General features: G+C 41.0%; 1 protein-coding gene and 1 long non-coding RNA gene across 7 annotated transcripts; both read right to left on the reverse strand.

Annotated features, from left to right (window-relative positions):
- Window positions 1-596: 596 nt before the first annotated feature.
- Window positions 597-59,777, reverse strand: LOC130923357 (oocyte zinc finger protein XlCOF6-like). 6 transcript variants are annotated; one of them, XM_057849047.1, is made up of 7 exons: window positions 59,679-59,777; window positions 57,782-58,036; window positions 55,877-56,101; window positions 28,582-29,010; window positions 18,941-19,195; window positions 13,405-13,659; window positions 597-2,924 (listed from the first exon to the last, which is right to left on the reverse strand). In XM_057849047.1, exons 1-7 carry the CDS (start codon window positions 59,704-59,706, stop codon window positions 2,149-2,151), a joined length of 2,223 nt encoding a protein of 740 aa, XP_057705030.1. In that variant the 5' UTR covers window positions 59,707-59,777; the 3' UTR covers window positions 597-2,148. The 6 variants fall into 6 exon arrangements, with proteins under 6 accessions (XP_057705030.1, XP_057705046.1, XP_057705023.1 ...); XM_057849063.1 differs by lacking the exon at window positions 18,941-19,195; XM_057849040.1 differs by lacking the exons at window positions 597-2,924; window positions 13,405-13,659 and having other exon boundaries at window positions 16,842-19,195; window positions 28,753-29,010.
- LOC130923391 (uncharacterized) lies at window positions 8,840-9,960 on the reverse strand. Its single transcript, XR_009064698.1, has 3 exons — window positions 9,712-9,960; window positions 9,596-9,646; window positions 8,840-9,203 (listed from the first exon to the last, which is right to left on the reverse strand). It is a non-coding gene; the product is annotated as an uncharacterized LOC130923391 (long non-coding RNA).
- Window positions 59,778-61,642: the final 1,865 nt, after the last annotated feature.

The raw sequence follows: 61,642 nt of genomic DNA on the forward strand, positions 1-61,642 counted from the left end.
GAAAAAGGCGCCAAGCTTCATAATCCCGCCGCTGTCAACGCTCTACGAGGTTGCATTTGACAGCATTCTGCCGCAGTCCTCCTCGCCAGCTGTTTGCTCGCCATTCACTCTCGTGTGCGTTTGATCGCTAGTTTGATACACTCCCGCTTTTTCGGTGAAGTCTTTTGTGTTTATTCGTTATTGGATCGTTTTTTTTCACCACTGTAAATAAGAGCACTGAAGCAGTAGGGCTAAGTCGCCATTTCTGTTCAACCCGTTTTCTCCTGTTTTGTTTAGTGGAAGAAGCTAGGTTAGTGGCTGTCTTTGTTCTTTTTCACAATGAGGGTTTAGTTAGCGGGTGGGGTTTAAGTGTAGACTCCTTTTGTTGTTTTGGCCTGGGCTTACCCTGAAGCTGCGCTTCATCCACATTTTGTATTTATTGTTCATTGCGGGTTTGACTGTGTAAATAAATTTGTGTCCACTCGTACCTTGTGTGGCTCGTTTTATGTTGCGCCCTTAGGCGAGCCGTCCGTGGGACGTAACGTAACGTAGAAGTAAAAAAAAAAAAAAAAAAAAAAAACAGTATAGAACAAAAGTCTTTAATAGTAGTAGTATAAAGGTCCAGTCATTCCAAAATGAAGCAAATATTACAATGCACACGACTCAAAATAAATGCAGCTTGAAATTGAAACAAAATAAAAATTACATACCATGTGCACCTTATTACAACAACAGTGGATAAATTGTACATCAAAACAGATCGCAGACATGGAATTCTCTTTTTCGAACTTGCTCTCGTACGCGCCATTCGCATGTGACTTCAACCAAGAATAATTTTTCACCAAATTCTTTTGGAATAACAAATATAACAAAATTCAGTAGAAAACACAAGAAGAGTAGAAATAAATTCACATACAATTTTAGAAAACAATGAATTCACTGAAAGACTATTGCTTCTGCGTTGTCATGGCAATTGAAGGTGAGGCAAGACTAGCGGCCATCAACACCGACAAAAATGTAGTATAACAAAAAGTATAAAGTTACGGAATAACCTCAACAGAAAAAGATGTAACCCAATCCATTCAATAATATAAAATAAAAATCCTGAATATTGGCGAGTTCTGAAAAAGAGGGGAAATCATTGTAACCTTTTTTATTTCCCCAAAAAGAGGCTCAAGGGAAATCGAATGAAATTGAACTGCTTTCTCCACTGCAAATGCATGGCAGAAATCAAAATTGTTTGTTAACCACTTCAATTGAAAGAGTTTTTCCCCTAGTGCGACTTCTTGTGTGTATTTTTAACTTTTGAAGCTAGGATAAAACATTTACCGCAAACCGTGCAAGGTTTCTTCCCAGTGTTTTCTTGTGTGCGATTCTAAATCTGCCTTCTGTCTGAACCTCTTCCCGCAAACTGAGCAGTAAAAAGGCTTTTTTTTCCCCAGTGTGTGTTCTTGTGTGTCTTTTTAACTGTTGACGCCAGGTAAAACTTTCACCACAAACTGTGCAGGTAAAAGGTTTCTTCCCGCTGTGTTTTCTTGCGTGCATGTTTAATCCTACTTTTGTTTTGAATCCTATACCACAAACTGGGCAGACAAAAGGTTTCTCCACACTGTTTTCTTGTGTGTCTGTTTAATTCTACCTTCGTTTTGAATCCTTTACCACAAACTGCGCGGACAAAAGGTTTCTCTCGGGTGTATGTTATTGTGTGCACGTTTAAATTTCCTTTATTGTTGAATCTTTTCTGACAAACTGAGCACGCAAAATGCTTTCCTCCAGTGTGTGTACTCATGTGAGAAGTGAACTGGTGATTCCAACGAAATCTTTTGTTGCATAGTGAGCAGGCAAAAGGCTTCTATCCAGTGTGTGTACTTATGTGTGATAGTAAAAGGTGCTTCAAGCAGAATCTTTTATCGCAAAGTGAGCAAGTGAAAGGCTTCTCTCCAGCGTGTGTTCTTGCGTGTTTTTTTAACTGTGAATGCCAGGCAAAACTTTCACTGCAAACCGTGCAGGTGAAAGGTCTGTCCTCGCTGTGTGTTCTGGCGTGTCTGTTAAATTCTACATTTGTTTTGAATCTGTTGCCACACACTGAGCAGACAAAAGGTTTCACTCCGGTGTGTGTTATCGCATGAATTTGTAATTCACTATTTGTGGTGAATTCTTGACCACAATCTAAGCAGGAAAAAGGTTTCTCTCCAGTGTGTGCACGTCTAAATTTCCCTTCTTGGTGAATTTTTTCTCACAAAATGGACTGGCAAAAGGCTTTTCTCCAGTGTGTGTACTCATGTGTCTAGTTATTTGATTATTCCAACGAAATCTTTTATTGCAAAGTGAGCAGGCGAAAGGCTTCTCTCCAGTGTGTATACTCAGGTGTGAAGTCAATTGATGATTCAAACGAAATCTTTTATCGCAAAATGGGCAGGCGAAAGGCTTCTCTCTAGTGTGTGCTCTTGCGTGTCTATCTAACTCTGCCTTCACGGTGAATCTTTTCTCACAAACTGAGCAGGCAAAAGGTTTCCTACCCGCACATTCTTTTGTGCGTCTTTTCAAAGTTGACTTATTGACGGATTTCAAAGCATTTTGGTCAAATTCAACATCCTCCTCATCAGTGTTATAGTCAGGAGAGTGTGATGTTACATCGTCGCTGTCCGAGAGCAAAGCTGAGCGGTCGTCCGGTTGGGATAGTCCCTCACCTTTTGTTGTCTGGTGTTGAAATGAGCTGTCTTTTAAAGGGTTTGCTGCTCCGCTTTCTTTGCTTGGAACTTCATCTTTTTCACTTTTTATGCTGACAATTATTGGAAACTTGGAGAGTTTATCTTCCTGTTCTTCTTTAATGTAGGGGGTCTCTGGCTCCGCCTCCTGTTTGATGTATGGTGTCTCAGACTCCTCCTCCTGATGGATGTGTGGGGAATCATCCTTCTCAGAGTGAAGAACATCTACTGTAACATCTGCGGGGCACAGGATGAAATAAAACCACGTCATTCAAATTGTCTTTGTGCTGTGAATTTCTATTTACCGTATTGGCCCAAATATAAGACGGTGCTTTTTGCATTGAAATAACACTGAAAAGGTGGGGGTCGTCCTATATTCGGTACCCATTTACGACGCTAGATGGCGCCAGATATCATTGAAGCGATGTTCTGTCATGACAGATCTCTGTACTCTCAAGTTTAACCAGTTTGCATTATTTTATTGCAATGCTTTTCCTTATTAAGATTTGTTTCAAGACTACAGTTAGACTTCACTTTGATGGTTAATGCAGTTATTGCAATTTTGTTTTATCAAAATAGATTGGTTTATTTACATTTCAAAAACCAGAAGCCATTCATTTACGAATGTGAATGCACTTTAGTTTACATATGTAAATGTTCAGATATTAAGATTTCAATGAGGAAAAATAACATAACAATATATTTGAGAGAAAAAGCATAATCATTTGTTTCAGATGTACTGTAATTATTTTCTGTGTAAAAATTAATTTGGTGTTCAAAAAGTCTTTTTTCAAACTTGAGTCTTGAAAAAGAGGGGGTCGTCTTATAATCAGGGCAGTCTTATATTTGGGCCAATGCGGTATATCACATGTAGACGTCCATCCATTTCAAGTGGGCGGGTGGCAGTGAATGAACAGCAAGAACCCTCCCACTTCAAATAGATTGAACGTCTATCGTCGTTAATGGCAGCCAAACATAGGCATAAAAATGGTAGTTAGCTGTCAGTGTCAGATCCATCAGGATTTAAGCGAACAAATCCAGTGACACAAAGGGCACAATCCGGCTAAATTCCTGTTTAATATGAGGCGGGATTTAACAGTATCGTAGCTTTCAGACATGAGTGAATGAATAATACGGGTAGGACACTTTTAGACATGTACCGCGTCAACGGTGGATGGGATTTTATTACCTGAAAATTACGTTACTTTTGTGCGGCAAAGCAAACCACACTAACAAAGATGGATGCCGAAATAGCAAGACACACTCGGACCTATCGCTGTGTTATTTTCCTCGGCCCTAATTTTCCAGTAACAATTTTATTTCACTATTTTTCCACTTTGCTTACAGATTTTCATCTTGCCGCGAAGAAATGACGTCGTAAACACTGGCCTGAACTTTAGTCCCAAGATATCTACTTAATCAGCCTTCACACTCTGACAAGGGACTTAACCGGCTGCATTTACACATGCCGCAATACCTAAACAATAAATACTGTTGCGTTATGCGGAAAGAAAAAAAAATTTGAACCATACATACAAACAATATGGCTAAGTCCATACTAAAGGTCTTAATGCACGAATCCGATTTTTTGTCATATCTGGTTTTTTGGCGTGCCCGTTCAGACTGCCTTTGTCCATTGAGACCATTCAAGTATTACGCATACGCCCGACATAAATCCGACATGCGCTGAGCAAGACGACCCGCATGCGCAGAAGCATCAAAACAAATGACCATACAATCACACATGCTGGCTGTCATCCGTCATTCCAGGGATATCATATTTTGCTTATTAAAAAGAGGACACAAATAACAGGCATAAATAATCCATGTACAGGTTTATATTCAAAGTATATGGATCGATAGCATGCACGCACTGTTCGTGCATGTCACACACACATACGAGCAGTTTGCCCCAACTCTCGGCCGTGTAAGCATTGTTGAAATATTGCTTATATGGAGCAGGCTTATCCTCAAACCTATTCTTATTTTTTTATGACTGTTGTCAAGTCCGACCTTTCCTAAAAAGCCGTGTTCAAGGCAAGCTAGGCGCTAATAACGCACAGCTGCATCGCTACCGTAGCTACCGTACCATCTCTCGCTTTTTGATGACGTAATTGCTGCATTAAATCCGTTTTGAGGGACTGGACAGTACAGACCGCCGCGACAGTCTGGAAAAATGTGGCCCAGATCGGATTTAGACCACATACGAAAGTGACCCAGATCGGATTTGAAATGGTCCCGTTCTATGCGACTTGTCACGTTCAGACCGTCAAGTTAATGCCTCACTCGAGTCGGAAAAACACGAAAAAATCGGATTCGTGCATTAAGACCTGTAGTATGAACGTAGCCTATGGCAAAAATGCCTGTGTACTTCTTAACACAAATTTGAACAGGTGCATATAAGACTACAGAGTATAAAACAGTAATATGTAGGGTGTCAACAAACGAACTATAGTTGAAAATTAAATATCAAAATTGCGAGTGTTTTTTCCCCCAAGTGTGATATATCAAATAGATTGAAAGGTTTCCTCAGTTTTGCTGCTCTTTATTTAAAGGTTATTTGTAAAGGACAGCTCATTATGAAACCCATTAAATATAGGTTTGACTTACATAAATTTGCACTTGTGTATATTAACAGACAATGACTATGTTGTTAATTAGAAAGTCCACCTTGGTTTGATAACAGGTCCATAGATTGTCATTTTAAGAAAAGCGGCATGCTAATGTAGCTCTCTTTAATTCCTCTTACTAATTTTCCATGTATTGGGCTGTTGTAATCTGGACCTTGAGTCTGTGAATCAAAGCTATCTATTGATCTATATAATCAAAATGTGTTAGAGCATCCTCGCTAGCAAGCTAAGCTAAATACAACTAAATTAAGTGAGCCTGGTAAGCTTCAACAAAAAGCCAAACGACTTTCCCTAAGCTTCAGGTTAGGACGTTTTAGTCCACTAAACGTTTACTTGGGTACTTACCCGATGAGTTTGCACTGAAGCGCATTTGGTTAGGGTACACAACAAACTGCAAGTCGAGCGAGAGTACAGACATTGCGTCCAGTGAACCGGAAGTAAAAATTTTCAGGCGCTGGATTTTCAGTGTAATATGTGTAGTAGGGGTGGGAACCTCTCGGTACCTCACAGTATAATACGATTTGCGATACAAAGTTCACGATAACGATGATCTCACGATATGGCGATACAGCAACTATCGATACATTGGTCAGGAAATCTAGGGTGAGAAGCTCGGTCATCCGGGAGGGACTATGTGTCGAGCCGCTACTCCTCAGCGTTGAGAGGAGCCAGTTGAAGTGGCTCGGGCATCTGGTTCGGATACTTTCTTGACGCCTCCCTCCCCAGGATACTGGAGTGACTATGTCTCTCGGCTGGCCTGGGAGCGCCATGGGATTTCGCCGGAGGAGCTGGTTTAAGTGGCTGGGGAGAAGGAAGTCTGGGCTTTCCTGCTAAAGCTGCTGCCTCCGCGGCCCGACCCCGGATTAAGCAGTAGGGAATGGATGGTCAGGAAAATATTCTACAAAACTAATAAACAGAAAAACAAGCTATCTTCATCCTTGTGCTGTAAGTTTATTACTAGAAGAAGTCCAATCCATTTGAATTGGGTGGGTGGCAGTGAATGAGCTCCTCCCACTTCTATGGCCGTCAGGGGTAGCCAATGCCTGGTAACGAGGTCATTTTGGGCCATTTCAGGTCATTACCTGTTGATTTTCAGTCACTTGATTTTCGGGCATTTTATGGGTTACTTACTGTTCTGTAACCCAAAATCAACAGGAAATGACTTTGGAATGAAAAGGTGATGACTTAAACTCAACAGGAAGTGACCAGTAAATACCCTGAAATGAACAGAAAGCGACCTGTAAATGCCCTGACAATTGCAAAGAGTGAACGTTCTGGTTTCGAGCGGACGAACGTTTATTCACCCTTCCTGGTCTTAATGGATTGGGCGTCGAGCGCCGTCAATGGCAGCCATTGAGTTAACTGAGACAGTATTATGATGGAATTTATTGGTAGCAACTTGATGGTTCCTTTTTTTTTTCGTTTAAAACATTGACACCTTTTAAAACCGATATCTCGATTCTTGGCAAGAGCATATCGATAACCTTTTGGGATGTAAAGTATCACGACTAGGGCGGTCAAATGAGTAAATTTTTTAATCGAGTTAATCACAGCTTAAAAATTAATTAATCGAAATTAATTGCAATTCAAACCATCTCTAAAATATGCCATATTTTTCTGTAATTTATTGTTGGAATGGAAAGACACAAGACTGACATAAACATTCAACATACTGTACATAAGTGCTGTACAGTGATCCCTCGTTTTTCGCGATTCGTTTTTCGCGATCACAGGGGACCAGAACCCGCCCCGATAAATGAAAAACCGCGAAGAAGCGCACCCCCCACCCCCCCAAAAAATAAATAAATAAATTAAAAAAAAAAAAAAAAAATTCTTGTGTGTACAATTTATTTATTCAGATTTAGCATTGGAAAGAGATACATATAAGACATGTTTTTACACTTTTTTCAAAAGTAGTATTTAAAAAAAATATACAGTAGCCTATATTGTCATATAATAAATGATTTTTTAGTATATACACGCACATTCATTCCAGCGGTTGCCCCCCCCCCTCCACACACACACACACACACACACACACACACACACACACACACACACACACACACACACACACACACACACACACACACACACACACAATCACGCAGAGCCGGCTGCCTCTAACCTCGCCACGCACACACATTACAGCGCGCACTTCACTATCTCCACCCATCCGCGTATGGACACAAAGATCAAACTTGTTAACATTTATTGGCAGTTAAACGATGATTGACATGTGCAGCACAATCATCTGTCACCATCGTTAACTTAAAGAGGAACTGAAGACCTTTCTGGATTTTGGTGTAATTTTATCAATATAAACTTGGGACAAGTTCGTCAAAACAACCATGACATTATCAACACGTAATTGTAAGGATAATTTGCGTTTTTTTATTTTTTTTGCACTCCGTTAATGGTCCCTTCGCAAACCCGGAAGTGTGACGTAGGCAACAGAAGACTACCCACAGCTAACATAGCAGCAACAACGATGTCAGTGATATTTCCACCAAAGGTAACCATTCAGGATCGCTCTTTCGTGACGCTAATGATGGCAAAGGCTCCCAGGAAAGATGAACTACAATTAATCCCTACATGTTTGAACCTGAGGCGTCAGATGACGGCGATTTACTTGACACAGCAGATGGCGTCATGACGCCAATTGACAGCTCGACACTTCACGAACGGGAGAGTGAGTGGTAAGTCCAGCATCGTGATTTTTTTTATTAGAATGCGATTACATGGTTGTATATTTTTCCATGCTCTACACATAGCTAAAACTGGATATTAGGTAATGGGACAGCTCCTACCGATCTAAATATGATAAAGCTAGCCCAAATGTGGCTAAATGAATGCTCTACACATAGCTAAAACTGGATATTAGGTAATGGGACAGCTCCTACCGATCTAAATATGATAAAGCTAGCCCAAATGTGGCTAAATGAATGCTCTACACATAGCTAAAACTGGATATTAGGTAATGGGACAGCTCCTACCGATCTAAATATGATAAAGCTAGCCCAAATGTGGCTAAATGAATGAAATGTTATTGATATTTCAAAATAAATGACAAAACCATTTTATTTTCCAGGTGTTGCTGTAAACCATCAAGTAATTACCCTTCCAAGAGTATGCCTATGTCATCAGGAGATCCCAGACGTGAGAGCCAAACTTGCGGAGGCTGAAGCACTGACAGGGGCATGAATTTCATTTAAAAAAAAAACCCCATAAATTGTTAACAACATTGACACATTTTGTTGACTGTTTAATGTATTCTATTGTTATATAAAATATTGTAATTATATTACATTCTGAAAAAATATTCAATAGGCCGTAATAATGATACCAGGTTTATGTTGAATCAGCATTAGCTTTCGTTGTCAGATTGTGACACATGTTATACCAAGCACACAACGGCACACATCAAAGAGCATAATTTTAGTAAGCAACACAAAGTTAGGAGAGCAACGCACTAGCGCAACATTGAAAAATGATAATGGCAGTGGGAAATATGTATTTACTCTTTTCTGTAGCATGAAGTGTTCTCTATACAAAGATAATGCATTATCATTAAAATATGAAGGTAACTTGATTTTAAAAAATGTGTACTGTATATATGACTAGTTTATGATTTCATGTCATCAAAATTTGCTACATTTATTTCTCCTAAATCATCGTCATCTGATGTCGCAGACGGAAGAAATTCAGCATCTGGCAGGCCTCATAGGATCTCTTCAGTCGTCATCGCTGGACACCGCATCACTTCGGTCATCATATGACTCGACCCACTCTCTCTTGATTTTGGGAAACTGGGTGGCAACTGACTTGCAACGCTTTTTTCATCATGTTGAGGGTTTCCGCCACTTAATTTTTTATGTTTGGCTTCCTGGAGGGAAAAAAAAATCACAGCAGCATGAAAATATTGGATGAATCCTAATTTTAATTTAATAATAATTTCTTGGTGATCAAATAATAATGCCCCAGTCATAGCAGCATCTATTTGATGCTATTGTTCCCTCTTCAAATAGGCAGATCTTGATGTTGAAATTTAAAAAACGAGCCAAGGACCTATTTGGTGCTGGGGACATTTGAATTTACATATCACCTATTGATATAGTAATAAAATCACATGAGTAGACGACATGTCAGCCAACCTATCTACTTATGACAGGCCAACAGCAAAAAAAAAAAAAAAAAAAAAAAAAGTCGCACTTCAACAAACTGGCAGTAGGAGTCCCCCTCGTTTAACAAAAAAAAAGCCATTAATGTTCTACTTACGTCTTTGGAAAACCAAGGTTGCATTGTTGTAGGTTTTCAAAGCTGTCGTGGCTGAAACGATGAAAACAATGAGCCGATTGGGGACCTGTATGCATGCTAACAAAAACGGTCCAAACCTTTGCAGGAGAAGTTTTTTTTTGGACCACTCCTAGAGTCTCGAGTCTTCCTGTGAGTAATTCATATCGCTACACATCGAGATGGCATGACAAATCCCGCGAGCAAAACCCAGAAAATGTTTGCAATATATGGCGAGGATAGCGTGGTGCTATATTTCCGTGTTCAGAGTGGTGGCGAGGCTTCCTGGAAGTTACGTCACGAGGTAGGGGTCGGCAGGACGGCGCGTCCCTCGTTGCTATGGTGTTGCTATGGCCATAACTCAAAAACTACGTGGTCAATTATTATTAATTTTTTTTTAAGTGACTTTTTGAGAGAGCGAATGACGCATTTAATACAATTCAACTGAGTAAAACACTTAAGAGCGAAATCTGAAAAGCTCTTCAGTTCCCCTTTAAGTAAGCAACTTCAATGCAGGCAGTGCTTGCCAGGGGAATCAGACAGCGAGCGACAGAGACACGGATCCGCGATAGACTGAAGGCGCAAAGTTTGAAGCGCGAAGTAGCGAGGGATCACTATATTTGTTTACGATGACAATAAATCAACAAGATGGCATTAACATTATTAACATTCTTTCTGTTAAAGGGATCCGCAGATAAAAAGACTTGTAGTTCTTAAAAGATAAATTTGAGTACAAGTTATGGTAATTTTGTATTAAAACCCCTCTTAATGTTTTCATTTTAATAGAATTTGTAAAATTTTCTATCAAAAAATAAACTAAAAGCTTACCATTGTTGACGTCGCCGAGCAGCAAGTTTTAGGTGTATTTTGCATAGCTATTTTGATTGGGAATTCCAGTTCTCTTGGCATTGAGCGCTTTTCTATTTGTGAACATAATTTTTTTAAGAGATAAGAATATTATTTTTGTTGTGCTTTCACTAAACGATACTGTAGCGACTTAACTGTTCCGCCCAAATGCATGATGGGAAATTAGGCAACCATGACTGTCATTGGTGGCCGCATTTGGTATACAGTATGTTCTGCTTTGTGTTCAATTGGGCGTGTTCAGAAAAAGAACGTCTCCTGCTCTGCCAAAATGCATGATGGAAGGTTGGGCAACCATGATTGTCAGTGCTGGCTGCAAATGGTGTACAGTATGTTCTGCGTAGTGTTCAACTAGGTGTGTTAAGCAAAAGATCGTCTCCTGCTCCGCCAAAATGCATGATGGGGAGTTGGGCAACCAGGACTGTTAGTAGTGGCTGCCAAATATTAAGCCAATAAAAGGCACGGTCCAATGAACGCCTGTGTCCACTCGCATTTCTCTGCCTTTTCGCTCTCATTGTGCTAAAACGGGGTCATTGTAAACTGTTTGAGGCAACACATGAACAGGTCATTCCGTGCATGCATTATTTGCGCCAAATATTTTAATGTGATTAATTTAAAAAATGAATTACCGCCCGTTAACGCGATAATTTGACAGCCCTAATCACGACATTTCACCATTTTTATATTTTACCATTTTGTCTGTTGTATCATGGCCAAAAAAGTGGCACATCATAATCTATATATTGGATGTCTGTTGCAGCTCATTCATACTGTATATACATAAACAGTGGCACCATAAAACCGTAGAGTTGTGATTTGTGTGCACTTGGTTCACTTTCGTGATTTGACTGGACTCACTCAATGAAGCATTTAACAAACACAAGCATTTTTCTATGTTATTCTTGTTTAAATATAATTTTAATTATGAAGGGTAGGACAGTAGTAACATCTTTAAAACTTTTTTAATTTTGGATAAAAATTATTTTCTAGAGAGCTATTTATTTCACCCTTTATTCAAATTTGTCAGAGATGTTTCTGAGTTGAGGAAATTCACGCACTTCTGGAGCTATTATCTTTTATTTGTGAGATTGAATAAACATGCTTTAGGCATTTCAATGAAACTCAGTGTTTGCATTATTCAATATTTTCAGCAAATGAATATTGGCTCCAAAAATCGGTTATCTGCCCCTCTAACTACTAATAAATGGTATCGGTCCAGAAAAACTCGTACTGGTCGATATCTAGTTTTCTCCAGTGTGGGTTCTTGCGTGCCAGAGTAACTCTCCGTTCTCTCTGAATCTTTCAACACACACTTAGCAAGGGAAGGAGTTTTCTCCAGTATGTGTCCTCGTGTGTCTTCTTAACTCTTGCTTCGTACAAAATCTTTTGTTACAAAGTGAACAGGCAAAAGGTTTCTCCCCTGTGTGCGTGCGCATGTGCCTTGTTATGTGATGCTTCCAAGGAAATCGCTTATCGCAAAGTGAGCAGGCGAAAGGCTTATCTCCGGTGTGCGTTCTTGCGTGCCTGCTTAACTCTCCGTTCTCAGCGAATCTTTTACCACACACTGAGCAGAGGAAAGGGTTTTCTCCAGTGTGCCTTTTTGCGTGCCTGCTTAACTCTCCGTTCTCAGTGAATCTTTTACCACAAACTGAGCAGGGGAAAGGCTTTTCTCCAGTGTGCGTACTCGTGTGTTTCGTTACCTCTTGCTTCGTGCAAAATCATTTATCACGAAAGGCTTCTCTCCTGTGTGCGTACGCATGTGCCTTGTTATGTGATGCTTCCAAGAAAATCTTTTATCACAAAGAGAACAGGCAAAAGGCTTCTCAACAATGTGCCTTTCTGCGTGCCTGATTAACTCTCCTTTCTCAGGGAATCTTTTACCACAAGACGTGCAGGCAAAAGGCTTCTCTCCATTGTGTCTTCTTGTGTGTATGATTAACTCTCCAATTTCAGTGAATCTTTTACTGCAAACTGAGCAGGGGAAAGGCTTTCCTCTAGTCTGTCTCCACGTGTCTTGTTAACTCTTGCTTCGTATAAAATCTTTTATCACAATGTGAGCACCCAAAAGGCTTCTCTCCTGTGTGAGTACGCATGTGCCTTGTTATGTGATGCTTGCAAGAAAATCTTTTCTCGCAGAGTGAGCAGGCGAAAGGTTTCTCTTTGGTGTGCGTTCTAGCGTGCCTGATTAAGTCTCCATTCTCAGGAAATGTTTTACCACAAACTGAGCAGGCGAAAGGTTTCTCATTGGTGTGCATACGCACATGTCTTGTTAAGAGCCGCTTCCAAGAAAATCTTTTACGCAAAATGAGCAGGCGAAAGGTTTCCTACCGGCGCATTCTTTTGTGTCTCTTTTCAATGATGACTTGTTTAAGGACTTTGGCGCATTTTGGTCAAAGTCAACATCCTTCTCATCAGTGCTAAAGCCAGAAGAGTGTGATGTTACATCATCACTGTCCGAGAGTGGAGCGAAGAGGTCGTCCGGTGTTCGGGCCATTCCTTACTACGCGGCGAAACGTCCTACACAATGCTCAGGGCGCTTGCGCATGCATTCACACGCATGCGCACATCGGTTAGAGGCGGCGATTACTCACTATTTTTGTTTTTATTTAGTTATTTAGAACCTTTTCACAGCCTCAAAGTTACTTTTTGCATGTATTACCCTCTCATACTTTTAACCATTGTGTTTTTATTTGTTAGCTTTGAAGCAGTTGATCACATTAGTCACGTAGCGTGTTTAAACCGTCCTTATTTGATATAACTACATTTAAGTATTTTCTGCAGGCATTTTTTTAGTACCTTATTCCTGTATGCATCTAAACAAAACAAGTTTAGAGCGCACGGTAGTACTTTAGGTGTCAAATTCGACTAATGTAGCACGTTTCGCCGATGTAGGATATTTTGGCAGAACACCGGTTGCAATTGTGCCTCACCTTTTGTGGTCAGGTGTTGAAATGAGCTCCCGCGCGAACGTTTTGCTGCTCTGCTCACTTCCATTGGACCTTCATCGACTTCGCTCTTCACAGAGACAATCATTGGAAACTTGGTGATTTCATCTTCCTGTTCTTCTTTTATGCTGCGGGTCTCTGGCTCCGCCTCCTTTTTTATGGATGGCATCTCCGACTCCTTCTCCTGCTTAACATGGTTGGCGTCGTGCTTCTCAGGGTGAAGATCTTTTTTAATGGCTTCTGCGGGACACAAGGTGAAAAAGAAAATCATTTGATTTGCCAATCATCCTTCTGCTGTGAATTTGTATTTGTTTGTCACATAGACGTCCATTCTTTTGAAGTGGAAGAGACGCTTAGACTTCAAATAGATTGTACATCTATCACCATCAATGGCAGCTAAGCACATGCCTATTTAAAATTGATCATTAACTGTCAGGTTGATTTAATATGGATTTTAATCAACAAACTTGGTGACGTGATGGCCCTGTGAAGTCTGCAATAGGACTGCAATAGTACTGAACATGAGTTAATCCTAGTTTTGCAGTCATGGTACCCTTAATTTTTATTTGAACGTGCCATGACATGCTACAACAAGTGACTTTAAAAGGATAGCATAACATTTTTGACACAAATCCATTCCAAAAAAAGGGACAGAAAAGGCTTCATCAACAATGTAGAACACAAATAGTCTTACTTTCACAGCTTCCTTGTCCCTGCCACAAAAAAAATATCCCACCAGAAGACATCACACACCAAATGAGCGGCAGATTTTGCAGTTTGCTAGCATGCTATCCAACGGCTTTCTAGTCTGTCATTCCGTCAACGCGTACTAGCTAGCGCAGTACTAGAAAGCCAGTCAATTAAAGTTAGGGCTGGGCGATATGACCTTATGTACTTACCACGGTAAATCAAGCAGATTTACCTCGATAACGATAAATGACGCGAAAATCTGAATGAATGCATGAAATACAAATTAACCATTTCTCACTAATTTATTTACCAGCTTTCAACTGAACATATTCAAAAACTGTGCATTCAGTGTAAATGTTAAGTATATAAAAATCTCTTGTAAACAATAAACATTCAAGTAGAAACATTTAAAACGGCTTGTATGACTTAAACAACGTACGACATTGTAAATATTGCTATGGCCACTGTGCAAAAATGTCATTGTAACACAAGTGACTTACAGGAAGAGGGGCTTGAACAGTGCATTTCAGAGGACCGAGTATCAGACAACTTATTGTCAATGGCTGCTGTGACATGATCACTCAAGACAAGTGTTTACTTCAAGTTCTTACTGCGAAAAAACAGGCATCTTAACCATTTTGTTTGATTTTTTTCCAGAGCATTTTCTGAAATGCACACACCCCTACACAAACACCCACACATTAATCGAGCTATACTGCTGTAACTGATGAAAATGAAACATTCAAGATTTTATGATGACAGTAATGACACAGAATAAAGCAAGCACATACAGAAAAAAAGCTGTGGTCATTAAGCCGACATATTGTAGGTTACACTATTGGATTATACTTTCACTGAGTGCTAAGATGATCCACTGTAAATTGTACTATCATAAAAACTCTCACAGAAGTCACACACACGCTGCTACAAAATAACGCGACATACTGATAGCTAGGTGCAGTCCGTGTGTAACAGGTGCACACGGGTCCTGACCTGGACAAGGTGGCGGCGCGGCTACAGGCAGACCGGTTACATCCATCAAAATGGCACAATCAATGGGAGCCGATGCATTAACAAGGAAGTGACCCCAAAATTGCTCAAAACTAACAGGAAGTGCCACAAAATCAGCAGGATGTGACCTAGAAATGTCCCAAAATCAACAAGAATCAAACAATGAACAGAAGGCTATCTTAAAATGCCCCCCAAAACCAACAGGAAACTATAAAAATGTACAGGGAGTCAACTGTAAGTACCCTAAAATTACAAGAAAGTGCCGCAAAATGAACTCATTGCCAGCCATTGAAAAGAACGGACGTCCAATTCACTTATACTGGAAGGACTGGCTGTAAATGCTCATCTTCCAGTGCAATTGATGGCACTCGACGTCCAATCCATTGTGACTGGGACGGATTGAAAATGGATTGGACGTCTAGCACTGTGTTTGGCAGCCAATAAGTTAACTTATTTTGGCCAAAATAAGGTAGCCTGGCCCACATTAGCTGTAATTGCCATAAATGTGGCTCCAAAATGAAAACGAGTCCCTGAGGTCACATGCACCTTGCCCTGACATCATGTCCACTATTTGAGAAGTGGTGGTATGACAATACATCGAAATGGTGACGTATCGTGATACTTTGTATGCCCACAGGACAGGGCACATTGAGACATGCGACATGAGACAATTCACACCACACACTCATACCTACGGACAATTTAGAGTGTTCAAACAGCCCACCACGTTTTTGGGATGTGAAAAGCCACACAGTCACAGGGAGAACATACTAACTCCACACAGGATGGCCCGGGATTGAACCCTTCATCTCAGAACTGTGAGGTGGACGTGCTAACCACTGGGCCACCATGCCACCCGGTAGTCAACCAATGTTGAAATGTGAGAATCACTGCAATGCAAAGCATCTTGGTACAGTATAGACAAGCCATATTTTAAGAACAGTGAAGATTTTTTTAAAAGTTTACTGTGACGGCCCCTGGCCTTTTAATAGTTAATTTTCTGAGACTCTTCCAGTCAGCTGATCGTCGCCTCCACCAGCTGGCTGCTTCCCCTCCCACTGTGACGACAGCTGATTGACGCCGGCCGGACAGATCGCCGCCGCCGCCGCCGCTGATTGGCCACGAAAAAGGCGCCAAGCTTCATAATCCCGCCGCTGTCAACGCTCTACGAGATCGCATTTGACAGCATTCTGCCGCAGTCCTCCTCGCCAGCTGTTTGCTCGTCATTCATTCTCGTGTGCGTTTGATCGCTAGTTTGATACACTCCCGCTTTTTCGGTGTGGTCTTTTGTGTTTATTAGTTATTGGATCGTTTTTGTTCACCACTGTAAATAAGAGCACTGAAGCAGTAGGGGTAAGTCGCCATTTCTGTTCAACCCGTTTTCTCCTGTTTAGTTTAGTGGAAGAAGCTAGGTTAGTGGCTGTCTTTGTTCTTCTTCACAATGAGGGTTTAGTTAGCGGGTGGGGTTTAAGTGTAGACTCCTTTTTTCTATTGTTTTGGCCTGGTCTTACCCTGAAGCCGCGCTTCATCCACATTTTGTATTTATTGTTCATTGCGAGTTTGACTGTGTAAATAAATTTGTGTCCACTCGTACCTTGTGTGGCTCGTTTTATGTTGCGCCCTTAGGCGAGCAGTCCGTGGGACGTAACGTAACATAGAAGTAAAAAAAAAAAAAAAAAAAAACAGTAAAGAACAAAAATCTTTAATAGTAGTAGTATAAAGGTCCAGTAATTCCAAATTGAAGCAAATATTACAATGCACACGACTCAAAATAAATGCAGCTTGAAATTGAAACAAAATAAAAATTACATACCATGTGCACCTTATTACAACAACAGTGGATAAATCGTACATCAAAACAGATCGCCGACATGGAATTCTCTCTTTCGAACTTGCTCTCGTACGCACCATTCGCATGTGACCTCAACCGAGAGTAATTTTTCTCAAAATTCTTTTGGAATAACAAATATAACAAAATTCAGTAGAAAACACAAGAAGAGTAGAAATGAATACACATACAATTTTAGAAAACAATGAATTGACTTAATGAATTAACAATGAAAGACTATTGCTTCTGCGTTGTCATGGCAATCGAAGGTGAGGCAATACTAGCGGCCATCTACACCGACAAAAATGTAGTATGACAAAAAGTATAAGGTTACGGAATAACCTCAACAGAAAGAGATGTACCCCAATCCATTCAATAATATAAAATAAAAATCCTGAATACTGGCGAGTTCTGAAAAAGAGGGGAAATCATTGTAACCTTTTTTTTTTCCCCAAAAAGAGGCTCAAGGGAAATCGAATGAAATTGAACTGCTTTTTCCACTGCAAATGCATGGCAGAAATCAAAATTGTTTGTTAACCACTTCAATTGAAAGACTTTTCTCCTCTTGTGACTTCTTGTGTGTATTTTTAACTTTTGAAGGTAGGGAAAAAAACATTTACCGCAAACCGTGCAAGGTTTCTTCCCGGTGTTTTCTTGTGTGCGATTCTAAATCTGCCTTCTGTCTGAACCTCTTCCCGCAAACTGAGCAGGAAAAAGGCTTTTTTTCCCCAGTGTGTGTTCTTGTGTGTCTTTTTAACTGTTGACGCCAGGTAAAACTTTCACCACAAACTGTGCAGGTGAAAGGTTTCTCCCCGCTGTGTTTTCTTGCGTGCATGTTTAATCCTACTTTTGTTTTGAATCCTATACCACAAACTGGGCAGACAAAAGGTTTCTCCACACTGTGTTTTCTTGCGTGTCTATTTAATTCTACCTTCGTTTTGAATCCTTTACCACAAACTGCGCAGACAAAAGGTTTCTCTTGGGTGTGTGTTATTGTGTGCACGTTTAAATTTCCTTTACTGTTGAATCTTTTCTGACAAACTGAGCACGCAAAAGGCTTTTCTCCAGTGTGTGTACTCATGTGAGAAGTGAACTGGTGATTCCAACGAAATCTTTTGTTGCATAGTGAGCAGGCAAAAGCCTTCTCTCCAGTGTGTGTACTTATGTGTGATGTTAAAAGGTGCTTCAAGGAGAATTTTTTATCGCAAAGTGAGCAAGTGAAAGGCTTCTCTCCAGTGTGTGTTCCTGCGTGTTTTTTTAACTGTGAATGCCAGGCAAAACTTTCACTGCAAACCGTGCAGGTGAAAGGTCTCTCCCCGCTGTGTGTTCTGGCGTGTCTGTTTAATTCTACATTAGTTTTGAATGTGTTGCCACACACTGAGCAGACAAAAGGTTTCACTCCGGTGTGTGTTATCGCATGAATTTGTAATTCACTCTTTGTGGTGAATTCTTTACCACACTCTAAGCAGGAAAAAGGTTTCTCTCCAGTGTGTGTTCTTGTGTGCACGTCTAAATTTCCCTTCTTGGTGAATTTTTTCTCACAAACTGGACAGGCAAAAGGCTTTTCTCCAGTGTGTGTACTCATGTGTCTAGTTATCTGATGATTCCAACGAAATCTTTTATTGCAAAGTGAGCAGGCGAAAGGCTTCTCTCCAGTGTGTGTACTCAGGTGTGAAGTCAATTGATGATTCAAACGAAATCTTTTATCGCAAAGTGAGCAGGCGAAAGGCTTCTCTCTAGTGTGTGCTCTTGCGTGTCGATCTAACTCTGCCTTCACGGTGAATCTTTTCTCACAAACTGAGCAGGCAAAAGGTTTCCTACCCGCACATTCTTTTGTGCGTCTTTTCAAAGATGACTTATTGACGGATTTCAAAGCATTTTGGTCAAATTCAACATCCTCCTCATCAGTGTTATAGTCAGAAGAGTGTGATGTTACATCGTCGCTGTCCGAGAGCAAAGCTGAGCGGTCGTCCGGTTGGGATAGTCCCTCACCTTTTGTTGTTTGGTGTTGAAATGAGCTGTCTTTTAAAGGGTTTGCTGCTCCGCTTTCTTTGCTTGGAACTTCATCTTTTTCACTTTTTATGCTGACAATTATTGGAAACTTGGAGAGTTTATCTTCCTGTTCTTCTTTAATGTAGGGGGTCTCTGGCTCCGCCTCCTGTTTGATGTATGGTGTCTCAGACTCCTCCTCCTGATGGATGTGTGGGGAATCACCCTTCTCAGAGTGAATAACATCTACTGTAACATCTGCGGGGCACAGGATGAAATAAAACCAGGTCATTCAAATTGTCTTTGTGCTGTGAATTTCTATTTACCGTATTGGCCCAAATATAAGACGGTGCTTTTTGCATTGAAATAACACTGAAAAGGTGGGGGTCGTCTTATATTCGGTACCCATTTACAATGCTAGATGGCGCCAGATATCATTGAAGCGATGTTCTGTCATGACAGATCTCTGTACTCTCAAGTTTAACCAGTTTGCATTATTTTATTGCAATGCTTTTCCTTATTAAGATTTGTTTCAAGACTACAGTTAGACTTCACTTTGATGGTTAATGCAGTTATTGCAATTTTGTTTTATCAAAATAGATTGGTTTATTTACATTTCAAAAACCAGAAGCCATTCATTTACGAATGTGAATGCACTTTAGTTTACATATGTAAATGTTCAGATTTTAAGATTTGAATGAGGCAAAATAACATATTTGAGAGAAAAAGCATAATCATTGGTTTCAGATGTACTGTAATTATTTTCTGTATAAAAATTAATTTGGTGTTCAAAAAGTCTTTTTTCAAACTTGAGTCTTGAAAAAGAGGGGGTCGTCTTATAATCAGGGTAGTCTTATATTCGGGCCAATGCGGCACATCACATGTAGACGTCCATCCATTTCAAGTGGGCGGGTGGCAGTGAATGAACAGCAAGAACCCTCCCACTTCAAATAGGTTGAACGTCTATCGTCATTAATGGCAGCCAAACATAGGCATATAAATGGTAGTTAGCTGTCAGTGTCAGATCCATCAGGATTTAAGCGAACAAATCCAGTGACACAATGGGCTCAATCCGGCTAAATTCCTGTTTAATATGAGGAGGGATTTAACAGTGTCATAGCTTTCAGACATGAGTGAATGAATAATACGGGTAGGACACTTTTAGACATGTATCGCGTCAACGGTGGATGGGATTTTATTACCTGAAAATTACGTTACTTTTGTGCGGCAAAGCAAACCACACTAACAAAGATGGATGCCGAAATAGCAAGACACACTCGGACCTATTGCTGTGTTATTTTCCTTGGCCCTAATTTCCAGTAGCAATTTTATTTCACTATTTTTCCACTTTGCTTACAAATTTAATCTTGCAGCAAAGAAATGACGTAGTAAACACTGGCCTGTACTTTTAGTCCCAAGATATCTACTTCATCAGCCTTCACGCTCTGACAAAGGACTTAACCGGCTGCATTTACACATGCCGCAATACATAAACAATATATACTGTTGCGTTATGCGGAAAGAAAAAAAATCTGAACCATACATACAAACAATATGGCAAAAATGCCTGTGTACTTCTTAACACAAATTTGAACAGGTGCATATAAGGCTACAGAGTATATAACAGTAATATGTAGGGTGTCAACAAACGAACTATAGTTGAAATTAAATAATCAAAACTGCTCATGTTTTTTTCCCCAAGTGTGATGTATCAAATAGATTGAAAGGTTTCCTCAGTTTTGCTGTTCTTTATTTGAAGGTTATTTGTAAAGGACAGCTCATTATGAAACCCATTAAATATAGGTTTGACTTGCATAAATTTGCACTTGTGTATATTAACAGACAATGACTATGTTGTTAATTAGAAAGTCCACCTCGGTTTGATAACAGGTCCATAGATTGTCATTTTAAGAAAAGCGGCATGCTAATGTAGTTCTCTTTAATTTCTTTTAGTAATTTTCCATGTATTGTGCTGTTGTAATCTGGACCTTGAGTCTGTGAATCAAAGCTATCTATTGATCTATATAATCAAAATGTGTTAGTGCATCCTCGCTAGCAAGCTAAGCTAAATACAACTAAATTAAGTGAGCCTGGTAAGCTTCAACAAAAAGCCAAACGACTTTCCCTAAGCTTCAGGTCAGGATGTTTTAGTCCTCTAAATGTTTACTTGGGTACTTACCTGATGAGTTTGCATTGAAGAAGCGCATTTGGTTAGGGTACACAACAAACTAGAGCTGTCCCGACTAGTCGACATTGTCGACGTCATCGATGACGTAAATCCGTCGACGAGCACAACATCCCATCGACGGTTAATGAAGGGTCAAAAAAATATATGCGTGGAAAGTTCAGAATGTCGGACGCTTGGTATGCAAGCGGGGAAATCGGCACAAAGCCAAAAAAAGCGCACCAGAGAGTCCAAAACATTGACTTATTTTTAAAGAAAGAAAGGAGGGTACACTATTGTGTCCTGTCTCTTCAATGCCAAGCTTGGCTGCACGTCGGCCGTGAATGATAACGACAGGAGATTGTAAGTCCATCTAACTAACTAATGACATGTTTATTGAAGTTGCTAAGCCTGTCGCGATATGCAATAATTCCATTTATCGCATGGTAAATAAAAATGAGGGCGGTTATTTTCACGGCTGAGTTTTATCGCTGCGCGCGTGTATACATTTGTGCGTGCGTGCTGATGGCATATTAAACTCCAGTTCTTTTCTGTCATCAACACGCTGTAGAATTAAAGTTCAGACATACAAAATAAGGAAAGACATCTATATTAAACACTATATACGTTAGCATTGCTACATTGAAGTGAATGGGAAAAAAGACGACCTACTTTAGCTGGCTATAAAACAAGCAGCCTTGTCCAAAACTTGAAGTTAAAAGGTGACACATCAAACATGAAAAATCGCTGGTTAACAGCATTTGCCAAAGGACAGAAAATCTATTACTTACACCACATGCAATGACAAATAGTGATTTTTTTGTGGACTGTAAAGCATAAATTAGCGGTTTAGCGAGCGTACTTCCGGTGAACATTTCAAAATAAAAGCATCTCATGTTCGTCATATAAATAACGATTTCTGGAGTTAATCCCACATTCTTCAGATTCTACACTAAGAATACCTTTAAAATGACACCCTTTATGAAAAATCTGGCAATGAATAATTGTTATAATACGATTATATATTGTACTACAGTATACTATAATATTAATGCTAGGTATTTTTTTAAGAATTGTTTTGAATCATGTTGGAAAGGTGAAGTCAGTGTTCTGAATCTGTTTACATTCCATTCTTTTGCACAAGTTAATGCTATCAGCATTTGAACTCATTGTTTGTGATTTATTATTGTTATTTATCTGTTTATTTGTACTTTAATAAAGAATTTAAGTGTTCCAAAATGTTTTTGTGAATTGATAAGCGTCAACAAAAATTTCATTGCTAAATTAGTAAAAAAAAAAAATTTTTGTGAATTGATATGCGTCTCAAAAATGTCATTGCTAAATTAGTAAAAAAAAAAAAATTAATAAAAAAAATTTAAAAGATTAGTCAACTAATCGTAAAAATAGTCGGCTGATTAATCGGGAGAAAATTAGTCGTTTGGGACAGCCCTACAACAAACTGCAAGTCGACGAGAGTACAGACATTGCATCCAGTGAACCGGAAGTAAAAATGTTCAGGCGCTGGATTTTCAGTGTAATATGTGTAGTAGGGGTGGAAACCTCTTGGTAACTCACAGTATAATACGATTTGCAATACAAAGCTCACGATAACGATGATCTCACGATATGGCGATACAACAACTATTGATACATTGGTCAGGAAAACTAGGGTGAGAAGCTCGGTCATCCGGGAGGGACTGTGTCGAGCCGCTACTCCTCCGCGTTGAGAGGAGCCAGTTGAAGTGGCTCGGGCATCTGGTTCGGATACCTTCGTGACACCTCCCTCCCCAGGATACTGGAGAGACTATGTCTCTCAGCTGGCCTGGGAACGCCTTGGGATTTCGCCGGAGGAGCTGGTTTAAGTGGCTGGGGAGAGGGAAGTCTGGGCTTTCCTGCTAAAGCTGCTGCCTCCGGGACCAGACCCCGGATTAAGCGGTAGGTAATGGATGGTCAGGAAAATATTCTACAAAACAACTAATAAACAGGAAAACAAGCTATCTTCATCCTTGTGCTGTAAGTTTATTACTAGTAGAAGTCCAATCCATTTGAATTGGGTGGGTGGCAGTGAATGAGCTCATCCCATTTCTATGGCCATTAGGGGCAGCCAATGCCTGGTGACGAGGTCATTTTGGGCCATTTCAGGTCATTACCTGTTGATTTTCAGTCACTTCCGCTTGATTTTCGGGCATTTTATGGGTCACTTGCTGTTCTGTAACCCAAAATCAATAGGAAATGACTTGGGAATGAAAAGGTGATGACTTAAACTCAACAGGAAGTGACCAGTAAATACCCTGAAATGAACAGAAAGTGCCCTGTAAATGCCCTGACAATTGCAAAGAGTGAACGCTCTGGTTTTGAGCGAACGAACGTTTATTCACTCTTCCTGGTCATAATGGATTGGGCGTCGAGCGCCGTCAATGGCAGCCATTGAGTTAACTGAGACACTTTTTTTTTTTTGACTGCCTTTATTTTGCTTTTAAAAAAATGAAATAAACACTTAAAATGTAAACATTTTCGACTGTTAAAATGCCTCTTAGCTCTTTGGCAAGTGTAGTGACTGACTACTGAAATACACACACAGTAGTAAAAAAGTTACTTGGCAACCTAACTGGTGATACCTTTTATGTTTTTTTTTCCCATTAAAAAAAAAACAAAAACAAAACAAAAACATAGTAACCTTTGCTATGTTTGGAGGTCATTTAATGTTGTGAATCAACCGTTAAATGTGATAAAATTGCTCCCGTTTTTGCCTGAGTTCCCTTCTGTCTACTTTCGACATGTGAACATTTTTAAACTGTTTCATCCTTTAAAGATAGACTCAAGTCAAGAGTTTGCCGATTTAGGACTATTTTGGATAAAAAGTTGCTTAGGTTCCCTTGGAAGGTTTACTACAACAGAGCCTTTCTAAGAAGTTTACTGCTCTAAAATGGTGGCTGTTTACTAACGCTACCGAGTGTCATTTCGCATGTAGTTCTATATGCATGAGATATCTAGGCGTAGACTGTATGTCGGCCACAGTCAGGAAATATTGGAGCCGCCTAGCATCGCGTTTGCTACAGCGTCTCAACAAACACTCTTCCCTCTGCCTGTCTCTGACCTTTCAACCAACGTATTAACGAACATTGTCTCGTTGCAGAAACGGTGACCAAAAAACAAAAAAAAAACGCAATGCACGAAAAACGTGTAGATTTTGAACATAACGTACGGCGTACACATTTAAAAATGAGCGCTCACTTGTACAAATTACGACGAAACCGTACAACTTGACAGGTATGATTTATAGTGGACCGTCACAGTTAGGTAGTACCACTCTGTAGCACGGGACGTCCAACTATCACCGGTCAGGGCAAAACTATGTGCTTTCGCGAAATCATCTTTGATGGCTTTGCGTGCCATTTCATAAATGTCGGGGATTATGTTGTTGGCGAAATATGTCCGCGAGGGAACAATGTAACGCGGGTCAAGCGTTGCAATTAAATTAACGAAGCCCGCATCTTCAACCACGTAATATGGTTGCAAGTCTTCAGCAATGCACATCCCCACTGCGTGGGTTATTTCCTTGTGTTTTTCTGACCTGATATTCTAAGGCTTTTGGAACGCCTCTTCTATAGACCCCTGTGTTTTCACTGGTGTCATCTTCGGGGTTGTCCTGCTCTGAGAAAGCGATGTCTGTGGGTGAAGCCGGCTGAGGTGCTGAGTCATGTTAGAAGTGTTGCCGTTAGCATAGGGAACAAGCGCTGAGCAATGCTTGCAGATTGTTTTATTTTTTTTTTTCAATATTTTCGCTCCGTCTGCATTGTAGTCCACGGGGAAACCGAAATGTTGCCACACCGCAGATTTGAAAGAAGCCGGTGCTTCCTCAAAATTCGGTCTGTCGACTCCTCCGCTCGCCATAATTTTTTTTGTTTTCTTTCTTATTTCACTTTCATCTCGCTCGTAAGCGAGAGAGGGCGTTACTCGGCTCCTATCACACAGGTGCTTGACAGCGATTGGACATTTACTCGCGGGGCGGGAATTTCTCCACAGCTGCGCTTCACGTCACACACAGGCACACAGAGTCTGACCAATTCATTCCACAAGCGTTCGGAATAAATTACTGTAATTGCAAAACCAAAAATGCGCGGTTCATAAAGGCGTATTGAACCGTACAGGGCGAACCGTACGGTTCGGTTTTGAACCGCAACCCGTTGCACTGCTAATCACGACTAGGGCGGTCAAACGATTAAAAATTTTAATTGAGTTAATCACAGCTTAAAAATTAATTAATCGTAATTAATCACAATTCAAACCATCTCTAAAATATGCCATATGATTCTGTAAATTATTGTTGGAATGGAAAGAAACAAGTCTGACATAAACATTCAACATACTGTACATAAGTGCTGTACAGTGATCCCTCGTTTTTCGCGCACCCAGCCCCCTCCCTCCCCAAAAAAATTAGTGTGTGTACAATTTATTCAGATTTAGGATTGGAAAGATACGTATAAGAAATGTTTTTTCACTTTTTTCAAAAGTAGTATTTTAAAAATATATATATTTATATATACTGTCATTTAATAAATGATTTTTTAGTATACACACGCACATTCATTCCAGCGGTTGCCCCCCCCCCCCCCCCCCAAACACACACAATCACGCAGAGCCGGCTGCCTCTAACCTCGCCACGCACACACATTACAGCGCGCGCTTCCCGATCTCTACCCACCCGCGTATGGACACAAGGATAAAACTTAACATTTATTGGCAGTTAAACGATGATTGACATGTGCGGCGGAATCATCTGTCACCATCGTTAACTTAAATAAGCAACTTCAATGCACGCAGTGCTTGCCAGGGGAATCAGAGAGCAAAGAGAGAGGGAGGGAGCGACAGTGACACGGATCCGCGATAGATTGAGGGCGCGAAGTTTGAAGGGCGAAGTAGCGAGGGATCACTAGATTTGTTTACTATAACAATATATCAACAAGATGGCATTAACATTATTAATATTCTTTCTGTTAAAGGGATCCACAGATAAAAAGACGTAGTTCTTAAAAAATAAATCTGAGAACAAGTTGTAGTAATTGCATATTAAAACCCCTCTTAACGTTTTCATTATAATAAAATAATCAATAATCAATCTAAAAATAAACTAATAGCTCGCCATTGTTGATGTCGCCGAGCAGTAAGTTTTAAGTGTATTTTGCATAGCTATTTTGATTGGGAATGCCAGTTCTCTTGGCATTAAGCGCTTTTCTCTTTGTGAACATCATTTTTTTGAGAGATAGGAATATTATTTTTGTTGTGCTTTCACTAAATGATACTGTAGCGACTTAACTGTTCCGCCCAAAAGCATGATGGGAAATTAGCAACCATGACTGTCAGTGGTGGCTGCAAATGGTATACAGTATGTTCTGCTTTGTGTTCAATTGGGTGTGTTAAGAAAAAGAACGTCTCCTGCTCTGCCAAAATGCATGATGGGAAGTTGGGCAACCATGATTGTCAGTGCTGGCTGCAAACGGTGTAAAGTATGTTCTGCGTTGTGTTCAACTAGGCGTGTTAAGCAAAATATCGTCTCCTGCTCCGCCAAAATGCATGATGGGAAGTTGGGCAACTATGACTGTTAGTAGTGGCTGCCAAATATTAAGCCAATAAAAGGCACGGCCCAATGAACGCCTGTGTCCACTCGCATTTCTCTGCCTTTTCGCTCTCATTGTGCTAAAACTGGGTCATTGTAAACTGTTTGAGGCAACGCATGAACAGGGCATTACGTGCATGCATTAATTGCGCCAAATATTTTAATGTGATTAATTTTAAAAATGAATTACCGCCCGTTAACGCGATAATTTGACAGCCCTAATCACGACATATCACCATTTTTATATTTTACCATTTTGTCTATTGTATCATGGCCAAAAAAGTGGCACATCATCATCTATATATTGGATGTCTGTTGCAGCTCATTCATACTGTACATACAAATTCAGTGGCACTATAAAACCGTAGAGTGATTTGTGTGCACTTGGTTCACTTTCGTGATTTGACTGGACTCACTCAATGAAGCATTTAACAAAGACAAGCATTTTTCTATGTTATTCTTAATATGTTTAAAACTTTTTTAATTTTGGAAAAAAAAATATTTTCCAGAGAGCTATTTATGTAACCCTTTATTCAAATTTGTCAGAGATGTTTTTGAGTTGAGTAAATTCAGGCACTTCTGGAGCTATTATTTTTTATTTGTGAGATTGAATAAACATGCTTTAGGTATTCCAATAAAACTCAGTGTTTGCATTATTCAATTTTTACAGCAAATGAATATTGGCTCCAAAAATCGGTTATCTGCCCCTCTAACTACTAATAAATGGTATCGGTCCAGAAAAACTCATCCAGGTCGATCTCTAGTTTTCTCCAGTGTGGGTTCTTGCGTGCCAGAGTAACTCTCCATTCTCTCTGAATCTTTCAACACACACTTAGCAAGGGAAGGAGTTTTCTCCAGTATGTGTCCTCGTGTGTCTTCTTAACTCTTGCTTCGTACAAAATCTTTTGTTACAAAGTGAGCAGGCAAAAGGTTTCTCCCCTGTGTGCGTGCGCATGTGCCTTGTTATGTGATGCTTCCAAGGAAATCGCTTATCGCAAAGTGAGCAGGCGAAAGGCTTATCTCCGGTGTGCGTTCTTGCGTGCCTGCTTAACTCTCCGTTCTCAGCGAATCTTTTACCACACACTGAGCAGAGGAAAGGGTTTTCTCCAGTGTGTCTTTTTGCGTGCCTGCTTAACTCTCCGTTCTCAGTGAATCTTTTACCACAAACTGAGCAGGGGAAAGGCTTTTCTCCAGTGTGCGTACTCGTGTGTTTCGTTACCTCTTGCTTCGTGCAAAATCGTTTATCGCAATGTGAGCAGACGAAAGGCTTCTCTCCTGTGTGCGTACGCATGTGCCTTGTTATGTGATGCTTCCAAGAAAATCTTTTATCACAAAGAGAACAGGCAAAAGGCTTCTCAACAATGTGCCTCTTTGCGTGCCTGATTAACTCTCCTTTCTCAGGGAATCTTTTACCACAAGACGTGCAGGCAAAAGGCTTCTCTCCATTGTGTCTTCTTGTGTGTATGATTAACTCTCCAATTTCAGTGAATCTTTTACTGCAAACTGAGCAGGGGAAAGGCTTTCCTCTAGTCTGTCTCCACGTGTGTCTTGTTAACTCTTGCTTCGTATAAAATCTTTTATCACAATGTGAGCACCCAAAAGGCTTCTCTCCTGTGTGAGTACGCATGTGCCTTGTTATGTGATGCTTGCAAGAAAATCTTTTCTCGCAAAGTGAGCAGGCGAAAGGTTTCTCTTTGGTGTGCGTTCTAGCGTGCCTGATTAAGTCTCCATTCTCAGGAAATGTTTTACCACAAACTGAGCAGGCGAAAGGTTTCTCATTGGTGTGCATACGCACATGTCTTGTTAAGAGCCGCTTCCAAGGAAATCTTTTATCGCAAAATGAGCAGGCGAAAGGTTTCCTACCGGCGCATTCTTTTGTGTCTCTTTTCAATGATGACTTGTTTAAGGACTTCGGCGCATTCTGGTCAAAGTCAACATCCTTCTCATCAGTGCTAAAGCCAGAAGAGTGTGATGTTACATCATCACTGTCCGAGAGTGGAGCGAAGAGGTCGTCCGGTTGCAATTGTGCCTCACCTTTTGTGGTCAGGTGTTGAAATGAGCTCCCGCGCGAACGTTTTGCTGCTCTGCTCACTTCCATTGGACCTTCATCGACTTCGCTCTTCACAGTGACAATCATTGGAAACTTGGTGATTTCATCTTCCTGTTCTTCTTCTTTTATGCTGCGGGTCTCTGGCTCCACCTCCTTTTTTATGGATGGCATCTCCGACTCCTTCTCCTGCTTTACATGGCTGGCGTCGTGCTTCTCAGGGTGAAGATCTTTTTTAGTGGCTTCTGCGGGACACAAGGTGAAAAAGAAAATCGTTTGATTTGCCAATCGTCCTTCTGCTGTGAATTTGTATTTGTTTGTCACATAGACGTCCATTCTTTTGAAGTGGAAGAGACGCTTAGACTTCAAATAGATTGTACATCTATCAGCATCAATGGCAGCTAAGCACATGCCTATTTAAAATTGATCGTTAACTGTCAGGTTGATTTAATATGGATTTTAATCAACAAACTTGGTGACGTGATGGCCCTGTGAAGTCTGCAATAGTACTGCAATAGTACTGAACATGAGTTAATCCTGGTTTTGCAGTCATGGTAACCTTGATTTTTATTTGAACGTGCCATGACATGCTACAACAAGTGACTTTAAAATGATAGCATAACATTTTTGACACAAATCCATTCCAAAAAAAGGGACAGAAAAGGCTTCATCAACAATGTAGAGCACAAATAGTCTTACTTTCACAGCTTCCTTGTCCCTGCCACTAAAAAATATCCCACCAGAAGACATCACACGCAGAATGAGCGGAAGATTTTGCAGTTTGCTAGCATGCTATCCATCGGCTTTCTAGTCAGTCAGTCCGTCAACTTGTACTAGCTAGCGCAGTACTAGAAAGCCAGTCAAAGTTAGGGCTGGGCGATATGACCTTATGTACTTATCACCGTAAATTAAGCAGATTTACCTCGATAACGATAAATGACGCGAAAATCTGAATGAATGCATGAAATACAAATTAACCATTTCTCACTAATTTATTTACCAGCTTTCAACTGAACATATTTAACAATTGTGCATTCAGTGTAAATGTTAAGTATATAAAAATCTCTTGTAAACAATAAACATTCGAGTAGAAACATTTAAAACGGCTTGTATGACTTAAACAATGTACAACATTGTAAATATTGCTATGGCCACTGTGCAAAAATGTCATTGCAACACAAATGACTTACAGGAAGAGGGGCTTGAACAGTGCATTTCAGAGGACTGAGTATCGGACAACTTATTGTTAATGGCTGCTGTGACATGATCACTCAAGACAAGTGTTTACTTCAAGTTCCTACTGCGAAAAACTAGCATCTTAACCATTTTGTTTGATTTTTTCCCCAGAGCATTTTCTGAAATGCACGCACCCCTACACATGAACACCCACACATTAATAGAGCTATACTGCCGTAACTGATGAAAATGAAAAATTCAAGATTGTATAATGATAGTAATGACACAGAATAAAGCAAGCACATACAGAAAAAAAGCTGTGGTCATTAAGCCGACATATTGTAGGCTACACTATTGGATTATACTTTCACTGAGTGCTAAGATGATCCACTGTAAATTGTACTATCATAAAAACTCTCACAGAAGTCACACACACGCTGCGACAAAATAACGCGACATACTGATAGCTAGGTGCAGTCCGTGTGTAACAGGTGCACACGGGTCCTGACCTGGAAAAGGTGGCGGCACGGCTCCAGGCAGAACGGTTACAAAACACTGCACCTGCATCAACGTCGATGAATGCCATACTCACAATGCTTTAGCCAAGAGGGCTAAAAAGTAACAATAAAATCCAGAAATACAATGGCATTGCCATCCATCCATCATTCCATCCATCACCTTTCGCTTAATCTAGGTTCGGGTTGCGAGGGCAGCAGCTTTGCTAGGAAAAGCCTAGACTTCCCTCTTCAGCCACTTCAACCAGCTCCTCTGGCGGGATCCCAAGGCTTTCCCAGGCCAGCCGAGAGACACAGCGTGTCCTGGGTCATCCCCAGGGCATCTTGCCAGTGGGACATGCCCGGAACACCTCTCCAGGGAGGTGACCAGGAGGCACCCAAACCAAAAGATACAAAATACAGTGGCACCTCAACATACGATCGCTTCGACACACCATCTTTTCAACATCAGACATAAAATTTGACTCGCCATTTGTTTCTACACCCGAAAACATGCGCGAAATTCGACAATTTATGACTGCGCCGCAGTTTGTTTTGCCACAATACAGACGCACGGCAGATTTTCTTGTGGGAGAAATCGACACAAGTTCCAAGAAGGTCAGTGCAGGTGGTGAAAAAAGGTAAAAGCTTACAATTGAAATGAAGATGGAAAAGATAGAAAAATATGAGAGGTGTGCGCGTCTGTGAACTGGCTCGACAATACAGACGTAGAATGTCTATGATCTCGACGGTCCTCCACCGACATCTGTTCACCAGTCTTTATTAGTTAAGGTGACAATTATCATTGTGGTAACATCACCAAGGAAATCGCCATCTTCGTCAGGTTTTTGATTATTTCTGAACTGGCGCAACACAACACGCCTACTGTCGGCTGTAGTTGACGCCAACAACAAGAATTTAAAAGAGAAAGTAAAATCTTTACCGGATCTTTCTCTTTGTTAAGTCAGCCACACGGTGCATTGAGGTACAGCATGCAAAATACGTCCGCCACATTAGAACCCGATTCTTTACATTATTACAGTTATTATTATTATGATTTGTATTTATAATTCATTTGTTTTTTTTAGATGTGTAATAGCCATTTTTAATAGTACAAGCAGTATTTATTAAGGATTTAGTGTAGGTTTTCGGGCTGTGGAATGAATTAAAAAGGAATTACAATGTATTTTTAAGTGAAAATCCTGCTCGAGATACGACCATTTTGACTTACAAACAAGGTCCTGGAACCGAATTAACTTTGTATGTATAGATACCACTGTATATACATTTACACTTTGCAACTTTCCCGGAAAAGGCGGAAGTGGAGCTACTGTCAACAGTACTGTACTGTAACATGTATGAAACTTTTGCTAAAAAATAAAAAAAACCTCCGGTATTTTGATTCAGATTCTCATAACACGGTGGCTCGGACACGGGTGCAAAAATATGCGATCGGGACATTTCTATTAGAGTATTATCACAGGAAGAAGTGCTGCATTCAGTGGTTTGGACATGATCTCGTTTTTAATCATGGTAGCAGTTTAGACAGCCCTGCTCTTGATTGAGTGCTGGTATGAACTCGGGCTGCAGCTATCGAATATTTTAGTAATTGAGTATTCCACTGAAAATTCCATCAATTAATCAAGTAATTGGATTTTTTTTAAGGTAAACAGCAATTATAAATATACATGAGAAAGCAAGACGTTTCACCCAATATTGAACCATTTTTAGACAATCGATGTCTTTATTTTAGATGTACAGTGGGGCAAATAAGTATTTAGTCAACCACCAATTGTGCAAGTTCTCCCACTTGAAAAGATTAGAGAGGCCTGTAATTGTCAAAAAGGGTAAACCTCAACCATGAGAGACAGAATGTGGAGAAAAACAAACCCCCAGAAAATCACATTGTTTGATTTTTAAAGAATTTTACAAATCATGGTGGAAAATTAGTATTTGGTCACCTACAAACAAGCAAGATTTCTGGCTGTCAAAGAGGTCTAACTTCTTCTAACGAGGTCTAACGAGGCTCCACTCATTACGTGTATTAATGGCACCGGTTTTAACTCATTATCGGGATAAAAGACACCTGTCCACAACCTCAGTCAGTCACACTCCAAACTCCACTATGGCCAAGCCCAAAGAGCTGTCTAAGGACACCAGGGACAAAATTGTAGACCTGCACCAGGCTGGGAAGACTGAATCTGCAATAGGTAAAACGCTTGGTGTAAAGAAATCAACTGTGGGAGCAATTATTAGAAAATGGAAGACATACAAGACCACTGATAATCTCCCTTGATCTGGGGCTCCATGCAAGATCTCACCCCGTGGCGTCAGAATGATAAGAACGGTGAGCAAAAATCCCAGAACCACACGGGGGGACCTAATGAATGACCTACAGAGAGCTGGGACCACAGTAACAAAGGCTACTATCAGTAACACAATGCGCCACCAGGGACTCAAATCCTGCACTGCCAGACGTGTCCCCCTGCTGAAGAAAGTACACGTCCAGGCCCGTCTGCGGTTCACTAGAGAGCATTTGGATGATCCAGAAGAGGACTGGGAGAATGTGTTATGGTCAGATGTAAGAGTGTGACAATATCTCGATACAGCGATATAACGCGATATTTTGCAACCCGATGGGTTATCGATATGCTCCCGCCAAGAATCGATACTTTTATTTAACATATTGGCCATGCAATGGAGCATGGATGCTGTAAACTGCTCAATGTTTGTTGAGCAATTCCTTGGCGTTCCACTAGGGGCGCTCGGGAGTAGCGGTGAGGGTAAAGTGTGCACAAGTTGTCAGAGAAGGAGAGGAAGCTCCAAGTGGGTTGAAAAAATAAAAAAGCTCCGTGAGAACGGTGGAGGAAAAAAATGAGAAAAATATTGCTACAAATCACACATGGGGACACACTTTAGATTTTACACCAACAAGAAAGGAAGTAAGGTGAACAAGGACTTTGCTGTATGCAAGAATTGTCTAAGAAAAATAAGTTTCACTGGGAGCTTGTGACGTAGTGGACAACGGAGTTTGTGAGCTTCGCTTTCATCACTTGAGGTAAGAAAGTTTTGCAATGTAATTGACTTTTTAATTTACATGTACTATTATTTAAATGACATTTGGTGTTGAATGATATAAAATAAACCAGGACCCGAACTGGATGAAAATGAATATCGAACAAGCCCACATGAATTTACCGATTTATTTGAGAACCAATTTCCATCTAGTTTACTACACAAACTGTTATTACTGTCATTTTGATACAATAAGCTATAAAAATGGTTTGAATAGGTTCCAAGATATAGAGCCTACCCACCAACGTCATAAAACCACGTGCTCGCTGTATGGTTCAGCCCACTTGTCCGTCATTTTGACTCTGTATTAGCATTGTTTTCAATTGATGGCGGAATTTAAAATTCATTTCATGGAAGACCCGGTGCTTTCTGATGCCGCAAACTCACTGGATCTGTTGCATAAAAGGCGTTATGAGGAAAAGCTTCGTTCTATACAGTCGCCAGATCCATATTTGATGCCCAAATCTATGTTTTTCGACCCACTGTCTTCGCCCTGTCTGCCTGACATCTGCTACGCTGATATATACAACTGTCTTGTCCACACAAAATCAGCCTATTCTCACGAAAGTTTGAAAAACTTTAAGAGCTTGGAGGCTTATAAATACTTCGTTGCTGGTTGGGTGAAACAGGTCCTCGTTCGGCAGGAATCTATCTTGTGCTTGGAAAGGTGAGTTACGAAATTTTCAATTCAAAATCTTTTGTTATTGCTAACATCCACTGTCAAGTCTAATGTATTTCATGTCGTTTGTCAATGGAGTTAAGGCTTTTAATGTTTATATGGTTTAGCGATAGCACTCTCACGACATACATACGTGTATGTTGTCGGCGATTAGCCTAGCAATGATCTTAATTGTGGTTATTTGTCAGCCCCGTAGACGAGGCCAGTTTCTTTCACTTGGTACCAGCTAAATATTATTCAAAAAAATAACGATGGTGGAAGAAAGGGAAGTCACAAACATCTTGAATTTGAAACTATGTCGTACTACGTCGTATGTTGTCGGCGATTAGCCTCGCAATGATCTTAATTGTGGTTATTTGTCAGCTCCGTAGACGAGGCCAGTTTCTTTCACTTGGTACCATCTAAATATTATTCAAAAAATAACGATGGTGGAAGAAAGGGAAGTCACAAACATCTTGAATTTGAAACTATGTCGTACTACGTCGTATGTTGTCGGCGATTAGCCTCGCAATGATCTTAATTGTGGTTATTTGTCAGCCCAAAACCCCCTAAGTATATCTTAAATGCATCTTACCGGATATAAAATGACTACTACATAGTCTGTGGTTATTTTTTGGTGCCCAGTTTTCACGTCGAATTGCAGCCGTCCATTTCGCTCTCCTCTTTGGATCCCTCGGAATACGGTAAAACTTCAAGTCTCTCCTTCCATCTTCTCTGTTAGTGCAACCAACAGCCACACACGCCTTCACCATTTTGATTATTAATGTTAAGGAGCAGAAAAACACGCCGTAAATAGGAGAAATGTACGTAGCCGTAACAGGTTAACACTATGTTTTGACGGACAAGTGGGCGGTACCATTCAGGAGAGCGGAGCTGTGACGTCACGTGGGTAGGGTCTATATAAAGTGATGTGCATGATAATTAATAGAGCTGGGAATCTTTGGGCACCTAACGATTCAATTACGATTACGATTCGGAGGCTCCGATTCGATTATAAAATGATTATTGATGCACCCCCCTCCTTTTAGTTTTGTACATTAGTTCCAAAATTGTTCAAAAATACTCTCAGGCTAAACCAAACTACTATTTCAGTATCAAGTTAACATATAGCAGTAAACAAATATACAAAAATAACATTAAATAAAAAAAAACTCCAGTCCCCATTCTGTATCAGCAGCTTTAAACTACATTCAATTAATTTAATGTTGTGAATCAACCGTTAAAGTTGTTAAAGTTGCTCCCGTTATTCCATAATTTCCCTTTTGTCTACTTTTGAAATGTGAAAGTTTTAAAACTATTTTAAAGATAGATTCAAGTTAATATTTTACCGATTTAGGAGTATTTTAGATAAAAAGTTAATTAGGTTTTCTTGGAAGGTTCGCTACAACAGTCTTGCAGGGAAGTTTACTGCTTTAAGATGGCGGCCGTTTCTAACACCCACATCTAGCTTTTTGCAGATGTGCTGCTACCGCTACCGAGTCTATATTGCATCTAGTCCTATATAAATGATATCTACCGTAACATTATGTAGCTGTACATGTAGCAGCTTTTCGGCAGCAGTCAGGTATGTTGTTTTTTTATCTCATGGCATGAGTTGAGCTAGAGCCGTGAGTTGAGCGTTGGCATTACCCGAGGGGCCGAGTAATGAGAAGCATGATGTTTAGCTACTCCCGCTCCGTTCTGTACCGAAGACCGCGCGGCGCGCTGAGTGTGTTGTACTTCCGCTTTACTTGGCATATTTCAATAATCGGAATTTGGATGTTTGTGAATCGTTCTCGAATCTTCCACGGCCGAATCGCGAATAATCTAAGAATCGGAAATTTTGCACACCTCTAATAATTAATGTAGCCTACATATTAAAAATAGGTAATTATTGAATTTTTAATTTCTATACATTCAATTCATATTTTTTTAAATTCAATACTTCCAACACAAAAAAAAATCAGGATTTCAACTCAAACGCTATGAAGTAGCTAATATTTTTTGTTTTATTTTGTTGTTTTTAAGGTGAGGAAGACTGTGACTGAGCAAGTCTGACATCTTAAATGCTGAAGCAGATAGCGGAAGTGCTCAAACCAAGCAACAAAGGTCATATACGAAGAAAAGACCCACCAATTTTATCATTGCCCCACTCCAAGCTCAACTGCTGACACCTACGGCACTTTTTATTAATTTTTTTTTTTAAAGATTTAAAACTTTAAAGAAATTAAGGGTGCCATTCATCATGATCTCTCCAAGCGATATCAGTGGTCGTGGTTGGTTTCCTCTATATGTGCAGGGGCACAATTTGCAGTAGATTTATATTTTACAGCAATGTTGCACAGAAAAGGTGTCACTGTTTAATAAATGACTTAAACAGTATTTTATCTATTTTTAAATATCTTTTTTTTTTTCTTTCCCCCGTTTCAACAGTTGTATCGTAGAATGTCATGTATCCAATTTCTGACCAATATATCGATAATCGCTGTATCGTGATATAATCGTTATCGTGAGCCTTGTATCGAGAATCGTATCGTATCGTGAGGTGCCCTGAGGTTCCCACTCCTAGTCAGATGAAACCAAAATATAACTTTTTGGTAGAAACACAGGTTCTCGTGTTTGGAGGAGAAAGAATACTGAAATGCATCTGAAGAACACCATACCCACTGTGAAGCATGGGGGTGGAAACATCATGCTTTGGGGATGTTTATCTGAAAAGGGACAAGAACGACTGATCTGTGTAAAGGAAAGAATGAATGGGGCTATGTATCGAGAGATTTTGAGTGAAAATCTCCTTCCATCAGCAAGGGCATTGAAGATGAGACTTGGCTGGGTCTTTCAGCATGACAATGATCCCAAACACACAGCCAGGGGAACAAAGGAGTGGCTTCGTAAGAAGCATTTCAAGGCCCTGGAGTGACCTTGCCAGTCTCCAGATCTCAACCCCATAGAAAATCTGTGGAGGGAGTTGAAAGTCCGTGTTGCCCAACGACAGCCCCAAAACATCATTGCTCTAGATGAGATCTGCAAGGAGGAATGGGCCAAAATACCAGCAACAGTGTGTGAAAAGCTTGTGAAGAGTTACAGAAAACGTTTGGCCTCTGTTATTGCCAACAAAGGGTGCATAACAAAGTATTGAGATGAACTTTTGGTATTGACCAAATACTTTTTTTCCACCATGATTTGCACATAAATTCTTTAAAAATCAAACAATGTGATTTTCTGTTTTTTTTTTCTCCACATTCCATCTCTCATGGTTGAGGTTTACCCATGTTGACAATTACAGGCCTCTCTAATATTTTCAAGTGGGAGAACTTGCACAATTAGTGGTTGACTAAATACTTATGTGCCCCACTATACAATTGTTGAAAACAGCCAACAATCGCATCTCAGATATGACTACAATATGATATACAAAAAAAGTTCTAGATAAGTTTTAATCTCAATTGTAAATACTTAATAGGATTTTGAATTTTTGCAGTGTTCAAAATAAATGTATGATACCTGCTGCATTAGAGCACATTATACACCAGTGCTACTTGGTGTTTTATTCTTCAATGACTACGGAGCTAAAATTGACTGTTAGCTTTATTATGTTTTTATTTTACACACTCATCACTCTACAGCGCTGTTTTTAAAGATTAAATAAAGCCTGTATGAAAGACACGTTAGCCACGCATTGACAGTAGTCATAATTATTAGAAGCCTAACACTCCGCCGGACTAACGTTACGTTAGCAAGGTACAGTAATGTTAACTTTATTTACTAGCACTACGTTAACTTAATTTCACCTTGTCCCGCGTATCGCTGCTCCGCTCACGGAGAAAACGGGGTGCCTTCGATGGAGCTGAAGACGTGCTGTAGTGTTAAGCAAGCGCTCGCTTAAAGGTCCTTTTTTTTGAGATTGAGATTTTTTGAGATAGGGATTTTTGTTTTTTCTTGTTTTTTCTTGACTTTTTTTGCCAAAATCATCAATATTAAAACAATAAAAGGCTTGGCTCAGTTGTGTGTAATGAATCTAAAATATATGAAAGCCTGTTTATCAGTACATTACAGAAAATAATAAACTATCACAATTTGATATTTTTTTTAGAAGGACCTGTACAGTGAATACATGAACCAGTGTTCGTGTTGGTGTCCAGCTTCAAATTCTCCCCCACTTTTGACATTTTCTGCTTTTTCTTGGTGCCGTTCTCTTCGCTTTCGTTGGCTTCTTCGTAGTTACCTCTATTTTTGTGCATGGTTGAAATCAAATATATCCACCACCTCTGTCTTCTACCTGTACGCACGTGATGTGGCGTTGTGCCGCATTAAAAGTAGTCCGGGCAAAACGTCATGCTTACAGCTGGCAAAATTAAACGATTCTTCTAGGGGGAGAATATTTCTCGATCAATTTTTAAAATCGAGTCACTGGAATTATTCGAGTAATCGTTTCAGCTCTTGTATGAACCTGGTTTTGATTATAATAGTGTGAATAAATCTTTCAAAACGTATAATGTGTAATACCGCTTATAGACAATATTGTTCATTCAAAATTGTTGGAAAACCTATTCTTTCCAACAACAAAAAACTTGAAATTATGTCGACGAAATCTCGACAAACACTACCAAATTCTAAATTGACTAAAATTTAACTAATGTATTTTCATCTAAAATACTAAGACGAAAATGAAAAGGACTGCCAAAAACAGTAGGGTTGCGAATCTCTAGCCTGGTACACCAGACTCAACGCTGTTCCAGCTATTGAGTCTGGCCACCATTCCCACGGAAACAATTTCCAGGGCGGAGCAAGCCACAGCAAACAGACAGCGGAGTGGACCAATCAGCGACGGGCAGACGTGACGTTAGTAAAATGGCGACGGCAGGACGAGGGACTTGCGCACGGAAGTAAACATACGAAGAGAGCGGAGTTTATTCGACATGGCTAGCGCGAGACAGACTGTTGTCAATGACTCGTGTCGATGTGTTTTTGGCCATTTAAAACTGATTTTACCGTGGATTGGAACATATTCTCGGCTCTGCCGTTCACCATCTGTGTTGTTGAAGAGACGACTTTCGATGCGCAAGAGTGACGTTGCTCGTGAAGAACACGTCACACAAATAAACGAATCTGATTTGTCGATTGATTTTGTATCTGCTCGAAAAGGCCGTTAATGGGATGGTTCCCAGACTATTTCTCTCAGTGTTTGAAAAATACAGGAAGAATAGTCTGGCAGAGCCAGGCTAGCGAATCTCTGGCATGAGGCCGATTCGATATGTATCTAGATACACAGGTTACGATTTGATTCAATAACGATAAATTTTTAAGGGAGAGCGATTCGATACAATTTGATACAGTTTAAGAACGATACCGTTCGATAGTGTGAAAACGATACGATAGTAAACATTTGTTCTTACAGCATTTTAAACTGATAAAAAAGACCAAATTTCTACAAGCAAAATTAAACAGCAAAAGTTCATACCAATAAATGTTTAAAAAAGAAATAATAAGGCTAACTACATGACCATAATTTTGTTGGATGGGATAGATAATAAAAACTAATGACAAAAAAAACAAAGTGCATTAATTCAATCTCTGTATTATACTGTATATGTATGTGGTGTTTTGAACACAAGAGGTAAGTAATTTAAATGCAACCTTTCAGCGTAAACATCTTACAAACTAAAATTACAGTGGGGCAATTCAGTATTTAGTCAACCACGAATTGTGCAAGTTCTCCCACTTGAAAATATTAGAGGCCTGTAATTGTCAACATGGGTAAATCTCAAACATGGGACAGAATGTGGAAAAAAAAAAAAAAAATCACATTGTTTGATTTTTAAAGAATTTATTTGCAAATCGTGGTGGAAAATAAGTATTTGGTCAATACCAAAAGTTCATCTCAATATTTTGTTATGTGCCCTTTGTTGGCAATAATTGAGGCCAAACGTTTTCTGTAACTCTTCACAAGCTTTTCACACACTCTTGCTGGTATTTTGGCCCATTCCTCCATTCAGAACTCCTCTAGAGCCGTGATGTTTTGGGGCTGTCATTGGGCAACACGGACTTTCAACTCCCTCCACAGATTTTCTATGGGGTTAAGATCCGGAGACTGGCTAGGCCCTTGAATTGCTTCTTACGAAGCCACTCCTTTGTTGCCCTGGCTGTGTGTTTGGGATCATTGTCATGCTGAAAGACCCAGCCACGTCTCATCTTCAATGCCCTTGCTGATGGAAGGAGATTTTCACTCAAAATCTCTCAATACATGGCCCCATTCATTCTTTCCTTTTCACAGATCAGTCGTCCTGGTCACTTTGCAGAAAAACAGTCCCAAAGCATGATGTTTCCACCCCCATAATTCACAGTGGGTATGGTGCAATTCAGTATTCTTTTTCCTCCAAACACGAGAACCTGTGTTTCTACCAAAAAGTTCTATTTTGGTTTCATCTGACCATAACACATTCTCCCATTCCTCTTCTGGATCATCCAAATGCTCTCTAGCGAACCGCAGACAGGCCTGGACGTGTACTTTCTTCAGCAGGGGGACACATCTGGCAGTGCAGGATTTGAGTCCCTGGCGGGGCATTGTGTTACTGATAGTAGCCTTTATTACTGTGGTCCCAGCTCTCTGTAGGTCATTCACTAGGTCCCCCCATGTGGTTCTGGGATTTTTGCTCACCGTTCTTGTTGTCATTTTGACACCACGGGGTGAGGAGGGAGCTGAAAGTCCGTGTTGCCCAACGACAGCCCCAAAACATCACTGCTCTAGATGAGATCTGCATGGAAGAATGGGCCAAAATACCAGCAACAGTGTGTGAAAAGCTTGTGAAGAGTTACAGTAAATGTTTGGCCTCCGTTATTGCCAACAACGTGTACATAACAAAGTATTGAGATAAACTTTTGGTATTGACCAAATACTTATTTTCCACCATGATTTGCAAATAAATTCTTTAAAAATCAAACAATGTGATTTTCTGTTTTTTCCCCCCACATTCTGTCTCTCATGGTTGAAGTTTACCCATGTTGACAATTACAGGTCTCTCTAATATTTTCAAGTGGGAGAACTTGCATAATTAGTGGTTGACTAAATACTTATTTCCCCCACTGTATATGAAGGAGCTCTAGAAAAAAAAGAATTAAACCTGCTTGTGTTATCATAATAAATAAATAATAAATAAAGGTTTAATTGGGGGAAATAAAAACATGGCATTTTGGCCGGATAGGTCAATACTTATTATTTTAAACTTACACACCGCAAAGTCATTCACTTATGCCTGCGCTTCCACATTTTTATTCCTCATCGCTGTTCATCGCGGTCATTCCCACTTCCATCATATGCTCGTGCTGTTTGTCCATTGTTTTAGCATGTGCGACTGTGGTTTTGTTTGCTCTCGCGAAGTTATGACACGCCCGTCACGATCGAAATGCATGATAGGAAGATGAGGCAACCACGACTGTGAGTGGTGGCTGTCCATGTTATACGTTGTGTGCTGGCTCACTCCAAGTGCGAGCAGTGTGGAAGGCACAGCGCAGCATGAATGAAGTAAAAGCTAATAATGTGACATTCTTCCACACATTGCTTGATTCATAAAATTAGCATAAAAATGGTATGGGCGCTGATAACCGTTTCTACCTTACGCGATAACCAAGTCCTTGTTCTAGTATCGATACATTTAATGTTTACTAGCTATTTACTGTCGATTGGCTAGTTTGCTATCGATACAACCGTATCGCTGCCTGTAAAACCGGATATCTGGTCGTATCTTAAAAGCTTAAACAGCACTGTGTTTGGCCTAATATAGAAGACTAAGCTTACTCACTTCCACCGCCTCCCTCCTTGCCTGTTTTTCCATGGCTGCCGACTGTACACTTCCTTCTCTTTTTCCAGCTACTGCCAATGCATTGACTACATTGACCTCTACAACTTCCGTAATCAGCCTGCTCACAAAGTTGAGGACGGGGGAAAATCGTCGGCAGAGCCGTGTCAAGCAGAGCTCTGGGGTGTTGAACAGGCAGTCCAAACTCAATTTTCAACAAGGGAACCGAATCGAAGCAGTCGTCCGTGAAGTGGACCGAACACAACACCGAAGAGTCAGTCGGTGACCAATGGTCTCCTGTTCGTCGGACTTGTTCTGCCCATTCTTCACGGCGAACGGCATCCTTGGGAAACCTATAAAGGCTCACACCCTTCTTGGGGGTGTTAGAACAAAATCCTGCAACACATCGGCGTGGCATTGCACGAGAATTTCACAGAACCTCAAACAAAACCAACGTGGCCGTCAGGGGAATTGAGTTTCGCGCTGACGTCACATCCGTCCTCAATCTCAGACTCACGAGGGAAATCCCTCATTTACCTGATTCAAAAAGAAACATCGATTGCACCAATGCACAGCTAAGCAGTCTATTTCATTTAGGAGCATAAAGTACAGCTTAGAATATGAAACGCGATTTTTTGTGTGTGTCACATGCAAAATATATGAATAGGAAGCGGCGTCACACAAAAGAAATGGAATTGCGTTCGGCAATGGCTAGCGAGCTAAGCTAAACAAAACCAAATTAAGTGAGCCTGGAAAGCTTCAACATAAAGCCAAATTACTTCCACTAAGCTTTAAGTTGGGACGATGTAGTCCACTCAACGCTTACTTCAGTACTTACCCGATGAGAATGTGTTGAAGCTCATTTTGTTAAAGAAGGATATACGAAAATACTGCGAGTCTGGCGAGAGTACACATGCGTTGCATCCAGTGAACCGGAAGTATAAACGTTCAATAGTGTTGTATCGGTCGCGAACGATTCGTTCTTTTTGAACGAATTGTTTGGGTGAACGAGACCGAACTAATCACCATCTGCACTGATTCGTTCTATGAAGTTGGTGCTTGTTCACTGCGTGGGAGGGCGTTGAGCAAGCGGCAGCGTCTTCTGACATCGCACACGACCAATCAGACGCCAGCCTCATCGCGGGCAGGGGAGGGACCGGAAACAGAATCAGGGCGTATGTCACTCACTTCCACGTGTGGCCAATAAGCAGCCAGCGTGCAGGCAAGGGGGCAAGACTGAGTTTTGTCACTTCCCGTTCAGTGACTCGGTCCTCCGGTTCCTGACCTAGCTGCTGCTAACGTGACTTTCCAGTAATGACTATGCGGTGAACGAATCAAAAAATGAAAGGAAAGGACTTTGTCACATATTTGTTAACGTGGAGCCTATCAAATGCAGCTCAAAATGACAAAAACACCACACAAATCTAGCGAGCATGGTTTAGTGTACTACTTTTCTCAACAGACTCGGGACTACCTATTACGACATACTATCAAATTTACAGTAATTTAAAACACGGGTAGCTACGAGGCAAGCAAAAGCTGAGCTGCGGTCGCGTGACAGCAATGAAGGGGGGGCAAAGAACTGTTGAAGCGGGTTGCTTGTTAAGAGTCTTTATTGCTCGCTCTGAACTCTCGTACACTCTCTCATGAGCCGGAACGCGCGCGGCTCTTAAGTGTCTGTCTCACGTGACTGACGCAGCCGGTAACGCGCTCGGCCAATCAGACACACAAGTGCGGTGGGTGAATTATGTGAACAAAGGGTCACCACACAGGTCCCCCCAGAATTCACCCACACAGGACGCCAGGCGCAACCCGAATCAACAGTACGGAACGGAAGGGTTGCGCGGCTGGGACGTCAGTGGAAGACGACCGAACGGACAGTCAGGCGGCCGACCAGTATGCCAGACGCGAGACGCCCAAGCAGAACAGTCAGGAGGACGCCCAGGATGCCAGGCGGCGGGCGACGGAACGCGACGATCAGGCGGCCGTCCAGAACGCCAGATGCGGGACGTCCGAGCAGAACGGTCTGGAGGACGCCCATGACGAGGAGCGCGCCGTGCAGCACCCCCCAGGCGAGGCCGGAGAAGCGGACGTCGAGAGAGGCGGCACGCGTTGCTCAGCAGCGGTCGAGACGAGCGATGAGCAGCACCACCCGGTCGAGGCTGCAGACGAGGGCGACGGGCGCGGCGGCCGGAGTTGACTGGTCGAGGCCGGAGACGAGGGCGACCGGCGTGGCGGTCGGAGTCGCCCGGCCGTGGACAAGGGCGACAGGCGAGACGAACCATGTCGACCGGTCGTAGCAGGAGCAGTGGAAACGCCGAAACCAGAGACGAAGCGACGCCATCGCTGTCCACAAGCGGAGGACGAGGAGAGACGTCGGCGGCGGCGTTCGCAGGCGCTGGCCGAGGTGCAACCACGGAGACTTCCGGAGGCGCTGGCACAGCAGCGAGGTCAGCGGCAGAGGCCAGCGGTGCTGGCAGAGGACTGACCTCGGAGACTCCCGGAGGCGCAGGAGCGAGGACAGTGGCGGCGGCGTCCAGCGGCGCCGGAAGAGTGGCGACCTCGGAGACTTCCAGAGGCGCAGGTGCTGGAGCGACGTCAGCAGCGGCCAGAGACGCAGGCACAGGAATGACGTCGTGAGGAAGGCCAAGAGCAGGTGCAGTGTCGTCGAGTAGACCAGGGCCGGACGGGACGCCGTCGAGTAGACCAGGGCCGGACGGGACGCCGTCGAGTAGACCAGGGCCGGACGGGACGCCGTCGAGTAGACCAGGGCCGGACGGGACGCCGTCGAGTAGGCCCGAGGCGGACGGGGCGTCGTCGAGTAGGCCCGAGGCGGACGGGGCGTCGTCGAGTAGGCCCGAGGCGGACGGGGCGTCGTCGAGTAGGCCCGAGGCGGACGGGGCGTCGTCGAGTAGGCCGCAGGCGGACGGGGCGTCGTCGAGTAGGCCGCAGGCGGGCGCACCGTCGTCGAGTAGGCCGCAGGCGGGCGCACCGTCGTCGAGTAGGCCGCAGGCGGGCGCACCGTCGTCGAGTAGGCCGCAGGCGGGCGCAACGGCGCCGTAGCCGGGAAAGCCAGGGACGGGCGCAGCGGCGTCGACGGAGAGCGGCGACGGAGCCGAGGCGAGCGAGAGCGGGGCCGGAGGCGAGACAGCAACTTCGGCGTCGGGAAGAGCCAGAGCAGAAGCGCGCGGCGGTGGCGCGGGTACCGGGACAGCAGTACGGCTGCGAGGAACCGGGGCGGAAGTGCCGCCATCTATGGCGGATACCACGGGCAGCAAGGTTCGCAAGGCGGGCACCTTGGGCACCTCTGAAGTCGATTTGTACGACGGTTCATAAAGTCTGAGGAGGTGCGCCTTGAGCCCCGTGTACTTGCCCACCTTCGGCGGATAGACCACGAAGCGCTGTGCTCTAACCGCCGTCGAGTACCCGAGCGCGGCCACCACGTGGTAGAAGCGCATGGTGTCGTCTGAAACACCACGGAGGACGAACTGCTCCTCCGCGTTAGCGAACCACGCGGCCGCAGAAGACTCGTCGAACTTCGGTAGCTCGAGAAAGCTAGCATCCGCCATTGCGTAAAGTGTTCAAAATGCCTCTGAGACTTCAGCGAGGCAGTCGGGGTCACCAGTGAAGCGGGTTGCTTGTTAAGAGTCTTTATTGCTCGCTCTGAACTCTCGTACACTCTCTCATGAGCCGGAACGCGCGCGGCTCTTAAGTGTCTGTCTCACGTGACTGACGCAGCCGGTAACGCGCTCGGCCAATCAGACACACAAGTGCGGTGGGTGAATTATGTGAACAAAGGGTCACCACACTGTCACTATATGGAGGCTTCATGGCAGCGATATTTACCTCATATGTGCACAGAAAAAAAGAATAGTATGATCACCATAATACTGATTTGCAATGAAACGGTATATACATGTCCATTTTTTCCAAGTGTTTTATTTTTTTTTCCCCGTGTCAGGTGTTGGTTGGTTTGACAAATTATGTCAATCCGTCCATCATGTGCTACTCAAGCGCCCCACAACAACGCACATGGACACGGGAGATGTCGCAATATGTCTACATTTTTCTTAACAGACTAATGAGAGTAGAAAGGCGATATCGTAAAGAGCAAACAATTATTTCTCGTCAGCATTTGACGATCTGAGATGTGGGGACGACAGGGGAGCTGACCGGATTATTTTATTTGTTAATACCAGTGCAAAACGTCAATACGATCACCATAATACTGATTTGCAATGAAACTGTATATACATGTCATTTTTTTCCGAGTGTTTTATTTTTTTTCCCGTGTCAGGTGTTGGTTGGTTTGACAAATTATGTCAATCCGTCCATCATGCACTACTCAAGCGCCCCAAAACAACGCACGCGGACACGGGAGATGTCGCAATATGTCTACATTTTTCTTAACAGACTAATAAGGGTAGAAAGGCGACATCGTAAAGAGCAAACAACCATTTCTCGTCAGCATTTGACGATCTGAGATGCGGGGACGACAGGGGAGCTGACCGGATTATTTTATTTATTAATACCAGTGCAAAAATTCAATACGATCATCTTAATACTGATTTGCAATTAAACTGTCAAATATCAAAATGCAGTATTGTTTTTATTTCAGAGCAGCACATTCGAAAACTAGCTATTTACACTTATAGTTTTAACAATGGTGACTAAAAATAATAGTGATGAGCATGAAAACAAAAATACAGCAGAGCGAGAGGTAAATATGATGTGTTGGTCGTTCCATTTAGAAATTAAACTTTCGATTTATTTTTATTTTCGTGACAGCAAGCATGCTGCGTTGGCTGGTAGCAGGCTAGCAGCAGCATTGTATATGTGATCGAGAACATGCTAAAGAAAGTCCGTGCGCCCCCGACCCCAAACCCCCACTCCTCCCACAAAAGGAAAATGTTTAACCGTGTCCTAAATCGAAATGCAAGCACGAGCCATGATTTTGAGCCCATAGAACTAGGACAGACGACGCGAAAGTTCTCCCTCGCTTTTGCAGCAGCGGGAGGGAGGGAGACGAGGCTGTCTGTGAAAGAAGAATGATATTGCCTGTCACTCATTACTGAAACTACGACGAGTGGTCAATGTGCAAGAGAGGGAGGGACCAAGCAATGTCACTTCCCGTTCAGTTATACTGCGAAGCGGTCTTTGGTGATTCGTTCGGCAACGTCACTTCCCGTTCAGTAACCGAACGATTCATTTGGACGGGGAGGGAGATGAGGGGGGCGAACGATTCGTTGAACGATTCGTTTGAACGAATCTTTTTTCTGAACGATCCGGAATGGATTCGTTTACTCAAGTGAACGACAGATCCCGTCACTAACGTTCAAGCGCTGGAATTTCTTCTTCTTCTATTTTGTTTATTGCCAGTTTACCCCTCTGTACCGTGGGGCACTACCGCCATCTCCTGGACTGACAGTTTAGTACGAGATCTTGCCGTTACAGACTAAAAGCAATCCCTCCTGACAACCACTGAAACACACCCAGTGTGTAGATAAAACCCAAACCAAAAAATAAGATGAATACAATACTAATAAACAAATTAAATACTAATAAATTACCCTCTTCCTATATCCTGTCCAACAGCCCTGTGTCCTTGAGAAACTTTATTAGCCTTTTTGAATATTGGCCGTCTTTACCCCTAGAACATTTCCCATCCCAAATGTCTGTTTTGCCTGGTCCAACACTCTTCTGAACCGATCCCTCTGCTCCCCATACTTCCCACACACCATTAAAACGTGTTCAACTGTTTCATGCTCCCCACAGTGTTTACATTTCCCATCTTTGTGTTTTCCTATCCTAGGCATCGAATCATTCAGCCCCGTGTGCCCTATTCTCAGTCGACTCAACACTACCTCCTCCCTCCTGCTTCTCCCCAATCTCCTTCCCGCCCCCACCTGTGACTGTACTGAGAATAAATGTCTCCCCGTTTCTTGTGCTTCCCAATATCCTTGCCACCTTTTTTGTATGTAACCCCTAACAATGGATTTTCCTTCTGCTTTACTCAGAACAACCCGCCTTTCTATCCCCGGTGCTTTTGGTGATTGCTTGGCCAGAATGTCCACCTCCTCATTCCCCTCTACCCTCACATGTGCCGGGACCCACACCAATTCCACCCCGAGCCCTCTATTCTGTGCTTCATACAACGCTGGAATTTCAGCATAATATGCTGACGCACTTAGAACCAAGTGGGCGACAGTCACTAATTTACCAGACTACAAAAATATAATAAACACATCCAAAACTGAATCGAAAATATCAATAACTCAATTTTGAAGGGTCAGAACTTTGTCTGTAAATCTATACTGTTTTGTCCCAGTCTAAGGTAGGCATTTGGACAAAAATTTGGAAGTAATCTTTTTCACAGATTTCCAAAACTGAATCAAAAATATCAATAACTCAATTTTGAAGGGTCAGAACTTTGTCTGTAAATCTATACTGTTTTGTCCCAGTCTAAGGTAGGCATTTGGACAAAAATTTGGAAGTAATCTTTTTCACAGATTTCCAAAACTGAATCAAAAATATCAATAACTCAATTTTGAAGGGTCAGAACTTTGTCCGTAAATCTATACTGTTTTGTCCCAGTCTAAGGTAGGCATTTGGACAAAAATTTGGAAGTAATCTTTTTCACAGATTTTAGCCTGGATTCTACAATGCTCGCAAACAGAATGATGTCCCTATTTCATGGAAAAGGAAAAAAAAAAAAAATCCAAATTCTGTAGAAAGAAACTTATAAAGGGGAAAGTGCACTAATAATTGGCCCATTGACACAAAGATGTCACCTATTTTGTGGTCCAAATAAGGATGAGTGATAGTGGATTCTGAATGTTTTAAGATATACAGTGGGGAGAACAAGTATTTGATACATTGCCGATTTTGCTGGTTTTCCCACTTGCAAGCCATGTAGAGGTCTGTAATTTGTATCATAAGTTCTCTTCAACTGTGAGGGACGGAATCTAATACAAAAATCCAGAAAATCACATTGTATAATTTTTAAATAATAAATTAAATTTAACTCAATGAAATAAGTATTTGATACATTACTAACTAGTAAATATTTCGGCTTAGTTCTTTTTTAAGAACCCCTCCTGCTCTCCATTACTGGAAGTAACTGCACCTGTTTGAACTTGTTACCTGTATAAAAGACACCTGTTCACATGCTCAAACAAACAAACTCCAACCTCTCCACAATGGCCAAGACCAAAGAGCTGTGTAAGGACATCAGGGATAAAACAATAGACCCAAGGCTGGGATGGGCTACAGGAAAATAAGCAAGCAGCTTGGTGAGAAGGTAACAACTGTTGGAGCGATTATTAGAAAATGGAAGAAGTTCAAGTTGACGGTCAATCTGCCTCGTTCTGGGGCTCCATGCAAGATCTCACCTCGTGGGGTATCACTGATCATGAGGAAGGTGAGGGATCAGCCCAGAACTACACGGCAGGACCTGGTCAATGACCTGAAGAGAGCTGGAACCAAAGTCTCGAAGAAAACCATCAGAAACACATTACGCCGTCATGGATTAAAATCCTACAGCGCACGCAAGGTCCTGCTGCTGAAGCCAGTGCATGTCCAAACACGTCTGAAGTTTGCCATTGACCATCTGGATGATCCAGAGGAGCAATGGGAGAAGGTCATGTGGTCGGATGAGACCAAAATTGAACTTTTTGGTCTAAAGTCGGCTCGTCGTGTTTGGAGGAAAAAGAAGGATGAGTACAACCCCAAGAACACCATCCCAACCGTGAAACATGGAGGAGGAAAAATCATTTTTTGGGGCTGCTTCTCTGCCAAGGGTACAGGACGACTGCACCGTATTGAGGGGAGGATGGATGGGGCTATTTATCGCCAGGTCTCGGCTGACAAGTTCCTTCCTTCAGTGAGAGCCCTGAAGATGGGTCGTGGCTGGGTCTTCCAGCATGACAACGACCCAAAGCACACAGCCAAGGCAACTAAAGAGTGGCTCTGTAAGAAGCATCTTAAGGTCATGGAGTGGCCTAGCCAGTCACCAGATCTGAACCCGATAGAAAATCTATGGAGGGAGCTGAAAGTCCGTGTTGCCCGGCAGCAGCCCCGAAACCTGAAGGCTCTGGAGAAGATCTGCATGGAGGAGTGGGCCAAAATCCCTGCGGCAGTGTGTGCAAACCTTGTCAAGGACTACAGGAAATGTTTGGTATCTGTAATAGCAAACAAAGGTTTCTGTACCAAATATTAAGTTCGATTTTTGTGAACAGGAGGGGTTCTTAAAAAAAGAACTAAGAGCCGAAATATTTACTAGTTAGTAATGTATCAAATACTTATTTCTTGCAATTAAATGCAAATTTATTATTTAAAAATCATACAACGTGATTTTGTTTTTTTTTGTATTAGATTCGGTCCCTCACAGTTGAAGAGAACTTATGATACAAATTACAGACCTCTACATGCTTTGCAAGTGGGAAAACCAGCAAAATCAGCAGTGTATCAAATACTTGTTCTCCCCAATGTATTTTAGTCAATTTAAATTTTTTCCAATCAAATTCTCAGAACATAATGAAAATGTTGTCACTTAAATGAAAGTTCAAATAAGTTGAAATATCAAAATGATTTGTCTAGCAGAGAAAATAATTCCCTTTTAAAACCATTTTTCCTTTTATAATGCTCTTATTATGTTGCAATACCAAATAAAACTCACACATTTTTTTTTTCCAATCAAATTTTCAGTACATAATGTTTAATGTTATGTTATCACTTAGCTGAAAGTTAAAATAAGTTAAAATATCAACATGATATGTCTAGCAGAGAAAATAATTTCCTTTTAAAACCATTTTCCCTTTATAATACTCTTATTCTGTTGCAATACCAAATACAATTCACACGAAAAAAAAATCATAATGATATGAAGACTATTGTGCATCTTTGGAACTTGGATTATACCGGTGTTATTCAACCTTTTCTGAGTCACAGCACATTTTTCCATTGAAAAAAAATCTCGCGGCACACCACAAACCAAAACTATTCCAAAATTACTCTCTGTACAGTATATTTAATTGTAAAATAATTTATAAATATTTATATTTACTCAGTGTGAAACTTGAACCTGTTTAGATGAAAACAAAGCCGATATCTTTGCAGGAACCGTCTTCAACAGCTCTAAGTCTCTCTCTGTTATAATTTAAAAAATTTTTTTTATAGCAGTTAGGCTTGAAAAACTCAGAATTACCAGAAGGGGGACTACAGCAATGTTTTTAACAGCATCAGGGCCGAGGATAACGCAGACAATGGCTTTGCAGGCAGGTAGTATTAATGTCTCTGCCACTGTGTGGAACTTTTTGGATTAAGCAACAAGATTAGCAATAAGGTAACTGGCTTTGATGGCTTTTTCATTACTTTTGTAGCTTTTGTCAAAAAGTTGCCTGTTTCTCTGTGTTTTCACAAAAGCCGAACAAAAAAGTCCATCGAGTTGTATTGAAGCGACGGGTGTTTCACTTGGAGATGTCGTTTAAGCTTGCTTGGCGCCATGGCGCTATAGACCCTACCCATGTGACATCACAACTCCTTCCTCCTGACTGGTGCCGCCCAATTGTCCGTCAACACATCATGTTTACCTGTTACGGCTACGTACATTCCTCCTATTTACGATGTGTTTTTCTGCTCGTTAACATTAATAATCAAAATGGTGAAGGCGTGTGTGGCGGTCGGTTGCAATAACAGAGAAGATAGACGGAGAAGACGGAGAGACTTGAAGTTCTACCGGATTCCGAGAGACCCGGAGAGAAGAGAGCGAGATGGGCTGCTGCAATCCGACGAGAAAACTGGGCTCCAAACGATTACCACAGATTATGTAGTAGTCATTTTATATCTGGTAAGATGCATTTAATATATATTTAGAGGGTTTGGGGCTGACAACCACAATTAAGATCATTGCTAGGCTAATCGCCGACAACATGCACGTATGTATGTAGTGAGAGTGCTATCGCTAAACCATATAAACATTAAAAGCCCTAACTCCATTGACAAACGACATGAAATACATTAGACTTGACAGTGGGTGTTAGCAATAACAAAAGATTTTGAATTGAAAATTTCGTAACTCACCTTTCCAAGCACAAGATAGATTCCTGCCGAATTTTCGTGGACAAGGACCTGTTTCACCCAACCAGCAACGAAGTATTTATAAGCCTCCAAGCTCTTAAAGTTTTTCAAACTTTCGTGAGAATAGGCTGATTTTGTGTGGACAAGATAGTTGTACATATCAGGCTAGCTAGCAGATGTCAGGCAAATACGGCGGAGACAGCGGGTCGAAAAACATCAATTTAGGCATCAAATATGGATCTGGCGAATGGATAAACTGAAGCTTTTCCACATAACGCCTTTTATGCAACGCATCAAGTGAGTTTACGGCATCCGAAAGCACCGGGTCTTCCATGAAATGCATTATAAATGCTCGATCAATTGAGACCATTGATAATACAGACACAAAATGACGGACAAGGGGGCGGAACCATACAGCGAGCACGTGATTTTGTGACGTCGGTGGGTAGGGTCTATAGGAAAAGCTGCTTGTCGTGTTCAAAAACTGCTCGGATTTCTAACCATCAGCCACCATCAGGACAATTTTGTGTATATCGACACTTGACGAGCATAAGCGGAGTTTAAGGGGGGCCAGGCCCCCCTGGTGGCCGAAAAGTGTCATTGCATGTAATTGACTTTCCTAACTACATATAAAAGTTCTAAAGCAAGAAAACAAACAACAAAAATGAATGAAATGAACAAAAAAAACAATATTTTATAATGGGTCAAAATAATTTTTCGAACAGATCATGTGACTAGCACCTTAGACGGTCATTTGCTTTGCATATTAAAAATATAAAAATTGGGGAGGGCAATTTTAATTTTCAAATATTTTTTTTTCTTTGATTGGAAACATTTTTTTTTTTTGATTAAAGAAACTTTTTTGTGGATTGAATGATTTAGACACAAATGTCCTACCCATAAGATGGCCCAAACACAAAAAGGATTGCTAAAATGAAAGAAAACTTTCAATGAAAAATTAAGTGTCCAAATGCAAATTTTTGAGTGTCAAATATTTTTTGGCATTCAAAACTATTTTTCTATGATTGAAATTTTTCTTTTTTTCATTTAAGTCATTTTTCTTTTGAAAATATATTTTTTTGGTATGAAGCAACTTATTTTTTGATTGAATAATAAAGACACAAATGCCCTAGCCAAAATGATGCCCAAACACAAAACAACATTACTTCAATCAAAAAGTTGCTTCAATCAAAAAAAATTTGACTTCAATCCCCCAAAAAATTCAAATAAAAATAGCTTTCAAATGCATTTTTTTTAGTTTCAAACTTTTTTTGCATTCAAACACTTTTTTTTTTGATTGATGTGACTTTTTTTTTTCATTAAAAATATATATTTTGATTGAAGCAAGTTTTTTTTTTTTTTGATTGGCGCAACTTTTTTTTTTTTTTTTTTTGGACCGAAAAATGAAGACACAAATCTACCTCCATATGGCTCCGCCCAGGGGATACAATTTTTGACTGAGGTAACTACATTGGAACGACACCGGCGGGCGTACCATATTAATGGATGATGATCTTGGCGAAAAGTATAGCTGTCCTGCCAGTAGCCTGATTTAGAAATCCCCTCAAGAACGAGGGGAACCAAAATAACGCTCATTTTCAACTTATTATTATAAATATTCTTGTAAGTTACCGTATTGGCCTGAATATAAGACTGTGTTTTTGCATTGAAATAAGACTGAAAAAGAGGGTGTCGTCTTATATTATTCGCGGTCTAGACATTAGACCCATTCACGACGCTAGATGGCGCCAGATATTATTGAAGCGATGCTCTGTCATGACAGATCTCAGCCACTCCCCCTATTCGCGACGTTAGATGGCGCCAGCTATCATTGAAGCGATGTTCTGTCATGATAGATCTCAGCTACTCTTTTTAGTTTAACCAGTTTGCATTATTTTATTGCAATGCTTTTCGTTACTCACATTTGTTTCAAAACTACAGTTACAGTTAGACTTCACTTTGATGGTTAATGCATTTATTGCAATTTTGTTGTTTTATTATAAAGTTTACAGTTGATCACCAAATCATTTTATTTACAAAGACAAAAGCCACAAAACTATAAACAGGAGAAGTTTGCATTCAGGGTAAGCCAGCGCCAAAATAACAAAGACAACAGATCACTTATCTAAAGCTCCACCTGCTAACTAAACCCTAATCATGAAACAAAAACAACATTTTCCTATTTAGTGCATGGCCATTAATAAAACAAATCCACACCATAAAAATTTTCACGGTAGACGACAGCGATTTTCCAGACATTAATCACTTCATCTGGAAATCTAATTTAATACCTACTGCCATTTTCCAATAAATTTAAGACAAGAGCTTAAGACCTTGATTATCCGGATTTTAAATTTAAGACATTTTCAGACTTTTTAAGGACCCGTGGGAACCCTGTCAAGGGAATTGTTTTTATTGTACTGGCCAAAAGCAGTACAATAGCAGACGACATAAAATATAGAAGAACCTTAAGAGAAAGAATCAAAAGCGTATGAAATCAAAAACATTGAACAGCTCTGGAAAAATAGGGGACCTGCAAATGATTTCAAAACTTTTTCAAAGGAGGCCCAAGTGAAATTTGAATGCTTTTTCCTCTGTAAGAGCATGGCAGAAATCTGAATATTTTGTCACAACCTGCAATTCAAAGGTTTTTCTCCAGTGTGAGTACTCATGTGTCTTTTTAACTGGTGCTTCAGACAAAATCTTTTATCGCAAAGTGAGCAGGCGAAAGGCTTCTCTCCCGTATGCGTTCTTGTATGTTTATTTAAATCTCCCTTATATTTGAATCTTTTATCACAAAATGTGCAGGCAAAAGGTTTCTCCTTGGTGTGTGTATGCATGTGTAATGTTAACTGTTGCTTCTCCAAAAATCTTTTATTGCAAGGAGAGCAAGCAAAAGGCTTCTCTCCAGTTTGTGTTCTTTCGTGTCTGTCTAATGCTCTCTTTTCGGCGAATCTTTTACCACATAATGTGCAGGCAAAAGGTTTCTCCTTGGTGTGTGTACGCATGTGTATTGTTAATTGTGTCTTGTCCCAAAACATTTTATTGCAAAGAGAACAGGTGAAAGGCTTCTTTCCAGTGTGTGCTCTTTCGTGTCTGTCTGAATTTCCCTTCTCGGTGAATCTTTTACCACAAACCGAGCAGGGGAAAGGCTCTTCTCCAGTGTGCTTACGCGTATGTGCTGTTAACTGGACCTTCATACCAAAGCGTTTATCGCAAAGTCGGCAGGCAAAAGGTTTCTCTCCAGTGTGAGTTCTTCCGTGCTTGATTAACTCTATTTTCGTTGTGAATCTTTTCCCACAAACTGAGCAGGGAAAGGGTTTTTCTCCAGTGTGTCTTCTCGTGTGTGTTGTCAACTCTTGCTTCGAACAAAATCTTTTATCACAAACCGAGCAAGCGAAAGGCTTTTCTCCAGTGTGCTTAAGCATATGTCTCGTGTACTGGTCATGGCGAAAAAAGCGTTTATCGCAAAGTGAGCAGGCAAAAGGTGTCTCTCCAGTGTGTCTTCTCGTGTGTATTGTTAACTCTCGGTTCGTACAAAATATTTTATCGCAAAACGAGCAGAGAAAAGGCTTTTCTCCTGTGTGTCTTCTTGTGTGGATTGCCAAATCTTGCTTCCTACGAAATCTTTTGTCACAAAAGGAACAGGCGAAAGGTTTCCCACCCGCGCCTTGTATTGCGTCTCTTTTAAATGATGACTTGTTTAAGGATTTTGAAACATTTTGGTCAAAGTCAACATCCTTCTCTTCAGTGTTAAAGTCACAAGACTCTGATGTTACGTCGTCGCTGTCTGAGAGTGGAGCTATGAGGACGTCCGTTTGTGATCGTCCCTCACCTTTTGTTGCCGTGTGTTGAAATGAGCTGTCGCCAGAAGGTTTTGCTGCTCCACTCTCTTTGCTTGGACCATCATGTTCTTCAGTCTTTACACTGATAGTGATCGGAAACTTGGAGACTTCATCTTCCTGTTCTTCTTCTTTAATGCTATGGGTCCCTGGATTCTCCTCCTGTTTGATATGGAGGGGCTCATGCTTTTCAGAGTGAAGATCTTCAACAGTGACGTCTGTGGGACACAGGATGAAAAAAAAAAAAAATCACGTGATTTGCAACAGTCCAATCGACCTTCTGTTGTAAATTTTTCAAGTGGGATCGTGGCTAAATTCTAAATTCAAATGGATTGAACGTCTATTGCAGTCAATGTCGGGCCTCTTCATAATTGGTCATTTCCAGTCACGGTCGGCCCCATTTAGTATCCGGTCAACAAATTTAATGACATGATGGCCCTGTCAACTCTGAAATGGCTTTGCTTAGAATTGAAGTTAAGCTTTCTGGAGGTGTCTGTATGTACAGGGTTTGCCAGTTTGCAGTCATTTATGATAGGCAAATCTGCCAGACAGCATAAGAATAAATGTCTGTGTCTTATCAAAAAATGTCATTAATACAGAAATGAGGTGTGGGAACCTCAAGATAAAATATAAAAGGAAATGGTATTTTTACTCACATGCTAATCCATCGTCACAGACACGTCTGCTTCTATTGTTTTGGTACATAATAAAGGTATTCAAACAATAGTGTAACCAATAGGAGTGGGAACCTCTTGGTACCTCACGATACGATAGGATTTGTGATACAAAGCTCACGATAATGATGATCTGACGATACAACGATTATCGATACACTGGTCAGGAAATCATTCTAGGATATTCTACAAACAACTAATAAACAGCTTCTGTTGTGAATTGGAATGAGTACATCACGAGTAGACGTCCAATTCATTTGAACTGGGAGGGTGGCAGGGCCGTCAGTGGCAGCCATTGCCAGGCAATGAGGTCATTTAGGGCCATTTAAGGTAATTTACCTGTTGATGTTCAGTTACTTCCTGTTGATTTTGGGGTATTTTATGGGTCCCTTACTGTTTATTTTGAGTTACAGAACATGAAGTGACCTGGGAATCACCCAAATAAATAGGCAAGGATTCAAACTCAACAGGAAATTACCTGTAAATGCCCTAAAATGAACCGCAAGTGACCTGTAAATGCCGTGAAAATCGGACAGAATGAATGTGAATGCTCTGGTTTCGAATGAACGAACGTTCCCAGTCTAAATGGATTGGGCATCGTGCACCGTCAATGCAGCCTTAGAGTTAACTGAGACACTATTATGGTCGAAGATTTTGGTAGCAACTTGTTGGTTCCTTTTTATTTTTTTCGACAATGAGACCTTTTTAAAACGTTATCTCGATTCTTGGCAGGAGCATATGGATAACCTTTTGGGATACAAAGTATCACGATATATCATTTCAATATTTTGTCACACCCCTAAGTGGGCAGGCGAAAGGCTTCTCTGTGTTAAATGTTGCTTCTGAAAAAAATAATCTTATCACAAAACGTGCAATGAAAAGGCTTTTCTGCAACGTGTCTTCTTGTGTGTCTCTAACTTTGCTTTCATAGTGAATCTTTCATTGCAAATTGAGCAGGCAAAATAATTCTCTCTACTGTGTGTTCTTGTGTGTCTAAATTTCCCTTCTTAGTGATTTTTTTCTCACAAACTAAGCAGGCAAAAGATTTCCCACCCGTACATTATTTTGTGTCTCTTTTCAATGATAACTTGTTTAAGAATTCCGAAGCGTTTTGGTCAAAGTCATCTTCCTCCTCATCAGTGTTGAAGTCAGAAGAGTGTGATGTTACGTTGTCGCTGTCTGATAGTGGAGCCAAGAGGCCGTCCAATTGCGATAGTCCCTTACCTTTTGTTGTCGGGTGTTGAAATGAGCTGTCGCGCGAAGGTTTTGCTGCTCCGCTCTCTTCGCTTGGGCCGTATTCTTCTTCACTCTTCACACTGATAGTCATCGGAAAGGTGATTTCATCTTCCCATTCTTCTTCTTTAACGTAGGGGGTCTCCGGCTCCGCCTCCTGTTTGATGGACGGCATCCCTGACTCTGACTCCTGTTTAACTTGGGGAGGATCGTACTTCTCAGGGGGAAGATCTACTACTGTGACATCTGCGGGACAGAGGATGAAATAAAACCAAGTGGTTCAAAGTCCTATCGTCCTGAATTTACTATTTTGCTATTTAATAGTACATCACTTGTAGACATCCATCCATTTCAAGTGGGAGGGTGGCAGCGAATAAATGTCGAGAACCTTCCCGCTTTAAATGGATTGAACGCCTAACGTGAGCCTTCTATAGCAAATCGTATCGTATCTTGAGGTAACCAGACGTTTCCACCCCTAATTTATTCCCACATATTTGTTCCGTTTACTTGATTTATTCATTGCAATGTTGTGTCTTTTCTGAAATCTGACTACAGGAAAACCCCCGGTTTACGAATGAATTGCGTTCTTGCTCTGTAACCCGGATTTCCGCGTAAATCGGAATCAAGCCTTTAAATAGCTCTAAACACCCTCTAAATTAAAAAAAAAAAAAAAAATCCAAAAACATCTGATAATTGTTTTTAATTCCTCTTTCTTAACTCTAATCGAATAATTTTCTCCATCTAGTTTTGAGTGTTAAAGGCTAGTTAAGAGATTAATGTGTCAGATTATTCCACTTACTTTTAGTAAATATTACAATTTGTTCTTATTAAGTTATTAACGAAAAGTTAATTGTTCCGTTCTTAATAAATGTCTTTAGTGTAACCCGTGCCAAATAGTGCTACACTTTTTGTCCCATTTATTTTTTGCTGGGCTAACTTCAAGATAACCTACCAATCCCCCTCATCTCTTTCTCTCACTGGGTTCCTGCAGCATACTTTGAAAGCAGTGCCCAACTCTCACATACTGTGGCATGATTGGTTGTGAACTTTCTCAAAATTATCTTCTCAAAATCAATTTTTTTACTCTTCCTTTAACGATTGACAGAATGATACAACTGCGACAATAGAACTATTGTAACGCATCGACGTTTAAGGAGAATTCTAACAAACTACAAAAACATGACGTCAGAGGACCACGTGTTTCTCCAGCTGTTTTGGGGATTTATCGTGGGCATGGCTAAGCTTTTATTAATTAAAATTTGTTGTACTTCTTTTGATCGCTTAGTGTCAAAAATATGGTCAGTCATCATATGAAAGACTTTTGTTGTAGTATTTTATCGCATCTGTAAGTCAAATCTGTCTTGATATGTGTTATTGTTAGCAGCAGAGGGCGCTGTGTGATTGCATTTGCGTTAAATGTTGACTATGGGAGAGTTAGATACACTTCCGCTGTGGCTAAAGAAAAACATGCACAACGAATTTGTAGTAAATAAATCACAAAGCACCAGCTCTTTTGTTCATAAATCGACTTTTTGTCATTTATAATGAACAACACCAAATCAAGAATTAAACGTATTCACTTAATGCTCGCCAAGACAGCGACCTAAAAAATTGTGCACATATAAAGTGGCATTTCGCGAAAGTAGTCGTTTCTTTAAATTCTCTCTAATTGGTCTAATTGATTTTCCTTGTGATTTGCTGTTGTAATCTGGACCTTGAGTCTGTTAATGCAGTTCGATTAGATGGATGAACGTGTCTCGGCTAACGAGCTAAGCTAAGCACAACCAAATTTAGTGAATCTGAGAAGCCTCAAGACAAAACCAAATTACTTCCACTAAGCTTTAGGTTGGGACGTTTTAGTCCACTCAGCACTTACTTCGGTACTTACCCGATGAGAATGCTTTGAAGGAGCACATTTAGTTAGAAGAAGGGTTCAAGTCTTGTTAAAGTACACAGAAGTTGCGTTCACTGACCCGGAAGTACAAACGTTCAAGCTTTTTTATTTAAAAAAAAAAAAAAAACATGATTAGAAACGTTCAAGTTCTGGAATTTCAGTTTTCCCCCAATCAGTCTATTTGCGTCACGTCAAGTTAAAATTAGTTCAAATATCAAATTGATTGCAGAGAAAATAACTCAGCTTTGACACATTTTTTTCCCATTTGCAAATACTCTTATTCTTTGGTGCTAAAAAATAAAATTTACAAGAAAAAAAAAAAACAACTAATCATAATATGATGAAGACTTCTGTGCGGGTTTTAACTCATTCACTCCCAGCCATTTTCACCGGAGCAAGGCCATTCGCTCCCCGCCGTTTTACTGGATGTTGACTGATTTTTCAAGGCCCACTGAAAATTCTGTTCTATTGCTATATAAACATGGAACCCACCAAAAGAAAGATTAGACTCTCTTCTTTCAGCAGAAAAAAAGTAAGGTCATATCTTTTTCCATTCTTTAGAAATCAGCATTAGAAAATAGCTTAGGTTGAGCAATTTTCCAATTTCTGATGAATAAACGGAGAAATTGAGCTTTTTTGTGAAAACGTACATTTCAAACATAACTTTGACTTTAACACCGCTATTTTTTGCTTTAGTTACATCCCAAACATCTGAATAATGTTTTCCTTTTCCAAAATAACAGAAACAACAAGACAAATAGAGCTTTTGATAGCAAAGTAACAATTTATTTACACATAATTAACTGAAAGATGACGCTATTGTAGTCGTGACAGCCGGTTAAACTTTTCCCTCATCTTTGCCTGTCTCAAAAAGAGGAATTTTTTTGAGTCTCTGCGGGCTCTGCTCGCGAGCAGCACGAACTCAACGGCATCTAGTGGTCCCGATCATTCTGCTCGGTCGTCCAGCGCCTGGCATCCCAGGCGTCCTACCGGTTGCTCTGCTCGGTCGTCCACCACCTGGCATCCATTCTTCCGCCTGCGCCCCGGTTTTGCGGCTTGGCCGTTTGTTGCCGTTGAATAGGGTTGCAGGTCTTACCAAATGCGCAAATGCCCTCCAGTGGCCAGTTATATTGCTTTAAAATGGATTTTCAGCATTGTGCAAATTGAATCACGACCCAGAGATGTCTTTTTTGAAAGAAAAACAAAACAAAACGTAAAAGACGTATAAATACATCTTTGGGTCACTGAAACAATTAAAAATAGAACGTATTTATACGTTTCTGGGAGCAAATGAGTTAAGTAGTTTTTGAAAATCGATTTTGAAACCCAATGAGCACGCCATAATGGTGGGATTGAGTAGCAGGTACGTGCACATTTTCTGCTTAAAAACATTTTTAAATTCAAAACAAATCTAAACATTGAAATATGAAAGATAAATATGTAAGGACAATTTAAGTGCAATTTCGTGCAATTTAGATGAATTATAGCAGTCAGTAGAATAGAATGTATTTCAAAACTATCTACAGTTTTGAAATACAATGCCACGCCTAGGCTAGGCGTGCATTATAAGACATCATTATAGCAACTTCATATTTCTTATACAACTAACATTTAATGTAAACAACAACCTAGCAGCTAAAAGTCGCATCTATATGTAATTTGTAATCAATAAGTGACCACGATTAACCTCAGTTTCCTTGAAATTAGCATTGGTCCGCCGTGTTGTCAGCTTCAAAACATGACTCTGACATTTAACTTGGATTACACAATAAACTTTCTGGGACTAAAGTTACATCACTTCCACAAGAGCGCATGCAGGGTTAGAATCCCAGAAATGTGATACATCCAGGCTGCCGTGCTTCAGCTGGCAGGCAGGTTTTCGAAATTACCTACCTAAGGGTCTGCTGGGACACAACATAAAACAAGGCTGTGACACGAGGAGGGGGCCTCCTCTTCAT

The sequence above is a fragment of the Corythoichthys intestinalis genome, chromosome 1 (assembly GCF_030265065.1).
Source record: "Corythoichthys intestinalis isolate RoL2023-P3 chromosome 1, ASM3026506v1, whole genome shotgun sequence".
NCBI classification, from domain to species: domain Eukaryota; kingdom Metazoa; phylum Chordata; class Actinopteri; order Syngnathiformes; family Syngnathidae; genus Corythoichthys; species Corythoichthys intestinalis.

Excerpts from the sequence above, each read along its gene's own strand:
- LOC130923357 (XM_057849023.1), bottom strand. The coding sequence starts at position 59,706 with ATGTGCTCCTTCAAAGCATTCTCATCGG. Across the intron at positions 29,011-55,876 it reads TCAACACACGGCAACAAAAG|AAGCCACTAAAAAAGATCTT; the intron begins GTGAGGGACGAT and ends TGTGTCCCGCAG. Across the intron at positions 19,196-28,581 it reads AGACACAAAAGAATGCGCCG|ATGTTACAGTAGATGTTATT; the intron begins GTAGGAAACCTT and ends TGTGCCCCGCAG.